Below are 72,089 nucleotides of genomic sequence, written 5' to 3'. Positions count from 1 at the left end.
GGTTCAGTAGTTGCAGCTCTTGAACTCTAGACTGCAGACTTAGTGTGTGGCACACAGGTGGAATCTTCCCGAACCAGAGATCATTCCCATGTCCCCTGCAGTGGCAGGAGGATTCTTATCCATTGTGCCACCAGGGAAGTCCCTCCTTTGCTTTCTTACAATCCTAAAACCTGTGTCGTACTTACTAATTGTATTGCAGCGCCATTCTCCTAGAAGTGCAAGACTCATATCACATTTCCAGTAAATTAATACTCCCCATCATTTAAAGAAATGACTGTAAACAACCAAAATGAGTTTAAAATGCTTTGAGAGAGGATTAAATTCTTGAACTCTGTTCATGTGCTCATGTTTGATGTACCTGGGTGATGAAAAGTCTCCTAAGATTTCTCAGTTTTTGCTGATAGAGTGGGTCCCTGATTTATCAACACCTCTAGGGTTTCATACAGGAAATCAGAGTGCTATGAGAGAACAAAAATAGAATTTGGGTAGCCAAAGTGGATAAATGTCTGCTATATATCATACACTTAGGTTATTTCCAGTTATAAGTTGTATATTTCAATGTTATCTCAAGCTCCTTTTATTCCCTTAGAATTATGTGTAGAAAACCTAAAATACACATATTTTTTAGAGGTAGGTACACATGAGATTTCCAGTGATTTCAATTTTGTTGTTTCTACTATTTCGTAGTCTCTAAAAATCAATGATTAAAAACTAAACTCAAAGTATTTAAACATAAATTACTGTGAACTAGAAATCTGAAGAGGTGAATTAGTTTATCAGCTGTGCTCTATATCACTCTGTATTTTTGAACTTGGATATACCCTTTTCTCTCATGATGCCCCAGTTGCCTCACCTATAATGCATATACACAAATTCATACATGTGCACACAATTTCCAAAATTTCATGAAAATCAGATTTATTAAAGTGTGGGATAGTACTTTATAATCTGTGAAATACCATGTGATTGTTAGGATCCATTTGATATTAATTATGATGAAGAATTGGTTAAGATAATTTAAATTCTCTCAAAAATAGTATGAATACATTTATAGCTAACTTGAAAATGCTTGTCTTTGAATACGTGTTTATGTGAGTTGTCAGATCATGCCTATTGTGGGCTCAGTTAAAGCATATACCTTAGGGTAATTCATGAAATAAATAAGCAATTAATACTGTAATCACAAGGAACGCATGAAATGATATTCATGCTTTTCCTTCTCTGCACAACATCAAGCAAAGAAAATAAGCATGTGTATCACATGGTTGAAAATTTAAAAAAGAGAGAGAGAAGAAAATATTTGATAACTGATCTTCAACAGAAATAACTCTTCAGAAAGTCACAAAGCAGTAGATTCATCACCACACCCCCACATATATTGTAGCTAAGTAGGATGTACAGAAATCAATATATATCTCTGAGAAGAATAGTTATAAGAGAAATAAGAAAAAAGGAAAGAAATAAAAATAAAAGCACAAAGATGATAGGAAATGACAAAATAAAAGAGACTATGTAGTAATTGAATATATTTTTTCCAGGTTATCATGTAGTACTTTACACGATAGCATTTGAAAGCTGTATCTTTCTATGTATCTGCCTGTCCATGTGCCAAACAATGTATACATATATAATACATAATAAGAGCAATGAAAATATTGTTTATTTCAGTCATTTGGAGAGTGTTATATTTTCTATTAAACATAAAACTGGAAAAGAAAGTGGAAGGCTTGAAAGCACTTTTGAATATATTATTCACCATTTAGCATACTCTTGTGTTCAAGTTGATAATTAAGCTTACATTCTCATAATGAAGAGTACTATTAGAGAATAGAGGGTGGGAAATGAAAACAAGAAGTCATGAATACAAAGTACTTTCTTGAAAGATTTGTCCATAGTTACGGTGGAACATAATCTCAGACATGCAGATGATACCACCCTTATGGCAGAAAGTGAAGAGGAACTAAAAAGCATCTTGATGAAAGTGAAAGAGGAGATTGAAAAAATTGGCTTACAGCTCAACATTCAGAAAACTAAGATCATGGCATCTGGTCCCATCACTTCATGGGAAATAGATGGGGAAACAGTGGAAACAGTGTTAGACTTTATTTTGGGGGGTTCCAAAATCACTGCAAATGGTGATTGTAGCCATGAAATTAAAAGACTCTTACTCCTTGGAAGGAAAGTTATGACCAACCTAAATAGCATATTAAAAAGCAGAGACATTACTTTGCCAACAAAAGTCCATCTAGTCAAGGCTATGGTTTTTCCAGTGATCATGTATGGATGTGAGAGTTGGACTGTGAAGAAAGCTGAGCGCCAAAGAAGTGATGCTTTTGAACTGTGGTGTTGGAGAAGACTCTTGAGAGTCCCTTGGACTGCAAGGAAATCCAACCAGTCCATCCTAAAGCAGATTAGTCTGGGTGCTCATTGGAAGGACTGATGCTGAAGCTGAAACTCCAATACTTTGGCCACCTCATATGAGGAGTTGACTCATTGGAAAAGACCCTGATGCTGGGAGGGATTGGGGGCAGGAGGAGAAGGGGACGACAGAGGATGAGATGGCTGGATGGCATCACCGACTCAATGGACATGAGTTTGAGTGAGCTCCGGGAGTTGGTGATGGACAGGGAGGCCTGGCGTGCTGTGATTCATAAGGTTGCAAAGAGTCGGACATGACTGAGCGAATGAACTGACTGACTGACTGACTGTCTGACTGATGGTGGAAGCATTAGGACTTATCTCTGTTGAAGGAGATTCTTTGGAAATATTATATACCTGCAGTCTTTCCCTTTTAAGCCCTTTCTGATTTTGACCTTAGCCTGAGCCAGCAATTTGGATCAATTCCACTTAAAATGGGATCTGTTTATACCTTCTTGTTTTAATCAGCCTTAGACTGGAGTTGGAATGGGATGTATAATTATTTGATGGTGCCAGTGTTTGCCAGTCTGTCTCACCAGCTTGAGTCTATCTAACAGATGATTTTGAAGCAAAAAGGTTACTTTGCTTACCAAACAAACAGAGAAAGGCAAGTAGTTTTTTCCCAGAAATGTAGATGTGGTTTCTTTCTAGGAGCCCACACATTGGAGAGAATCCCTGACTGAACTCTCCACAGCAATGTTTCAGGATTCATTTTTAATAAAGTTGCTTATTTCAGAGCATAAGCTCCACATTGATGCAAAATGCAGAAACCAGAACAGGAGGTTAAGAAAGCTGTTCTGCGGTAATAGTGCAATTTGTTTTTTGGCCATTAAGTGAGAATGCTGGGATTTTAATTCCACTATTTGGTTTCCAGCATCTCCTATAATTAATTTTCTCTTATTTTGTTGCTATAGAATCAAATGGCAACTAATGATGTGGAACCCAACGTTGTCAAGGCAGTGATGAGCTTCATCTACGAGGTAGGGAAGCGCCTCCATTTGACAAAATGGCAGATGACTTGAGTGGTTTCTGACAATGCCGGGGTCCTCTGCCTTGTGGCAAAGTTCTGCTCGGATTAGACCACCTAGGGACTGCAGTTCCAAACCAAAGCTGTTTTAAATCTTTCACTTGCTTGCTTCTGTACTGCTTTGTCAGTTTCATAACATATTAACTTATGTTGTAAGCACTCTCTTTATCTGATTTTTTAAGAATTATAAAGAGTAGGGCTTCTTAATAACTGTTTCAGTGTTTCCTGATGCCATCACATTGAGATGTAGCAGGGTCTTAAAAGTAAGTATAAAATAGATTTTTATAGATACTGCATTCTAATCAACCAGAGAAGATTAGAAACATACAATTCAACCAAAGGTATTTAACAATTGGGCATTTCATTTTGAGAAGGAAGAGAAAGCATTAAGCCAAGATAACCTGTTGACAAATTATTAACAGCAAGAGAGAAATTCTTGATTAGGTATGAGAACAATTCAGAACATGCCTGTATCATCTTAAAGCTTGTGAAAATCAGAGAATAAACTTGGAGCATTGGCAATATATGTTTATCCAAATAGATAGTGAAAACAATATTAAATTCAAATTTATAAGAAAAAAATGTTCCACTGATAAGGGGATTTGATACACACACACACACACACACACGCACACACACACACAACCCCCCAAAAAACTCTCCTGTGAGCTTGGAAAATCTTGAGATTTAACACTTTTTTGAGAATATCACAAGAAATTATAACAGGATGTTAAAATTTGGTGGAAGTTATATCTGAACTAAAATATGAATGATAAGTAAGAGTTAGGTGTGGTTTGATGAAGAGGAGGGAAGAGAGCTGTCCCAGAGAAAAAGTCTTGAAACAGAGAAAAGAACAGAAGAATATACTGTTTGGGAGGGAACCTAGAGGGCAGCAGGATGGCTGGAGCAAAGTTAAGAAAAAGAATTGTACAAAATGAGGGAAGGAAGGCTAGCAGAGGTAAGACTTAGCAAAGCCTTGGTATAGGCTCTTCTAAAGATGTTTGGACTTTATCCTTAGCTCAGTGTCAAGTCTTTGACAAATTTTCGACCGGGGAATGGAAAATCAAATATGAAATTTACTAAGATAAGTCTTACTAGATTCTGGGGAAAAGTTGAAAAAGGAGAATATGGAAAACATGTTGATATGAGAACAGTTAAGATAGCTGTGATAATATCCCTTGTAAGCAAAGGGAATGGTTTTAACTAGAGTAACATTAGTAGAAAGAGAGAGGAGTGGAAAGGTGTGGGTATTTTGGAAGCCAAAAACCAAACTTAATATTAAGAGATGAGAAGATGTCTTATCTCATGTTTTTCTAACAGTCTGAGAAAGATCAAATTCTAATGTTTTATTTCAGAGGTACAACTGCAGTACAATGAAGATAACAAAAAAGTGAATGATGTGAGGAAAGGTATAAATCACTTTGAAAAGACATAGGGATTTGTTCTGTAAATATGTCTACCTGTCTAGTAAGGCTTCTCTAAATCAGGTTACAAAAGTAAACTCTCTCAAGTTATTCCTTAAGAATGAGGATGAAAGGGAATTCATCTTTCTAATTTCATCCCATTTTTGTTGTTGTTGTTGTTTTACAGTGGTCAAAATTCTTTCCCCCTCCAAAGCCAATGGCACTATAAGGAAATGCCAAATGGATATGACTAATACAGTCTCAGTCAATAAATTCTACTTGATCAGTGGGGTAAATGATGATACCATTTCATGTGATGAGGAACTGGGCGGGGGTGGGGTGGGGTTCAGGTTTTGGAGTTCATACATGTGAAGGTTGACAAAGCCATGGATCAGGTGGATTACACTCCAGTGGGCATCAAGGGGAGGAATTAAAAAGGTTCAAATCTGAATTCAGAACTGAGTAGATGTATTGTTGGTAATCAAAGCCATAGGAGTGATCAGGATGCAACACCCACCCTCACCCTCAATAAGAGAATTTGAAATAAGAAGTCACAAGATCAAGGAAGAGACATTGAACAAAATCCAATACATATTGTCAGTTAGAAAAAATTACTTGGAACTAGAACTGAACAGAAAGTTGATAGAAAACTGCAGCTGTCTGATCAGAGAAAAAAAGTAAGGTGAGATGTTCTCAAGTTGGAGTGATAAGCTGTGCCAAACACCATTCAAAGATTAAGTAAACTGAATCTGGTAACGCAATGCTCATTGACAGTTTTAAGGAGTTGTAAGAAGCGGTGAGTAATGCAACACAGATTTCAATTGTCTGGGTAACAAGTGAGAGATAATGGAATTTTACAAGTGAACAAAGACAACTAGTTAGTTAACAGAATTTGTCCGTTTTAATAAGAGAGAGATCATAGTAAAGAGGAAAAAGTCAACAGAAAGGGAAGGTTGAAAATAAGATGATTGGAATCAATAGTAAGGAGTTTTTGAAAAGTGCAAAGAAATATCATTTAGTGCTACAGACAGATTGCTTAAATGGAGAAGAAATAAACCCAACCTTTATTTTTAATATAAAAATTTAAGTGAAAAGTATTGTTGATACAGATAGGTATGACCTTTTTTCTAATATTTTACATATTTTATTTTTTCTTAAAGAGTAAAAACGATCTGTGAAAATGATAAATGATGTAGAGGTGATTTAGATAGGGTCTTGAGTTTAAAAAAAGTAGAAATATTTAAAATAGTTTTGATAGTTGGGGAACTATCTGTATATAGATAAACATAGTAAAAAGGGAAAAAATTAAGGTAATGTTATGTATTGAATTGTACTGTTTTGAATTCCTTCTAAAGAGACATGCTGTTGTCCTTATTGTCAGTACCTAAAAACGTGACCTTATTTGAAGACAGACAGTGTGATTACCTCTAAAAGGGAATTGCATTAAAATGAGGTCTTTAAAGTGGGCTTCTGTCTAATATGACCAGTGTCTTTCTGTAAAAAGGGAAAATTTGGAGGAAGAGACAGACACATATAGAGGGAAGATGACGTGAAGAGACACCAGGAGATAATAACCACCTACCAGCCAAATAGAGAGGCCTGGAACTTACCCTCACTTCACAGCCCTGAGGAGAAACCAATCCTATTGACACCTTGATTTTGGACTTCTATAGTCGAGATCTGTAAGCCAATCCATTTCTGTTATTTAAGGCACAAAATTTTGCGGTAGTTTAAGGAAGCCCTAACAAACTGATAGAGCTGTTCTGAATAAATTTATTATCACTAGTCTCCCCAAAGGTGAGACTTATTTTCACAACACACTAGGAGGTACACTTCTGCCAATCCTACTTTTGGTGCTCAGTCACGTCCAACTCTTTGCAACCCCATGGACTGTAGCCTGCCAGGTTCCTCTGTCCATGGGATTCTCCAGGCAGGAATACTAGAGTGGGTTGCCATTTCCTCCTGCAGGGGATCTTCCCGATTCAGGAATTGAACCCACACCTCCTACATCGGCAGGTGGATTCTTTACCACTGAGTCACCTGGGCTTGATTCCTGCAGAGCTTGGATTTTACTAACAGATTTCATCAAACTGACAAAATGACAAGAATATCGAGAGTACTGTTAAGAGTGAAAGTTCAGTGTTGTGAATCAGGGAACTAAAAGGATAAAAAAGTAGAGTGAAGAGTCCTGAAATATATGGAGACAGTAAGTTCTAATGAGGTCAAAGGAACCATTGTACAAGCAGAGGTTATAACTCATAACCAGGAATGAATATAAAAATCGAAGCAAAAAAATAATGCCTGAAAGGTCAAAGCAAATATAGAGAAAATATGGAAAAACTCTTCAAAACTAATTCAAAAGCTACCTCATCTTTCAAAGCTTCCTATTGCTCTTAGCAGAGTTAGTCATTCCCTCCCATATATGTCCTCAAATTTCATTCATTCTTTTTAATTGAACTTTTCAGTTTGTAGTACAATTGCTTCAGGTATGCTCTGTGATGTCACAGTTAGGCATGAAGATTTTCTGCCCTATAACATTCAGTGCTTAATATATACTTTTATATTGTTGAATGATTAGTGACAAGATGAAAGGGTTTCTAAAAGTGATATTTGGAACATACAAAGTAAAAAGATAATGGAAATATTAGGTCTGCTATTCAGAGTTTATGCTATAAGGTTAGTAGAAAGTCAAATTACTGAACTTCTATTTCACCTCTGTCTTTCTGTCAAGGGGAATGAGCATCAGACTGAAAGCAAAGGTCTAACTTTAAGAAGAAGGGATTGAAGTCCATGGTAAGTGAGGGGATAGTAACTGCTCTAAATGAGTTTGTCTCCCGGCTCAAATGAGTTCTTTCCCAGAGTTCTGAGAAAAGTCAAGTGTATTAAACTGTTCTTCATGATATTTGAAGAACTATATAGAATGGAAGAGTTGCTGCAAAACTGGAGATAGATAACTGCTCCGGTTTTAAGAAAAACATCAAAGGAACTACAGATTTAAGCAATAGGTACAAATGTCAGTGAATATTCATGGCCAGGATAATAAAAGCATGGTTTAAACATAGGGAGGGAGGAAAAGGCACCATAAATTCCTGAAAAATGAAATGCATCAAAATTGACTTCTCAACCAAGTCATCTGATTTCAGAGTCATTCATTGAACCATGATGCTTTGGATTTAATGATTCATTTATGCATCAATTTACTATTTTTTTAAAGTGATTACTGAGCATGTTCTAAATTTATACATATACAAGCTAATATCTAAAAGTTACACTTGCCATGTCTAATATATATGTATGTGTGAAAGTGAAAGTGAAATCGCTCAGTGTATGTATGTATATATCTATATCTATATATATATATATAGATATACACATACTACATTTATACACATACTATATATATATATAGATATATAGATATACACATACTACATTTATACACATACTATATATATATATATATAGATATACACATACTACATTTCAGTATATGATCTGACAAACTTCTCATAATATTCTTTCAGACAAGAAGTGAAAATGTGCTATAAATGATAATATAATTAGGAATAATATGGATGCTCATGTCAAGGTGGCAAAAATTGATGATTATTGACTTTGGAACTCAATTTCTGGAAGTTGAATTGCCACTCTGCCACCACCTAAATATTACCACCTAGGTACCTCACCTTCCTATGCCTCAGTATCCTCATTTATAGAGGAGAATTCTAATAATATTAACCAAAAGGATCATTGTGAGAATCTGTGAAAACATCTGGAGAACTTAGTGCAGGGTTTGGCATATAATCACTCATAATGCTAGTAATTTTTCTCATTAATTTATTTATCATTTCAGTTTAAAAGAACAGTATCTCTGGTCTCTTCCTAATATATAGTTTTGTCAACCAGTTGAAAGATGTTAATGATTTTTAAACCAAATTTGAGAACAGCATGAAACTAGGAATTTAAGGAGTGATATGAATATACCTAATTGTTTTGTAACCAGGAATAATAAAAGGAATATTTTAAGGTAAAATGTATGGGTATAGGGACAATTATTTTGTTTTAAGGCCACAAAATACATTGCACATGTGCTAAGGACTTCAGATTTTAGTGGGAGAAGCCCGCCTTAACAGGATTAATGAGATCCAGTGTTATTAGTTTGGTCATTTAGGTATAACTTTATTAATATATTGATAGAACACTAAAGGGCTCAGTTAAGTCTAGTTTTCAAGTGACTACTTTAGCCAGTCAGTATGTAAATGTGCAAACATTCAGGGCTCACTTGAAAACTATTCCTATGTGAACTAGTGAAGGTGGCAAAGTCCTCCTAAGAAGACAACTGAGACGAAGAAAAGTGCTGACTCAGCAGACTAGACACCAAGATCTGAATGTTCTTTGATTGCTCTAATCGCAATGTTTCATTAAAAAGATGTACGGAAATGCACTCATCAAAATAAATATGGCCTGTTTTCATAATAAAATGTATATTAATTTTATATTATGTTAATGTGTGGACTATACTATAATATTATTCACAATTATATTGCATCATATTAAAATGACCCTTGATGTATAAGATATTAAATAATCATACACTTATGTGTAAGTAAATGGGCTTCTCATGTGGCACAGTGGAAAGAAGCCGCCTGCCAATGCAGGAGATGCGAGAGATGCAGGTTTGATCTTTGGGTCAAGAAGATTCCCTGGAGGAGGAAATGGCAATGTGCTCCACTCTTCTTGCCTGGAAAATTCAGTGGACAGAGGAGACTGGCAGGCTACGGTGCATAGGGACACAGATTCGGACATGACTGAGGACGCATGCCCATAAGTAAATACCATGCATTAATATTTAAAGACTATATTTTACATTAGCTCATTAAATGCCTTATTTGAACAAGATTATTTCAAGGAATAGCAAAAATGGCCAGAATTAGGTCACTGTTACATAGGGATTGCTTTCACCTCACTTAGTTTTACTTTACTTCATGTCACTTCACTTCATTTTCAATGTCTAGATTATTATTTTTTTCACATATAGAGGAAAGCAAAACATACATTTCTGTATATCCAATATAGTTTTTCTTTCAAATGGTAATAATAATTTCACATGAGTTTTTAAATTTCACTATACATTAATGAATAATCATAGTATTGTTATTGTAAAATAAGTGTAGGATTAATTGATGCAGATGTGAACATGAAAAGGAAACAGTGTAAGTAACAATTTTGCTGTCTTATAACTCCATCTCCCCTTTTAAGTGACTTTCAACAATTGAGATTGGCATTTACTAAAAAAAAAAAAATTAAAGTTACTCTGGGATATGCATTAATCATTTGAAAATTTTGCTTCACTTGTTTTTACTGTTTTTCTCTGACGTGGAGAAATGGTAGACCATAATATTTCCATTGTGCTCATTTTTTTCTATCTCATTATAGCTGTGTGTTGTTTTTGAATTAACTAATAGAGAAACAAAAGTTTGGACAATTAAAACATTAAAAACAATAATAAAGTACATTTGCATAAGTTCTTAATTTTACCTAATGAAATTTATAAGAATAATATTTAAGCAGAAATCAGGACTTGCAGTTCCTAACACAGAAATGGTTTGTTTTAAAAAAGTTAATTTTCTAGTCTCCTGTTTATAATCGAACTACCTTTTCTTACAGAAAATACTATCAATAGAGTTTAATTTAAAAAGCCAGCCCACATGTTTCTGTTATAAATTTCTAAAACTGGACATAGTACACTGTCTCTAGCACTGCCATGGCATAGTGTATTCAACCATGAGCTGTTCAGGCCACACTATGTGCTTACCAGGATGCAAACTCTTTGATGACATATTTTCCTCATTGAATACACTATATTTTTATATGAAGAATTAATGAACGAAATATAGCACCCCAGTAACAAGATCACCAAATTGAAAACCCATAAACAAGTTTTAGCCTTTGTGGTATGTTTTTATATCTTTCTCCAAATGAATATGTTACTTTTGAGAGAAAAGGAAAAAGAAACTTTTCACCAAAAATTTGCATCTGAGTGTGATGGCTTGAAGTTTTAAAATAAGCAATGGTATTGCTGCTTAATATAGCAATAAATGCAGAGCTGTATAACAATAGTGAGCCTGTCACGTCTCTCTGGAGACTATTTCATAATCACATAAGCCATAACAACAAATGTTTCTAAAGACTGAAAATTGCTTAGAAACCTTAATGTCTGAAGTGTATTATTTAAGTAATATAGAAATAAATTCAAGAATAGAGTATTTATTATCCTGGAGTATTTATTCATATAACATAGTGAAAAGCTGATCATTGTAGAATTTTTACTGTCAAAAAAGATTAATGGTATTACCTAATTATGTGACTTGGAAAATATTGTTGAATTCACCATGCAATTTGAAGTTAAGCATATAGAACACTGTGAATACTTTTGTTACAAAACAAGAATTCCAAACTTCCATCTATGGCTGCTGACTGAGCTCATTGACAAGTTTTGTAAATAGGTAATCAGACTTCTAATTTAAACTCTATATGACATAGACTGTAGATCTTATTTTCCCCATTTCCTTAGAGGCAATGCTTTAACCTAAAGGATATTTTGCAGATTGCAATTCAGAAATTCTTTATGATTTCATCTTAGAGTTTTGCTATAATGTAGTACTGTATACAGGTAATCAAAAATGTTTGCATACTTTGGATATGAACTAATCAAAATACCCATTAAGCATGCTAACAAGCACACCTGTTATCATTAACAGATTTATTCTCTAATTTTATATGATTGGCACAATCAAATTAAAAGGTGAAAACAAATGGTGATAGCACCTTCTTTATAAAGTATGAGTGATTATTACTGTATATAGTATTAGTAGCAGCTATAAAAATAAATTCCCAGGAGTTTATGCTTATATAGTAACAGTAACCTCATTCATTAAAAAAAAAAAAAAAATACTTGTTACAAGAAGGTAGTAAGGCCTTTCTATGCATTCTCATTTATTTTCATTGAAGTTCACAAATAGCTGCTTAAAGATTCTAGACAGTATTATTATTCAAAGTGTCTACTTCTTGTATTTAGATCTAGAGCTATAAATCACAGACTATATTTTGTTTTCCCTTCCCTACTCTGCTAAAGTATTTTTTTTCACTCTTAGTTATTTCTTTACTTCTCTTCCAGAAAATAATCTGGCTTTATAGTTGTTATTGTGTTTCAGATATCCATTAAACTAATTTTCACATATTGTAGCATATGATAAGGCTGTAATACTTCCGTTTTGCTTGCTTGCTCCAACCCTTGATAATTAAAAGTAAAGCTGAAAGTTTTTCAACATACATGTGTCATAATACTTTACCTTGGGACTTCTGGGGGATAAAACAGGAGTATTTTAATCTACTAACAATATGCAGCTTTACATTGTGTACTTAGGTCATATGATAAGTATGGGTATTAAATATAGTACAACTATTGTACTGAAATATAATTGCATTTAACTACAATGTATTACAGCCAAAATTTGTATTATAAATATTAACAAAATCAAAATACTATCTAGGTTTCATCCTAACCACAACAGTTTTGGCAAATGTTTGTTGCCAATGCTCAATATTATGGCAAAATTTTCTAATGTTTATGCAAAATAACTAAAATTGAGGAACAGAAGTTGTCCTCAAGGTTCAAATGGAAGATAAATGTCAGCCAACCAGGATAATGCTCAGGAACGGATGTATGGTTGGAGCCTGGAGTATATGCAACCTATAACAGGGGGAACCAGGAACGGGAATGAGAGTCAGAAATGAAAAAATGAAGTGAAGATTTACAGTCAAGGTGTCAATCAAGAGCAGTATGTAGAAGAAACACTATTCTGCTTCATAGTCAGAGTCAGAATGGAAAAGAGCATGAAGAGAAAGCAAACTTCCTGTTGTACCATGGATGAGGCTTCCTCCACATGGGTCTGTTTCTTGAGCAAGCCTTCTAAAAGTCCTCAATTTTTTCCAGAAAAAAATATTAATAGCTAGTTGTTTTAATATTCCTCTAGTTTTATTCGTGTCTTGAAACTTAGTATTTGCCTGAAATATTTTTTTTACCAGAAAATTAAGAAACAACCAAGGTATGCATGTCTTAGTTGAATTTGATATAGATGTTGAGTTGCTAGGAGCAAGTATCAATCATCTTTGATTATAGGAATATAGATTGAGTAAATTCTAAAGTAGAAAAGGGTTAATTTAACAGTACAAGGAAGCCAAATGTTATAGATCAATACAAAGCTTCAACTTCCAACAGCACAAGCCTCTTAATCTTCATGAACATGACAACAAACTTTATTCATATCAAAATTAAAGGTCAGTGAAGTACTTTATGAGCACAGACTGACAACTTCCATCAATACTAACATTTCTAATCCTTATGTGTTCTGTAAGCAGGAAAACTTGAGTTTTATGACATATTAAATGAAAACATAGTAGAAAGGAGAAAGGAAACATTTTGCTAATCATAATAAATTTAACTGATTCTAACTAATATATGTGATTTTAACTTTAAAATAAGGTTACTAATTAGCAGTTCTTTCCATATGAGTGAAAAGGGCAAAGTGAAATTTGCAAAACTTCATTGAAAAAAAAAAAGACTAAAGATTTGGATCGAGTGGTGAGAAACACAAGGTTTTTGAATAAACACCTTTCCATTCAATATATGTTTAGAATAGTGGAAGGAAAAAACTACTATTTTAAAAAACATTTATTTAACTTTATTTTAATTTACTGTCTGATAGAATCAGGTCATGTTTCAGTCTATATAAAGTGTGTATTTCTTTTGTGAGATATCTATATTGGTATTAGCTCAAATCCTAATGAGGAAATACAAGGGACCATTACTTGCTTTCAGTTACCACATGTAATCAGTGAATTGTAAGAATGCAACAATCAAGTACAGAGATGTTTGATTATCATCTAGACACTTTTCATATGAGAGTAAATCAATATATAATTTCACACTACATATTTTGTAAGCCAGCCTGCTGAGCACTCATAAACAGAGTTTGCCATGCAAAACCGATTTAGGCATGCATTTAATTGGTCAGGTACATGTGCCAGCATTAATATTTTACATAAACTGATCACTTGATTCTGATGAGCTGCCAGTACTGAGAACTGGATAAAGACTTTCATAAAGTTTTGTTTTCTTTGCTGCCACACTTGAAAACTTTTTCTTTCCCTGTAAAAAATTTCAGTGTTGGTAAAAAAGGATATTAAAAGTGATTCTTAAGAAGTTTTCAGTAAGGGTGCTGCTGATCACTTTAATGAGATTTTAAATTTGAAACAGATAATGAGACACTATTGCTCATCACTGCACAGTAAAAATAAGCTACTAAACCAACTGTTTTGTAGTGGGTTACATTACCATCATGTGTCATATAATTAGATCTTGAAAGCACCATGAGAATTTCTTTGAAAGGTTGTAGATTGTAATACCCCAGGAATTTGTTTCCTCAACAACCAACAAGGACCAAAAAAGACAGGAAAAGAAAAACTTAACAATATGTGCATTTTCAGAAAAGTATTGAATGCTAGTTCCCCTCAAAATACACGCAAAGCTGTCATTAGTGGCAATAGAAAGTGCATAGGCATATGGAATTTGAAAAGGATATGCAATCAAAGTGTCTTGAATATAATGTAACATATGATGCTTCTTTTATAGCTTTGGTTAGGAAAAATGAGATTCAAGTAGAATTTTCATTGTAAACGCAGTTCATACCCTTAATTATAGAGACAATAGGAAGAAATCAGAAATAAAAATTATGAGAATAGTTATATGTAATCTGAAATCCTCAGTTGAAATTTTAAAATATAGGTGGCATTTTATGATTATAAATGGAAAGTAATAGGCAGTTAATTTATTTTATGATTCAGACCTACTCAGGGACACATACAATAAAAAGATACATTTATACACTGTGTCACTACCACACACATGATCCTATTTCAATTAACAGTTATATATAATGTTTTAAAATTTTAAAATATTTATAACTACTGCTAAATAACATATATCACTGATACATATTGCATTTACTAAATCACTTATTCATAAAATATCATAGAATTATAACTGTGAAACTGATAGTTGCTGTGAGGATTGATGGAGACACAAACAAAAGACCCTGAATAGACAAAGCAATCCGGAGAAAGAAAAATGGAGCTAGAGGAATCTGGATCCCTGATTTCAGACCATGCTACAAAGCCACTGCTATTAAAACATTATGGTACAGGCACCAAAACAGAAATATAGATCAGTGGAACAGGATAGAAAGCTATGTGCCTATGATCAATTATTCTACAAAGGAGGCAAGTCTATACAGTGGAGAAAAGACAATCTCTTCAATAAATTGTTCTGGAAAAACTGGACAGCTGCATGTAAAAAAATGAAATTAGAACATCTTTAACACCACAACAAAAATAAACTAAAATGGACTACAGACCTATAGGTAAGGCTGGATACTACAAAACTGTTAGAGGAAGACATAGGCAGAACACTCTTTGACATAAATTGTGCCAATATCTTTTTTTATCTGTCTCAAAGAGTAATGGAAATAAAAACAAATATAAACAAATGGGAACTGATTCAACTTAAAGCCTTTTGCACAAAAAGGAAATAATACACAAAATGAGAAGACAATCCACAGAATGAAAGAAAATATTCACAAACAATGCAACCATCAAGGAATTAGCCACAAACAGCTCATGTGGCTCAATATTAAAAAATAAATAAATAAATTAAAAGTGGACAAAAGACCTAAATATACATTTCTCTAAAACACAGAGATGTCCAAGAGGTACATGAAAAAAAATATGCTCAACACTGCTAATTATTAGAGAAATGCAAATCAAAACTACAATGAGGTATCACCTCATTTCACTCAGAATGGCCATCATTTAAAAAAATCTACAAACAATAAATGCTGCAGGGGGTGTAGAGAGAAGAGAACCTTCCTACACTGTTGGTGGGGATGTAAATTTGTACAACCACTATAGAGCACAGTATTGAGGTTTTATAAAAAACTGATAATAGAGCTACCACATGATCCAGTAATCCCAATACTGGGTATTTATATAGAGAAAAATAAGGTTTGAAACCATATTTTACTGCAGCCCAATGTTCACTGCAGCACTGTTTACAATACACAAGACAGGCAAGCAACCTAAATGTCCATTGACAGATGAATGGATTAAAAAAAACAGTGGTGCATATATACAATGGAATATTACTCATTCATTATAAAAAATGCAATAATACCATTTGCAGCAAAATGAATGAACCTGGAGATTATCATGCTAGGTGAAGTAATCAAACAAAGGCAAATACTGTATGATATCACTGTTAAATGGAATCTAAAAAAATGATACAAATGAACTAATTTACAAAACAGGACCAAACTCAGGGAGTTAACTTATAAATTACCAATGGGAAAGAAAGGGAGAGGAGGAGGGACAGATTGACAGTTTGGGAATGACATGTACACACAGCTATATTTAAATAGGTAACCAATATGGACTGACTGTAAAAAAATGAATTAATTTAAAAAATAGGATTGTCCTCAATCTCAAAAAAAAAATGCTTATTATTTTTGGCTCTTAAAACAAAAAAAAGTGATTGGTCAAACATTTACACTTGTATTTAATTTCAAATATGATGGGAAAAAGTTATCTTGCTAATGATAACACTTGGGAATAATAACTCTATACGCATATATTATAAGACATATGTACATATATCTACATATAAAATTATATTTGATCACTTCCCAATAAACTAGGTACTTAATATTTTCTTTAAGAAAGATATTATGCTCAAAAGAATAAACTTCATTTGTAGGAAATACCTATAAATATGTATATGCCTATATGGACTTTTTCACATAAAAATTATTTCATAAAATGTTTATTTATGATTATCAAAGAAAGATCCCTGCATTATAGGAAATTAAAATATATCTTAAGAGAATACAAAGTTAAAGCACAACATCTAGATAATATCATTTTAACATGCCAACATAAGGTCTTCCCAATATATATTTATTATATAATAAATATAAATGTATTATGCTGTTACATCCTGATTTTCTACTTTATATTATTTTAATTTGGTATCAGGACATTAAACATTTTTGCTTCTATGCATACTTTTAGTGAATAATAGTATATTGCGACTATATACCATAATTCTTTCTTCTAATGTTAGATTTTTATACTGCTTCTGATTTCTACCATGTGAATAGTGCTGAAAGTCCTAGCCACAGCAAACAGAGAAGGAAAAGAAATAGAAGGAATCCAGATTGGAAAAGAAGAAATAAAACTCTCACCATTTGCAGATTACATGATCTTATTCATAGAAAACCCTAAAGACACCACCAGAAAATTACTAGAGCTAATCAATGGATATAGTAAAGATGCAGAATAAAAAATTAATACACAGAAATCCCTTGCATTGCCATACACTAATGATGGGAAAACAAAAAGAGAAATTAAGGAAACAATTTAATTCACCATTGCAACGTAAAGAATGAAATACTTAGGAATAAATTTACCTAAAGAAACAAAAGACCTATATATAGAAAACTGTAAAACACGGATAAAATAAATCAAAGAGGACACAAATAGATGGAGAAATATACTATGTTCATGGATTGAAAAAATCAATATAGTGAAAATGAGTATATGATCCAAAGCAATCTACAGAGTCAACATAATCCCTATCAAGCTACCAACGGTATTTTTCACAGAATTAGAACAAAAAATTTCATAATTTGTATGGAAACACAAAAAACCTTAAATAGCCAAAGCAATCTTGAGAAAGAAGAATGGAACTGGAGGAATCAACCTGCCTGTCTTCAGACTATACTACAAAGCTACAAGACAGTATGATACTGGCATAAAGATGGAAATATAGATAAATGGAACAAAATAGAAGGCCCAGAGATAAATACATGCATCTATGGACAACTTATCTTTAACAAAGGAAGCAAAAATATACACTGGAGAAAAGACAATCTCTTTAACAAGTAATGCTGGGAAAACTGGTCAACCACATGTTAAAGAATGAAACTAGAACACTTTCTAGCACCATACACAAAAATAAACTCAAAATGAATTAAAGATCTAAATATAAGGCTGGAAACTATAAAACTCTTAGAGGAAAAAATAGGCAGAACACTCTCTGACATAAATCACAGCAAGATCCTCTATGATTCACCACCCAGAGTAATGGAAATAAAAGCAAAAATAAACAAATGGGACCTAATTAAATCTAAAAGCTTTTGCACAATGAAGGAAACTATAAGCAAGGTGAAAAGGCAGCCTTCAGAATGGGAGAAAATAATTGAAATGGAAACAACTGACAAAGAATTAATCTCCAAAATATATAAGCAGCTCATGCAGCTCAATATCAGAAAAATAAATTACCCAATTAAAAAATGGGCCAAAAAACAAAACAGACATTTCTCCAAAGAAGGCATAAAGATGTCTAACAAACACATGAAAAGATGCTCAACATCACTCATTATCAGAGAAATGCAAATCAAAACCACAATGAGGCGCCATTTCATGCCAGTCAGAATGGCTGTCATCAAATAGTCTACAAACAATAAATACTGGGGATGGTGTGGAGAAAAGGGAACCCTCTTACATTGTTTGGCAGGAATGCAAATTAATACAGCCACTATGGAGAACAGTGTGGAGATTCCTTAAAAAACTGGAAGTAGAACTGCCAGATTACGAAGCAATCCCACTTCTGGGCATACACACCATGGAAACCAGAACTGAAAAAGACACATTCCCCTGTGTTCATTGCAGCACTGTTTACAATAGCTAGAATGGAAGCAACCTAGATGTCCATCAGCAGATGAATGGATAAGGAAGTTGTGATACATATATATACAATGGAATAATACTCAGCTATTACAAAGAGCACATTTGAGTCGGTTCCAATGAGGTGGATGAAACTGGAGCCTATTATACAGAGTGAATTAAGCCAGAAAGACAAATACCAATACAGTATATTAACACATATATATGGAATTTAGAAAGAAGGTAATAATGACCGTACATGCAAGATAGCAAAAGAGAAACAAATGTAAAGAACAGACTTTTGGACCCTTTGGGAGAAGGTGAGGGAGGGACAATATGAGAGAATAGCATTGAAACATGTATATTACCATATGTAAAATAGATGACCAGTGTAAATACAATGCATGGAGCAGGACACCCAGAGCTAGTGCTCTGGGACAACCCAGAGGAATGGTGTAGGAAGGGAGATAGGAGGGGAGTTCAGGACTGTGGGACACATGTACACCCATGGCTGATTCATGTCAATGTACGGCAGAAACCACCACAGTATGGTAAAATAATTAGCCTCTGATTAAAATAAATTAAATAATTTTTTAATAAAAGAAAGAAAGCACATTCTGGCATGATTCACTCCATCCCCTTCTAAACAGGTTTATAAATTTTCCTGAAATAAAAAAACATAACTTCACAATGTCATCTTAACATAATGATGCATTCTGGAATTCATAGATTGTGAATAAATAAAAAGTAAAAATTAATGGAATAGGCAAACACTGGGGAGAAGGTATATTTTCTTATTCCTTCAGTGTACTGTTTGAAATCATTTGATTTCTGTTGTCCTTTTTCTTTCCCAATCACTAGCGGTTGTTATTTATTGACTGATGGCCAACCCGCTGCAGCTGCAGGGCTTTGCCTCCAGCGGGGAAGTTGAACCAAAAGCCCTAGAACAAGATAACAGGAAATGAGTGGTGAGCAGCTGTGAGGAGATACCCCACATCCAAGGTAAGGAACAGTGACTGCGCTTTGCTGGAGCAGCCGTGCAGAGATACCCCATGTCCAAGTTAGGAGAAACCCCACTAAGATGGTAGGCACTGAGAGAGGGCATCCGAGGGCAGAAAGACTGAGACCACAATCACAGAAAATTAGCCAATCTGATCACATGGACCAGAGACCTGGCTAACTCAATGAAACTAAGCCATGTCCTGTAGGGCCACCAAAGATGGATGGGTCATGATGGAGAGTTCTGACAAAATGTGGTCCACTGGAGAAGGGAATCGCAAACCACATCAGTATTCTTGCCTTGAGAAACCCATGAACAGTATGAAAAGGCAAAATGATAGGATACTGAAAGAGGAACTCCCCAGGTCAGTAGGTGCCCAATATGCTTCTGGAGATCAGTGGAGAAGTAACTCCAGAAAGAATGAAAGGATGGAGCAAAAGCAAAAACAACACCCAGTTGTGGATGCGACTGGTGATAGAAGCAAGGTCCAATGCTGTAAAGAACATGATGGGGAATATGTGTAACTCTATGGCTGATTCATATCAATGTATGACAAAACCCACTGAAATGTTGTGAAGTGGTTAGCCTCCAACTAATAAAAAAAAAAAAAAGAACAATATTGCATAGGAACATGGAAAGTAAGGTCCATGAATCAAGGCAAACTGGAAGTGGTCAAACAGGAGATGGCAAGAGTGAACATTGAATTCTAGGAATCAGCAAACTAAAATGGACTGGAAAGGGTGAATTTAACTCAGATGACCATTACATCTACTACTGTTGGCAGGAATCCCTTAGAAGAAATGGAGTACCCATCATAGTCAACAAAAGAGTCCAAAATGCAGTATATGGATGCAATCTCAAAAATGACAGAATGTTCTCTGTTCGTTTCCAAGGCAAACCATTCAATATTATGGTAATCCAAGTCTATGCTCCAACCAGTAACACTGAAGAAGCTGAAGTTGAATGGTTCTATGAAGACCTACAAGACCTTTCAGAACTAGCATACAAAAAAAAAAAAAAAAGATGTCTTTTTCATTATAGCAGACGGGAATGCAAAAGTAGGAAGTCAAGAAACACCTGGAGTAACAGGCAAATTTGCCCTTGGAGTACAGAATGAAGCAGGGCAAAGGCTAATAGACTTTTGCCAAGAGAACACACTAGTCATAGCAAACACCCTCTTCCGACAACACAAGAGAAGACTTTACACATGGACATCACCAGATGGCCAGCACCAAAATCAGATTCATTATATTCTTTGCAGCCAAAGATAGAGAAGCTCTATACAGTCAGCAAAAACAAGACCAGGAGCTGACTATGGCTCAGATCAAGAACTCCTTATTGCCAATTTCAGACTTAAATTGAAGAAAGTGGGGGAAAGCACTAGACCATTCAGGTATGACCTAAATCAAATCCCTTATGATTATAGTGGAACTGAGAAATAGATTTAAGGGTCTAGTTCTGATAGACAGAGTGCCTGAACAACTATGGGCAGAGGTTCATGTACAGGAGACAGGGGAGCAAGACCATCCCCAAGAAAAAGAAATGCAAAAAAAAGCAAAATGGCTGTTGAGGAGGCCTTACAAATAGCTGTGAAAAGAAGAGAGGCAAAAAGCAAAGGAGAAAAAGAAAGATATACCCATTTGAATGCAGAGTTCCAAAGAATAGCAAGGAGAGATAAGAAAGCCTTCCTCAGTGATCATTGCAAAGAAATAAGGGAAAATAATAGAATGGGGGAAAACTAGAGTTCTCTTCAAGAAAATTAGAGACACCAAGGGGACATTTCATGCAAAGATGGGCTCAATAAAGGAGAGAAATGGTATGGACCTAACAGAAGCAGAAGATATTAAGAAGAGGTGGCAAGAATACACAAGAGAACTGTATAAAGAAACTCTTCACGACCCAGATAATAATGATGCTGTGATCACTCAACTAGAGCCGGGCATCCTGGAATGTGAAGTCAAGTGCGTCTTAGGAAGCATCACTATAAACAAAGCTAGTGGAGGAATTCCAGTTGAGCTATTTCAAATCCTAGAAGATGATGCTGTGAAAGTGCTGCACTCAATATGCCAGCAAATTTGGAAAACTCCGCAGTGGCCATAGAACCGGAAAAGGTCAGTTTTCATTGCAATCCCAAAGAAAGTCAATGCCAAAGAATGCTCAAACTACTGCACAATTGCACTTATCTCACAAGCTAGCAAAGTAATGCTCAAAATTCTCCAAGCCAGGCTTCATCAATATGTGAATCGTGAGCTTCCAGATATTCAAACTGGTTTTAGAAACGGCAGAGGAGCCAGAGATCAACTGCAAACACCCGGAGGATCATCGAAAAAGCAAGAGAATTCCAAAAAAATAATCTACTTCTGCTTTATTGACTATGCCAAAGCCTTTGACTGTGTGGATCACAATAAACTGTGGAAAATTCTGAAATATATGGGAGTACCAGACCACCTGACCTGCCTCCTGAGAAATCTGTATGCAGATCAGGAAGCATCAGTTAGAACTGGACATGGAACAACAGACTGGTTCCAAATAGGGAAAGGAGTACATCAAGGCTGTATATGTCACCCTGCTTATTTAACTTATATGCAGAGTACATCATGAGAAATGCTGAGCTGGATGAAGCACAAGCTGGCATCAAGATTGCTTGGCGAAATATCAAAAACCTCATATGTACCTCAGATGACCCCACCCTTACTGCAGAAAGTGAAGAAGAATCATGAGCCTCTTGATGAAAATGAAAGAGGAGAGTGAAAAAGTTGGCTTAAAGCTCAACATTCTGAAAACTAACACCATGGCATCTGGTCCCATCACATCATAGCAAATAGATGTGGAACCAGTAGCTGACTTTATTTTTCTGGGTTCCAAAATCACTGCAGATGGTGATTGCAGCCATGAAATTTAAAGATGCTTACTTCTTGGAAAGAAAGTTATGACTAACCTAGACAGAATATTAAAAAGCAGAGACATTATTTTGCCAACAAAGGTCCGTATAGTCAAGGCTATGGTTTTTCCAATAGTCATGTATGGATGTGAGAGTTGGACTGTAAAGAAAGCTGAGGGCTGAAGAATTCATGCTTTTGAACATGGTGTTGGAGAAGACTCTTGAGAGTCCCGTGGACTGCAAGGAGATCCAACCAGTCCATCTTAAAGGAGATCAGTCCTGAGCGTTCATTGGAAGGACTGATGTTGATGCCGAAACTCTGATACTTTGGCCACCTGATGCAAAGAGCCTACTCATTTGAAAAGACCCTGATGCTGGGAAAGATTGAGGGCAGACAGAGAGGGGGATGACCGAGGATGAGATGGTTGGATAGCATCACCAACGCAATGGACATGAGATTGGATAGACTCCAGGAGCTGGTGATGGACAGGGAGGCCTGGCATGCTGCACTCCATGGGATTGCAGGGAGTTGTACTGACTGAGTGACTAAACTGAACTATAACTGAAGCCCACCACTTAGTATGACATTTAAATTCAATCAGCCTTTTTTTTTTTTTTTCATAATCTGAGGAGTCAAAATACACATGGTTCCCACTTTGCACATAAGAATATAGTTCCTTCTCATTAGACTATTTTTATTTCCTAGGAATCATTAGTTACATTCTATATTCTGAAGAGCTGTCATTTGTTTCTCCAGATCTACTCTTTTTTTCATCCTCCCATCACATCAATGGTCTAATCTGTACTCCAGTGTGGCAAATATAAGAAACAAGAAAGAGGTATCAAGCCCAACAGAAGTGGGAGTTCAGGGCATTTATTTTCTCAGTTTTCTCTTAGTCTGACCATGGATTTAAAGTATTACTCTTTTAGTGACTATAGCTCATGTCAGATGGCTTTATTGCACAGTTCTCTCTTGTGTCATGAACCCAAGATTATTGTCCCATCTCTTTCCATTGTCCTAAACCCATCCATCTCTTTGAAAGTAATCCCTTCATTAAACTGTCCTCAAATTACCAATTTGAATGTGTCATAAGTTTCTTGCTGTGCCCTCAATTCATGCAGCTTCTTGGAGAGAGAAGAGGCTACCTGGAAATGACACAGACCTTACCATTTAGAATTTATGTGATCTGGTTAAATTGCTTGATATCATTTAGCCTGCTTCTTCATCTGTCATGATGTCTAATAATATCTACCTGTCATAAGAAAAGTGCACTTGGGATATGATAGGTATAATGTAGGTAGTATCTGGTATTATTTTTACTTTTCTTGGCCAAATTACCTTAGTAATTAAGAATAAAAAATAAATACATGTGTATATATGTAAGAGGAAGTGATATTATCTATTAATGGCACTATAAAATTTGAATTGATTCTTTAATTCTATTTCAAACACAAGACATATGAAATTGTTTTCAAACAACATATAATGGTAGGTATATGCAAATTTAATCCACATCATGCACTAAGTTTTCATGTCACTTGTAGTGAAGACTCAAACTCAAAGTTTCTGTGAAAATTGCATCTAACAAAATAACAACAGCAAAAAACATGGTATTAAAATTCAAAAAATATTGTCTAATTGATTCCACTCACTGTATATGGCAAAATTATCAAATTACTGTTAATTTTCATGTATCCATGTAAATGACATTATATATCAAAATGGTCTACTATGGCTGTGATTTCACAATACAATATAGATTTTTATGCTCATATATTTTTGCCTTCTTCTAATCATTGCCAGGCATCAACCACTTCTGAAGCATATACTGCTCAAAATACCAACTTTATAACACTGGCATTAGGCTCAGTCAATAAATGTAATGTAAACAAATATTAATATTGACATGGATTCTATTAGTGAATGCATTATAGTTTCATGGGATGCATGAGCAGATCATTGATGTTTCCACTTCTGAATTTCAATATTGCTATGAGTGTTGGAGATCTCTTTTAACTTTAGAGCTAATTTGGCTTCCAACATCCTACTATTGTAATCATAAATAAGATGTACATAACCACGTCAACCTAAAGATGCTTTATGTCAGGGTTATTTTAAAGAGTAAAGTAAACATAAAATGTTTCTGTATATAGTGCCACTCTTGCAAAATTGATATATTTTGAAATTTTAATAAAAACACTTTCATTTTTGGTATATCATAAGAACAGTTAAGGAAAACTGCTTTTGAGAGCTCTTATCATATTTTCTTCACTTTAGGTAAGATTAAGGAGAGAATGAGAAGTTAGAATTTATTTCATTCCTCTGTTCAACGAATGTCTATTTAATTCTGTGCCATAAAATGTACTAAGCACATTTCTTGAACTAATTAATCTTTTACAAATGAAACTATTTAGGAGACACATAAAGTATCTTTAACATGAAGCTGGTAAGCAAAGTAGCTGTAACTGAAGCCCAGACAATATAACCCCAAAATCTACCATTCCAACTACGACATTATATTTTCCCCAAACTCATTACCATTAATATAACTTACTTTTTATATGGTTTCAAGATTCAGATGAAAATATATTCTCAAATAACAAAAGACAGTTCAATTTAGTTCAGTTGCTCAATGGTGTCCGACTCTTTGCAACCCCATGGACTGCAGCATGCCAGGCTTCCTTGTCCATCATCAACTCCTGAAGCTTACTCAAACTCATGTCCATTGGGTTGGTGATGCCATCCAACAATCTCATCCTCTGTTGTCCCCTACTCCTCCTGCCTTCAATCTTTCCCAGCATCAGGGTCTTTTCCAACAGGTCAGTTCTTAGCATCAGGTAGCAAAAGTATTGAAGTTTCAGACTTACCATCAGTCCTTACAATAAATATTCAAGACTGATTTCCTTTAGGATTGACTGGTTTGATCTCCTTGCCATTCAAGGGACTCTCAAGCGTCTTCTCCAAAACCATGGTTCAAAAGCATCATTTCTTCAGCCCTCAAATTTTTTATAGTCCAAATCTCACATCCATACATGACTACTGGAAAAACCTTAGCTTTGACTAAATGGACCTTTCTTAGCAAAGTAATGTCTCTGCATTTAAAATGCTGTCTAGGTTGGTCATAGCTTTTCTTTCAAGGAGCAAGCATCTTTTAATTTCATGGCTGCAGTCACCATCTGCAGTGATTTTGGAGCCCTCCCAAAATAAAGTCTGTCACAGTTTCCATTGTTTCCCCATCTATTTGCCAAGAAGTGATGGGACCAGATATCATGATATTAGTTTTCTGAATGCTGAGTTTTAAGCGAAATTTTTTACTCTCCTCTTTCAATTTCTTCAAGAGGATTGTTAGTTCTTCTTCACTTTCTGCCACAAGGGTGGTGTCATCTGCATATCTGAGGTTTTTGATATTTCTCCAAGCAAACTTGATGCCAGCTTGTGCTTCATCCAGCCCAGCATTTCTCATGATGTGGACTATAAAGAAAACTGAGCGCTGAAGAATTGATGCTTTTGAACTGTGGTGTTGGAGAAGATTCTTGAGAGTCCCTTGGACTGCAAGGAGATCCAACCGGTCCATCCTAAAGGAGATCAGTCCTGGGTGTTCATTGGAAGGACGGATGTTGAAGCTGAAACTCCAATACTTTGGCCACTTGATGTGAAGAGCTGACTCATTGGAAAAGACCCTGATGCTGGGAAAGATTGAGGGCAGGAGAAGAAGGGGATGACAGAGGATGAGATGATTGGATGGCATCACCGACTCAATGGACATGAGTTTGGGTGGACTCTGGGGGTTGGTGATGGACAGGGAGTCCTGGCGTGCTGTGGTTCATGGGGTCGCAAAGAGTTGGACATGACTGAGCGACTGAACTGTACTGAACTCTGCATATAAGTTAAATAAGCAGGTGACAATATACAGCCTTGACATACTCCTTTCCCAATTTGGAAACTGTCTGTTGTTCCTTTTCCAGTTCTAACTGTTGCTTCCTGACCTGCACACAGATTTCTGAGAAGGCAGGTCAGGTGGTCTGGTATTGCCATCTCTTGAAGAATTTTCCACATTTTATTGTGATCCACACAGTCAAAGGCTTTGGTGTAGTCAATAAAGCAGAAGTAGTTGTTGTTCTAGAACTCTGGCATTTTTGATGATCTAATGGATGTTGGTAATTTGAACACAGGTCCCTCTGCTTTTTCTAAATCCAGCTTAAAGATCTGGAAAATCAGGGTTCACGTAGTGTTGAATCCTGGCTTGGAGAATTTTGAGAATTACTTTGTTAGCATGTGAGATGAGTGCAATTGTGCAGTAATTTGAACATTCTTTGGCCTTGCCTTTCTTTGGGATTGGAATGAAAACTGACCTTTTCCAGTCCTGTGGCCACTGCTGAGTTTTCCAAATTTGCTGGCATATTGAGTGCAGCACTTTCACAGCATCATCTTTGAGGATTTGAAATAGCTCAATTGGAATTCCATCACCTCCACTACCTTTGTTAGTAGTGATGCTTCCTAAGGCCCACTTGACTTTGCATTCCAGGATGTCTGGCTCTAGGTGAGTGATCACACCATCATGGTTACCTGGGTCATGAAGATCTTTTTTTATAGAGTTCTGTATATTCTTGCCACCTCTTCTTAATATCTTCTGCTTTTTTTAGGTCCTTATCATTTCTGTCCTTTATCGACCCTATCTTTGCATGAAATGTTCCCTTGGTATCTCTAAGTTTCTTCAAGAGATCTCTAGTCTTTCCCATTCTATTGTTTTCCTCTATTTCTTTGCACTGATCACTGAGGAATGCTTTCTTATCTCTCCTTGCTGTTTTTTGGAACTCTGCATTCAAATGGATATATCTTTCGTTTTCCCCTTTGCCTTTCAATTCTCTTCTTTTCTCACCTATTTGTGAGACAAATTTGTGAGACCTTCCTCAGACAACCATTTTGCCTTTTTGCATTTCTTTTTCTTGGAGATGGTCTTGATCACTGCACCTGTACAATGCACAAACCTCTGTCCATAGTTCTTCAGGCATTTTGTCTATCTACATTATATAACATCTATTAAAGTGTTCTTATCTTAGTATGTTTTTTTAGTTATAACACACTAATTATAATTATTTTTTGATAATCCCAAAGTCTAGAAGCTCTTCTTAGTAGGCAAGAAATTATAATATATTCAGTGCAATTGTGTGGTTAAATATTTTAATATTCAATTTCTCTAAAAATTATTAATCCAGATTTAATATCAAATAATTTTCCTGTTTATATATTTTTTCTAAATGGAATAAACATTCTTGAATATGTTTTATAGTGGTATGTGTCTCTGTAGCTTAAGAAGCATAGAAATATTTTATTTCAGCAAAATATTTTAAGGATAGTATACAATACTAGCTGAAATCTTGCACCTACTGTTGTAAATCTTGGGGCTCAGAAATACATCATGGGATTAAAATAACCATGCCTTCACTCTCCTCATAACTACTGAAAGCAGAAACATAGGAAATACATTAAATTTCTCATTTGTACCCATCCTTAACACATAGTTAATCACTAGTATCTATAGACATTTGCATCTCAGTATCTCTTTTATTTAATAGCTCTCACTGTCTAAAGAAGAAATGCTACTGTTTATTTTCATTGCTTTTGATGAAGAAAAGTAAAGAGCAGAGTCTTCTTTTGGATATATTTTTCATTCTGAACTATATTTTTATCTCTTGCCTTGGACTACAGACTTGTTAATTTCACTAATGCTAGTAATATTTAATTCTGTTAGTATAGCTAAGAACTGATACTTTACATTAAATAAGTATTTTAAAGGCATCAATATTTTTTAAAAGTCTTATGTCAGTTTTGACTATTATGTTTAAATAAATATAGTTGCTTTAAGTATAAAAATCAATATTAACAGAACAAAACATAAAATATATGAAACTATATCAAGAGATTCAGGAAAGCATTTGACAAACTCTTATGTATCATAAAAGTGATTGCTAATCAGGGAGTGCAAGGTACATCTTAATCTGACAAAGCACAAAAAAATCAAAACTACACTAAATTTCATATTTAAAGGTAAAATACAGAAGTCTTTCCTGGGATAATAAAAATGGAAACAATTATCTGCTATTATCTTTGAAATTTTTATTTTTCTTGAGAATATACACAGAGTAATCAGTCAAAATAAATAAATTGTATATAGACAGGAAAGGAAGAAATTTAACTGTCATAATAATAAGCAGAAAACTTGAGAGTCTACACAGAAAATTAAAATAATTCTATGGGTCAACTATTAGAATTATTAATTGCCTATAACAAGTTTACTAGAAATGAGATCAATACATAAAAATCTATTCATATATTAAGCATAATATATTAAGCATAATTGGTCAAAAAGAATATAATTAGATGTTCATTCCCATTGGTCGTAAGAGAAATTATAATAAAGACTACAATCAGGTACTATTAGAGCAAAATATCTAGATAAAGAAGATTGACAAAGATTGGGATTTACTGAAATTTTCACATACTGTGAATGGTATGTCCCAAAGTAAATTAATGACCCAAGGATTCTACTCTAGATCTACATTTACAGAAACACTCAAGTGTCCCAAAAGACAAAAGTTCATTCAGTGTTATTTATAACTGAGATTTGGAAAACAACTCAAACGTCCATAAAAATAAGAATGAGGTACATTCTTATAATGGAAGAGTGCAATGAAACTTTGTTGATACTTATATTGAATTGGATGAATCTCTCAAAAATAATGTTTAGCCAAAAGTGAAAGAAAGTGAAAGTCACTCGGTCGTGTCGGACTCTTTGCGACCCCATGAACTATACAGTCCATGGAATTTTCCAGGCCAGAATACTGGAGTGGGTAGCCTTTCCCTTCTCCAGGGGATCTTCCCAACCCAGGAATGGAACACAGGTCTACCACATTATAGGCAGATTCTTAACCAGCTGAGCCACAAGGGAAGCCCGTTTAGCTAAAAAGCCAGATACAAAAAATAAATGTACTATATGGTTTCATTTTTATAAAGCTAACACAGGCAGAATTAATATAGGGTATTAGAAGTCAGAATAGTGAATCATTTTGCAGAGAAAGAGAGACTAGTGAGTAGGTGGGGATACAAGAGTAATTTCTGGTGCTGGAGATAGTCTTTTTCTTGACATAGGTAATAGTAACATGGATAAGCTAACTTTGTAGTAATAAAATGAATTACACTTTATGTGCAATACAATGAATTTATTTAAAAATATGCCTGCACTGTATAATATTTTTAATTAAACAAAAAGCATGAGAAAAAATACTTTCTCTCCTTGTGGCAAAAGTAAGAATGCTTTCTACTTTTTAATCTTTTTGTTATAAATTTTTGCTATATATTTTTGGCAAATTAAACTTACATAGCAATCAACCACTTTAAAAGCAATAGAGATGAATGAAAGTGAAAGTTGCTCAGTCGTGTCCAACTCTTTGTGACCTCCATGGACTATACAGTCCATGGAATTCTTCAGGCCAGAATACTGGAGTGGGTAGCCTTTCCCTTCTTCAGGGGATCTTCCCAACCCAGGGATCAAACCCAGGTCTCCCGCATTGTGGTTGGATTCTTTAGCAACTGAGCCACCAGCGAAGCCCAAGAATACTGGGGTGGGTAGCCTATTCCTTCTCCAGTGGATCTTCCCCACCCAGGAGTCAAACCGGGATCTCCTGTATTGCAGGCAGATTCTTTTCCAACTGAGCTACCAGGGAAGCCCTAGAGATGAATACAAGTTTATGGATTTTATAATTCATTCAATGTATTATGAATTAGTAGAATCATTTTTTAAAGATGAAAACAAAATAATTCTACAAACTCTTAATACCTTGAATGAATTTTAAAATCAAAAAAATCCTTAATTGTATTTTTTTCTGGGATTGAAATTTGATTTTGATAATCTGGTTTTATGGCCATCGCAGACAATATGCCAAGGAAAAAGAAAAAGAAAAAAAAAAAGAAAGAAAGAAAGCTATTTTTGTTGCTTTGTTAAACTATATCATTCCAAAATTAAATGGTATATGGTTCTCAGAATGCAAAATCCAATGATGAAAGATGCTACTTAAGTAATCATTGAGTTGTATCACTTTTATATTTTAATTTGTTAAAATCTCAATTTAAGAATTGCACTTTATTTCTGAAGAAAACACACTAGCAAAAATTCTATGTACATACAAATATTCAGAGCATGATCTGAAGATCTTTTTATGTCTCTTCCTCAGCTATAGTTTTACTTCTCATGCAAAATATGAAAACATTCAATACAAATGTTCAAATAGTATTGGCATAAATCTAATTAGCATAAGATTATTCAACCAACCAAAAGTAATAACATTTTTATGAATGTGCCTAAACTAAACTTTACATTCATTCAATGTCTCACCCATTCATAAAATGATCATATTTCTTCTGATAAAATACAGTAGTAAAAAGAACAAGCCAAAAAAAAAATCAAGTTTGTAATGATCTTCATTTAGTAATTCAGAAAATCACACTGCAGACCTGTTGTAACAGAAAATAGATTTTAAGTGTTTGTGAGATGTGCACATAGATTTGATCTTTTAGTTGAGTCTCTGTGAAAAGTTAATTAAATATATGCAACAACTAGTACATGTGGAATACTATGATAAGTTTAAAAAGTTTTTGCCTCCTATCATCAAATAAATATTTGAGAAGCATAATGCTATCTTTACTTCAAGAAGAAGGATATTCAGCTTACTTGGCACCTTTCCCAGGATCACAAAACTAGCAAATGAGAAACTTATTCAACTTTGGGGTCTGTTCTGGTTACAAATCCTTGTTTCAAGTTTCCTATGTTTAGTAACTCAGTCATGTCCAACTCTCTATGGCCCCATGGACTGTACCTTTCCAGGATCCTCTGTCCATGGGATTCTCCAGGCAAGAATACTTGGAGTGGGTTGCCATCTCCTTCTCCAGGAGATCTTCCCAACCCAGGGATCAAACCCAGGTCTCCCGCATTGCAAATGGATTCTTTACCGTCTGAGCCACCAAGGAACATTTTGAAATGTCTGAATATTTGGGGAATTTTGCATTTCCAGTTACTTGTACTATTAAAACAATGAATATAAATTTCATACATATTGGGTTCTTTTTATGTCTTTTTGCAGTGATAAGGTTAAGCAGACAATTGGTAAATCTTGGATGTCATCTGCATGCTGGCATGAATATCCATTTATATAAAAAAGGTACTTTTGCCATTTGATGCAAAACAAACATATTTGCACATAGTATACTTTTTTTAATGTCAAATAGATGATATGCTAAAGCTATATATTTTTTTCTCTAAAATAATACTTTTCTCAGACAAACTTAATAATGAATAAAGCTATTATATGTGTGCTACTTATGGTTTATGGAATTTCTTACCTATAACTATTCATAAAGATCACCAAATCAGTGTAAGAAGGGGAAATTCTTTCCACCTTTTCATAGTTAAGCAAGAGGAGATATTGACATATTGAAAGGTATTCAGAAATAAAACTGATATTTTTATTTCAAGGTTTTGCTCTTCTTTCAAACACATGATCTACCTTGCACCAAGGCTTAATTTTGCAAAGTTTGCATCATCATTGTTTTCTAAATTTTATTTTGTATTTCAGCCACCTGAGAGGAGTAGCATTTACATTATCAGGCACAGGAAAAAAGCTTTCCTGTGCATTGAAGTAATACTTTTCAAAGTTTATAGTACATGATGCCATGTTAACTCACGGATATAGCTGAGTCCCTACTCTGGCTTTCTCTTTAGTCTGAAACATGTTTCTCATTATCCACACAGCTTCATAGTAACAACATAACAAGTCACTTAGGTGCCTGAAGTGGAGCTACTACACTCCTGCTACATCATCTGTATTCACAAAATATGCTTAGGGCATTTTTTTGTATGCTGGCGTGATATGATTTGTTGTTCCTGTGGAAGCTGGTAGTGGTGGTGATCATGGCTGTTGAGTGTAACTGTTCAGTCAGAGAGTTGTGAAAAAGAAGGAGAACAGGGGTCACAATGATGCCTGCCCATATTTGGGCAAGTAAGAAAGGCTGTAGTCTTTATGACTTGACAGACAAAGACTCATGAAACTTTCTTCCAAAAGATCTTGGGAGAAGCAGAACTTGGGAATGTGAGGTGCAGTACAGAATCAACAAAAATGTATTTTCTTGACCCAGATTCCAGCAGTTGTGATAATTGCAAAGTTGGCAGCTTTACAGCACCATATGATACAACATCTTTAGATGCATGGTTGCTGAGACTACCTAGTCTGTGAAAATTGCTGGAAGAAAAACAAAAACAAAAACAGAAAGAGTGGCCAAAAAAAGAGATGTGCAGAAGATTCTGTGTAGTTGGTGATGTGCTGATTAATGCTTAACAGCTGATTTTCAGAGTAAAAGATGGTTTGTAGCATTTGCCAATTCCCATGGTGTAAATATTCCTAGCAGGGGTGATTTCAGATTACCAACATGAAGTAATTTAACATAGAGTTTGGATGAGCCATAGAAGCTGGCTCAAGCACAGAGACACATGCAGTAATTCCAGATTGCTGGGCGTGCTAAGTTGCATCAGTTGTGTCTGACTCTGTGTAACCCTATGGACTATAGCCTGCAAGGCTTCTCTGTCAATGGGATTCTCCAGGCAAGAATCCTGGAGTGGGTCACCACGCCCCACTCTAGGGGATCTTCTTGACCCAGGAATCAAACCGCTGTCTTTTACGTCTCCTACAATGGCAGATGGGTTCTCACTGGTGACAAATAGGAAGATTTAGAGTACCCACCATTTTTGTTTACTCTCAGGCATATCATTGCATATGTTTGTGTAAAATGAACACAATTTGAGCAGTTTTGGTGTTCAGGCCATTGTAATTTGACCAAAAATACCATAATTAGACTCTGGGCAACATATCAGTTACACTTAATATTGCTTTATATAAAATATGGTTTGGAAAATGTCTGACCCTATCCTTAGAAACTTCAAATACTGTCAGCTCTATTTTCTAAATTCATCTTGGGTACTTCATCTGTTTGCTCATTAGTTCAACTTTATGTCCCAAGTACTAGTCTTGTCACTAGAAATATAATGATGAAAAAGACAGGAAAGATTCCTGCCCTTATCATTTCTTGCTTCAACTATGACAACCTTCTGATATGTTTCACCGTATCTAGTGTCTTCATTCCATTTTAACACTGGCCAGACTGATTCTTTTTTCCAAAACTGCAAAAATGATGACCCCATTCTCCCAATTATATTTTCCCCAAAGTCCCTCAAAGTTAGCCCTTGCTTGGTTTATTCCAGTATCTATCCTAACTCTCTGCTACTCAAGTCATGCCAAGTATCTTGTCAATTTTTAAACATATGATAAATCCAGCTCTCTTGCCTTTGCATATAATGTACTTTCTGCCTTTACCATCTCATACTGGAAAACACTCACCTTATAGTTCAAACAAGATGACCTTCTCTGTAAAGCTTTCTCTGACTTTTCCCAGAGAAAAACTAGGTCCTCCATTTCTTACCCCTGCATATTCACTGTGCCCTCTCTAACAGTTTTTTTGTTTTTTTCCTGTTGCAAAAGGCCATCACATAGAGCTACACACCACATGTAACTACACCACATAGCTCTGTGTGTCCTGCAGAGTCTCAAGGAACCCCCTCACAGAAGAGGCTATGTTATGATTAAAGGAGTGATAATCATAACTTGTGTGAACGAAGAATCTTTGCAACATGGACTGTGAAGAAAGCTGAGCGCCGAAAAATTGATGCTTTTGAACTGTGGTGTTGGAGAAGACTCTTGAGAGTCCCTTGGACTGCAAGGAGATCCAACCAGTCCATCCTAAAGGAGATCAGTCCTGGGTGTTCATTGGAAGGACTGATGCTGAAGCTGAAACTCCAATACTTTGGCCAACTCATGCGAAGAGTTGACTCATTGGAAAAGAGTCAACTGGGAGGGATTGGGGGCAGGAGGAGAAGGGGACGACAGAAGATGAGATGGCTGGATGGCATCACTGACTTGATGGACATGAGTTTGAGTAAACTCTGGAAGTTGGTCATGGACAGGGAGGCCTGGCATGCTGCAGTTCATGGGGTCTCAAAGAGTTGGACATGACTGAGCGACTGAACTGAACTGAACTGAACCTTGATATTGTATTTTCCCACAAAATGCAAAATCACCATGGAAAAAAATTGTTTCTTATCCATTTGTAAAAACTTGCCTATAAACTATACAGAAGCCAATTTTTGTTGAAATGACGTACTGAATACAAAGAAGTGTGTTTACCAGTCTCTTATATGAATAAGTCCTACTCATGGTGTCACCACTCAAGACCATAAGATCTGATGTTTGATTAATCTGTAATTCACCCCATGCAAGCTCTTAATCTGAAGTATTTTCAGGTAGTTAAAAATGACCACATTTTAAGTTGACTGTAGTTTATTGGTGCTATATTAACTCTTGCATATCTCTTGATTCATATAATTGGCATGTTGTTAAACTACTCCATGTACCTAGAAGATTTTCATGGAGTAATAGACAATAGTCTCTGATGAAGCTCTGATTCACAATTAATTAGCACAGCCAAAGGTTGGGCTTTTGGCTCTGTCCCTTCAGTAAATTGTGCTATGACACATATTTGCATTTACCTAGCACAGCTGGTTTTTATGAAAAGAGCACTTGCCCTCAGAATAATTTAAAGCAAATGCAGAATGGCTTCATTCCTAAAAGAAGAAAACCAGCATGTAAAGCAGGTGGCTTAAATGTGGACAAATAATATTTTTCATGCATGTTATGCTAGGGAATTTTTTTAAAGAAGCTCTCAATTGTTCATTTTTTTTAAAAAAAACCCATAGTAAAACATAAATAGCACATAAAATTCTGCAATTCCATATTATACTATTCTTTGAAATGTAAATTTTTATATAGTACATTAAGACCATTCTATACTACTTTAGGTAATTGTTCTAATCAAAGCTATTAATCTGTTTTGTTGGAGAAAAAAAAAATCTTATGGCAGTTTAGTGAATATTAATTTTCAAATCAGTTTAAATCTGATTTTGATATATGTATGATACATATACAATTCTTTAAATTCATAGACTTTCTTGAGTTCTGACTCATAATTTTTAGCATTTTATGTAAAATTAATACTTTTCCATTAAAACATAAACCTGAGATTTTAACATAATTTCATTGCACCACATAATTTGAAGCAACACTTGGATACAAGAAAGATGATGTGTGAGTGTGAAGATATAGTTCTATTGAATCTGAACTAAAAATATCTTTCGAGATCTATAATTTTCCAAAGGCTGTGAACAACAACCACAGAAGGATCTAGCATTTCATCCTAATAACATATGTCTTCATCACCATACCAACATAATTTTTTCCCACATATGTTAACATTATGTTTCAATGTACTTGGCAGCCTTCATATTTAGTATTATTTTATGTTTCAATGAATTTGGACAAGTCTAATGATTAGAATATTATTGTTATTATATACATCATACCCACACTTTTTTAATGCGGGAAATTATAAGAAAACATCCACTTCAATGCAGTAATGTCTTTGATAATTTTCTGTATTCATACTCTAAGAAATTAGGAAGAATGATCTTAGCCCTAAAACTGCAGTGAATGAAACTTAACCATACTTTGAGGAATAGTCAAAATTTTTATTTAGGATTTTTAACTGATTCATGGTTTTTCACATTGTTTATTATTTAAAAGATAATATCAAAATATTATTGTGTTTGAATATAGCTTGGTGGGCCTTTCAACTAGTATTAAGATATAACTGGAGGTTGCTTGTCTTGACAAATCTGAAAGGATTTATGCAACAGGCTTTCATTACAATTCCACATGTGCAGTCATTCAGCAATGTTGATCTACACTGTGAAAGACAGTTGACAACATACTAAAATCGCTGCTGGAATCTGAACACCTAAGGCAAAGTGCTGCCTTAGGAAAGGTCTTCCACTGCTGTATCATCACCAAAAGAAGACTGGAAAGGGCATCGGAGTGTCAGAGTCCCTGGTTTATAGCTCCTGACACCCACTGCCTGTGTTATAGCATACTTGTTTTATCTGCCTAGTCTATCTAAACTTTCTGTACCCAAGTACTTTATTTTTTTCAAATACTTGAATGTGAAGCCTTCACTTTATTTCATTAAGTTACTGGAAAAACACCAATAAAACTTCTACATATCCATAATAGGAATATATACATATACATATATATGCATGTGTATATAAATATATATATTTATTTATTTATTTATCATTCTTCCCTCCCCATCAGAAGAACTTATTTCCCTTTCTTATGAAAAAGAAGCAAATCTATCTCCAACTTTCTTTCTAGGTCAAAGTTAGTTATTGTCAAGATCTGAGGAAAGTCATCAAGAAACAATTTAGTATCTACTTCTGTAGTAACTTGGTAGCAAGTCCTTGAGAAAAAGATTTCAATGACTGATCAACCTGGTTTAAGGAGTGATCACTTGATTTTGGTAAGAGTTTTAACTTGGTTTTAGAAGAACCCAGACATGAGCTCTATTTGAGCAGAAATGGAAGGTGGTGAGGGTTTGGCTGGAGTGGCAAGGTGGTTTGCCTAACTGCATCTCAAGGCACGGCCAGACTTGGATAGACCTGAATGATGAGAGCTATGTTTATTTACAGTTTCCCATACCAGGCCTAATTTTAAGTTAACAGCCTGATGTGTTTTGAAAATATTTGTGTGACACAATATTTTAAAATGTGTTCACACAATATGGTGAGATCTTTCCTTTACTCTGAATAGCATTTTCTGCTAAAGGAAATATTTTAGATTAAAAATATATCCAATCTGTTATGAGATTGCATGTTTACACTTAGCCTGTAAATGTAAAGCAGTACTGAAAACAAGTGCCATTCAAGTTGGACCAAACAGTGTTGACCATACCCCATGAACATAGGATACCTCTGGACCTGCGATGTGTGAGAATTCATTAAGACTCAGTGAGTACAAGGCAAGAGTCACATTTATAGCCCCACTTTCCCTCTGAATCAAACCTTGATTCAAATGAAGAAAGAAAGAAGTGGTTTTCCTAGAAACACAGTGAGTAAAGAGCCCCACACCTGTTATTACATGTGTTATTTTTCTGTATTAGCCAGGTACTTATGCTGAAAATAATGACAAAAAAGAAAAGGAAAAAGATAGCCCATCCCATACCTCTTCATTTCAGTTCTTCCTTCTCCATTGGTGGGCTGAAGGTAGCATTGGTACAATATGCATACATCAAGAAGTTAAATAAAAACAACTAATTTGAGCTAAATTTGTGCATTATTCTAACTGTTCTAGTAAGAACAAAATACATATGCATATTAGAGCTACAAAATAGGAAATGTCTAATTTTGGTGATTCTACATATTATTTGCCTTTAAAACTGACATAGCACAATATAATGATGAATGGTAGAATTCTTGCCAATAACTTTTCATTTAAATTTTTCTTCACTTAGAATGGCATCAAATGGAAATAAAAGCAATCTGACAAGTCTAGAGAAAGACCATTAGAGGAAAAAAGTAGCTTTATATTTTAGTTCTATTAACAGAGCTTTTTACTTGCTTTTTGAACAAGGGGCCCCACAAATTATGTAGCTGGTGCTGCAGACAGCTATCAGATTGGAGTGAGAGGGTGAGAAAGTCAAATAAATGGAAATGAGAAAGATATCACCAAAAGTGAAGCATAGCCTGTGAGCGTTTGTTAGGCTAAAGAGAAGCCTATGTTCAGACATACACCACATCTTAGAGAGCATTAAATATAGATTGTACCAAGAGATCTTTGCTTGATCCATTAGGAATGTGAAATTTTGAGGAGAGTTAAGTGGGAGAATGTACAAGGAGAAGCATAACAGTATATAGACTGTTTTAGAAATTAGATGGAACTGATTTTAAATCCTAGCTCTACAGTTTAGCTTCTCTGTCAGTCTGGTGACATAGGGAACGGTTTATTGAATCAGTTTTCTTAAGTTATGTGTAGATATTTGTAATACCCAACTCATGTGGATATTAAGAGGTTTATGTGAGGCAAAGTATTTGAAAACTATTACCTTAACAAAGACATAGAATTAACTTATTTTCATTTTGATCAGGTTTTTGAAAAGAAGGCTAATGGGGGTTTGAGAGTTTAATTAGAATATAATTTTTAAAGTTAAGAAAAACTTTGTGAGGAAATGATCTAAACAGACTGTGAACTGTTGACAGAATAACCCCAATATAAAATGACCAAAATTATCTGAATAGGCAATTCTCCATGCAAAATACACAAATTGATAATAAGGACATGAAAAGATACTCAGCATCCTTAGCCATCAGGGAAATGAAAATCAAAATCACATTGAGATACCACTTCATACACACTAAGAGAGCTAGAAAAAAAGTCACATGATAGCAAATGTTGGAGAAGATACAGAAAAATCAGATCTCTCACCTACACTACTAGGGCGGGGGGCAGGATATAAAAAGCTGGAGCAACTTTGGAAAAGAGTTGGGCAGTTCTTTGAAGGATTAGCCATTGAGGTACCTTATGCTCCAGCAATTACTCTCCAGGTATATACCTAACGTAATTGAAAACCATCAGTTTTAACAAACTATTGAATGAATGTTTAGAGTCACTATTCAAAATTTCCGAAAGGTGCAAACAATCCAAATGTCCATCCAGGAACAAATGGGCAGGCAAAATAAAATATATCCATACAATGAAGCATTATTCAGTCATAAAAAGAGATGAAGTACTGAAAACTGCTACAGTTTAGCTCAACCTTGATAATAATACACTTAATGAAACAAACCAGTTCCAAAAAGAACAGAGTATATGATCCTGTTCATATGAAATGTTCAGAATTGGGAAATCAAGAGACACAAAGCAAATTAGTGGTTACTTAGAACTTAGAGGAAAGTGGTGAAGGCAAGAGGGCCAGCTAAAGCGTAGGGGTTCTCCCAGAGTTGATAAAAATCTAATAAAATTGACTGTGGTAGTTACTGCACATATCTGTGAACATGCTAACACCTACTGAATTGTATACTTGTTCAGTCGCTAAGTCATGTCCAACTAGTTTTGACCCCGTGGAGTGCAGCACAACAGGCATCCCTGTCCTTCACTATCTCCAGGAGTCTGTCAAATTCACACCCATTGATTTGGTGATGTCATCGATAAATAAGATTCTGTGTCACTTCCTTCTCCTCCTGCCTTTTATCCTGCCAGCAACAAGATCTTTTCCAGTGAATTCCCTCTTCGAATCAGGTGGCCAAAATATTGGAGCTTCAGCTTCCGCACCAGTCCCTCTAATGAATATTCAGGCTTGATTTCTTTTAGGGTTGACTGATTGGATCTCCTGGCAGTTCAAGGGACTTTCAAGAGTCTTCTCCGGCACCAAAGTTTGAAAGCATCAATTCTTCAGCACTCAGCCTTCTTTATGGTCCAACTCTCACATCCATACATGACTACTGGAAAAATCATAGCTTTGACTAGATGGGCATTTATCAGCAAAGTGATGTCTTTGTTTTTTAATAGGCTGTCTAGGTTTGTCATAGCTTTTCTTCTAAGGATCAAGTGTCTTTTATTTCATGACTGCAGTCACCAACTGTGGTGATTTTGGAGCCCAAGAAAATAAAGTCTGTCACTGTTTCCATTGTTTCCCCATCTATTTGCCTTGAAGTGATGGGGCCAGATGCCATGATCTTCGTCTTTGAGTGTTGAGTTTTAAGCCAGCTTGCTCACTCCCCCCTTTCACCCTCATCAAGAGGCTCTTTAATTCCTCTTTGTTTTATGCCATTAGTGTGGTATCATCTGCATATCTGAGGTTGTTGATATTTCTCCCAGAAATCTTAATTCTAGCTTGTGAGTCTTCCAGCCCAGAATTTCACATGATGTACTCTGCATACAAGTTAAATAAGCAGGGTGATAACATACAGCCTTGACATACTCCTTTCCCAATTTGGAACCAGTCTATTGGTCCATGTTCTGTTCTAACTGCTGCTACTTGACCTGCATACAAGTTTTTCAGGAGGCAGGTTAGGTGGTCTCATATTCACATCTCTTAAAGAATTTTCCATTTTGTTGAGATCCACACAATCAAAGGCTTTAGCATAGTCAATAAAGCAGAATTAGATATATTTCTGGAATTCCCTCACTTTCTATGTGATCCAATGTATTTTGGCAATTTAATCTCACGTTCCTCTGCCTTTTTTAAATCCAGCTTGTACATCTGGAACTTCTTGGTTCATGTACAACTCAAGCCTAACTTGAAGGATTTTCAGCATTACCTTGCTAGCAGGTGAAATAAGCCCAATCGTACTGTAGTTTGAACATTCTTTGGCACGGTCCTTTGTGGTTGAAATGAAAACTGAGCTTTTCCATTCAGTGGCCACTGCTGAGTTTTCTAAATTTGCTGGCATACTCAGTGCAGCACTCTAACAGTATCATCTTTTAGGATTTGAAATAGCTCAACTGGAATTCCATCACCTCTAATAGCTTTGTGTGTAGTAATGATTCTTAAGGCCCACTTGACTTCATACTCCAGGGTGTCTGGCTCTAGGTGAGTGATCACATTATCTTGATTATCCAGGTCATTGAGACATAATAGTACAGTTACTCTGAGTATTCTTACCACCTCTTCTTAATCTTGTCTGCTTCTGTCAGGTCCTTGCCATTTCTATCCTTTATTGTGCCCATCTGTGCATGAAATATTCCCTAGGTATCTCCAGTTTTCTAGAAGATATCTCTAGTCTTTCCTATTCTATTGTTTTCCTTTTTTCCTTTCATTGTCCACTTAAGGTTTTCTTATTTCTCCTTGCTGTTCTTTGGAACTCTGCATTCAGTTGGGTGTATCTTTCTCTTTCTCCTTTGGCTTTTTCTTTTCTTAGCTGTTTGTAAGGCCTCCTCAGACAACCATTTTGCCTTCTCACATTTCCTTTTCTTGGGGATGGTTTTGGTCACTGCCTCCTGTACAATGTTAAGGACTTCTGGCCATCGTTCTTCAAACGCTCTATCAGATCTAATCACTTAAATCTATTTGTCACTTCCACTATATAAACATAAGGGGTTTTATTTAGTTCATAGATAAATGGCCTAGTGGTTTTCCCTACATCCTTCATTTAAGCCTGAATTTTGCAATAAGAAGGTCATGATCAACATCAGCTTCAGCCCTTGTTTTTGCTGACTATATAGAGATTCTCAATCTGATTTCAGTATTGACCATCTGGTGATGTACATATGTAGAGTCATCTCTTGTGTTGTTGGAAGAAGGTGGTTGCTATAACTGGTGTGTTCTCTTGTCAAAGCTCTGTTAGCCTTTGCCCTGTTTCATTTTGTACACCAAGGCCAAACTTACCTGTTATTCCAAGTATCTCTTGAATTCCTTCTTTTACATTCCAATCCCTTATGGTGAAAAGGATATCTTTTTTTGTTGTTAGTTCTAGAATGTCTTGGAATTCTTCATAGAATCATTCAAATTGCATATTTAAATGAGTGAATTGTATGGCATTTTAATTAACTTTTAATAAAGTTGCTAAAATATTGAAATAAGGTTATTTAAAATCTATTTTCATACTATCAGCAAGAAAGAGGTTAAACTATATATATATACATATATATGTATATATGTGAAAGTAATGACAACCTATGGACAGAGGAGCCCAGCAGGCTAAAGCACACGGGGTCGCTAAAGTTTCGAACACAACTGCATGACTAAACAACATCATCTATCTATCTATCTATATAATCTTATATATGCCATTCATAATTTAAGTTATATACCATATATATAATAATATAAAGTAAATCACTCTCTGTTTAACTTATTTTGATGGAATTCTTGCCCACTTCACAAGACAAAGTCCTCTAGCATGGCCACCACTTGCTGACCTGTCACCATTTACCCCTTAACAGACATACGATGGTTTGACTTCAGGTAACTACCCTGTTACCACCCAATTCCTTTTCTTAGGAAGATGCAGGTCCCAAATCCAGTGGTGTGTAACGTCTTTGCCAGGGGTTGGCTAGGACAGCTGAAGCCTAAGCAAATAGCTGAAAAGTCTCCCATGACTGTAGGGATTGTTAGAGAAATAAGCATCTACTTCAGTTTGCGTTGGTAAAACACAAGGGAATTTTAATGGGGAATTATAGGAAATACTTTTCCTTTTTCTTCAGAGGAAGTCACTTGGTAAGCCTTTCAATATAGCCCTAGGAACACAGTGATTTTAATAACATATTAAAGAAAGCAAGTACAGAAAAGCACATGAGTAAAACTGATTAGAATATAGTTGGTTCAGGATTTTTTTCCAGGTATTCTGGAAACTAGATTTCTTGTTTGAATTCATTCTCCTTTTACATTTAACTAAAATCAAGAATTTACTCCCAACTTATCCCTGTGGTCCTCTGTATATTTTTAGCCATTACTCTTTAATTCTACTCTTGTTAATGGTTTACCGTTCTTAGTTATCTTTACACTGTTTTAGACACTATTATATATTCTCCAGCTAGGAACTCCTCAATTCCCAAGTGAAAAGTCATTTACTCTAGGAAAACTCCAACAATATCCATAATGATCATCTCAGTGAACTCTTCCCGTTTTCTAGAACTGTGCACAAAACTGTACTGTCACAATACTTTCTTCCAACTATATACATGAATGTTTGTTCACCTTTAGTTTAATGGTAGAGTGGAAGTGGTAACAGTAAGAGCAAAGAGCTGTCTTTATAAATCAGTATGCTTAGACTACTGCCTAGCTGTTTGTAGGAACTGAGAAAACATCTTTTGAATTAATGAACTTGTAACTTTAAATGAAATGAACAGAATTGCCACTCAAGTTTCTACTTTAGGGTATTGGTTCAAAAAAATATTTTAAATTAAGCAAAGCATGATAATAATTTATTTGTAAATAAAAGGGAGATTCATAAAATTTATGATGCTTGTATGAAATAAATATATACTAGTAATTGATAGTTATACATCATATATTAAATTAGAATGAGTTGTTTAATATTCAACAGGCTATAGAATCACAAACATATATTAAAAAATAGATTGATAACCTTTGACAATTAATGCATGTTGGTTTACAGTGCATTTAATTAATGTTTCACTATAACAAATGGATTGAAAAAATCTATCTAAAATAATCTACTGTGAATACCAAAGCTTAATATGGGAAATCTTTGAGGACTGTGACTATTTGTTTTGCTTTATCCTTAGATACTCAATATGTATTGTGATTAAAGTATGATAAAACAATCAATGTTTCCACTGAAAAAATTTAAGGCAGTGATGCTAATTAATTATGGAATAATAATGTTCAATATGTCATACTGAAAGCTAAATTTTTTAATAGGAACATATGCCAGAAGCAGAACATATGTAAGGGATTTCAATCATTTGTAATGAGGACTTAAAATGCATATGCCTTTGATTACTTTCATCAGTGTTTTATAGTTTTCTATGTATAGGCCTTTTGTTTCTTTAGGTAGATATACTCCTAAGTATTTTATTCTTTTTGTTGCAATGGTGAATGGTATTGTTTCCTTAATTTCTCCTTCTGTTTTCTCATTGTTAGTGTATAGGAATGCAAGGGATTTCTGTGTGTTAATTTTATATCCTGCAACTTTACTATATTCATTGATTAGCTCTAATAATTTTCTGGTAGAGTCTTTAGGGTTTTCTTTGTAGAGGATCATGTCATCTGCAAACAGCGAGAGGTTCACTTCTTCTTTTCCTATCTGGAGAGGACACAAACAGATGGAGAAACATACCGTGTTCATGGATTGGAAGAATCAATATTGTCAAAATGGCTATACTACTCAAAGCAATCTATAGATTCAACACAATCCCTATCAAGCTACCAACGGTATTTTTCACAGAACTAGAACAAATAATTTCACAATTTATATGGAAATACAAAAAACCTCGAATAGCCAAAGTAATCTTGAGAAAGAAGAATGGAACTGGAGGAATCAACCTGCCTGACTTCAGACTCTACTACAAAGCCACAGTCATCAAGACAGTAGGTACTGGCACAAAGACAGAAATATAGATCAATGGAACAGAATAGAAAGCCCAGAGATAAATCCACGAACCTATGGACACCTTATCTTTGACAAAGGAGGCAAGGATATACAATGGAAAAAAGACAACCTCTTTAACAAGTGGTGCTGGGAAAACTGGTCAACCACTTGTAAAAGAATGAAACTAGAACACTTTCTAACACCATACACAAAAATAAACTCAAAATGGATTAAAGATCTAAATGTAAGACCAGAAACTGTAAAACTCCTAGAGGAGAACATAGGCAAAACACTCTCCGACATAAATCACAGCAGGATCCTCTATGACCCACCTCCCAGAATATTGCAAATAAAAGCAAAAATAAACAAATGGGACCTAATGAAACTTAAAAGCTTTTGCACAACAAAAGGAAACTATAAGTAAGGTGAAAAGACAGCCCTCAGATTGGGAGAAAAATAATAGCAAATGAAGCAACAGACAAAGGATTAATCTCAAAAATATACAAGCAACTCCTGCAGCTCAATTCCAGAAAAATAAATGACCCAATCAAAAAATGGGCCAAAGAACTAAACAGACATTTCTCCAAAGAAGACATACAGATGGCTAACAAACACATGAAAGATGCTCAACATCACTCATTATCAGAGAAATGCAAATCAAAACCACAATGAGGTACCATTACACGCCAGTCAGGATGGCTGCTATCCAAAAGTCTACAAGCAATAAATGCTGGAGAGGGTGTGGAGAAAAGGGAACCCTCTTACACTGTTGGTGGGAATGCAAACTAGTACAGCCGCTATGGAAAACAGTGTGGAGATTTCTTAAAAAACTGGAAATAGAACTGCCATATGACCCAGCAATCCCACTTCTGGGCATACACACAGAGGAAACCAGATCTGAAAGAGACACATGCACCCCAATGTTCATCGCAGCACTGTTTATAATAGCCAGGACATGGAAGCAACCTAGATGCCCATCAGCAGATGAATGGATAAGGAAGCTGTGGTACATATACACCATGGAATATTACTCAGCCATTAAAAAGAATTCATTTGAATCAGTCCTAATGAGATGGATGAAACTGGAGCCCATTATACAGAGTGAAGTAAGCCAGAAAGATAAAGATCATTACAGCATACTAACACATATATATGGAATTTAGAAATAGGGTAACAATAACCCTATATGCAAAACAGAAAAAGAGACACAGAAGTACAGAACAGACTTTTGAACTCTGTGGGAGAAGGTGAGGGTGGGATATTTCGAAAGAACAGCATGTATACTATCTTATGGTGAAACAGATCACCAGCCCAGGTGGGATGCATGAGACAAGTGCTCAGGCCTGGTGCACTGGGAAGACCCAGAGGAATCCAGTGGAGAGGGAGGTGGGAGCGGGGATCGGGATGGGGAATACATGTAACTCCATGGCTGATTCATGTCAATGTATGACAAAACCCACTGCAATGTTGTGAAGTAATTAGCCTCCAACTAATAAAAATAAATGAAAAAAAATGCATATGCCTTGCTGCTCTTCAGCCCCTAAGTCATGTCCAACACTTTGCGACCCCGTGGACTGCAGCACACCAGGACTCCCTGTCCATCACCAGTTCCTGGAGTTTACTCAATCTCAAGCCATCCAACCATCTCATCCTTCTCCTCCCACTATCAGTCTTTCCCAGAATCAGAGTCTTTTCAAATGAGTTTGTTCTTTGCATCAGGTGGACAAAGTATTGGAGCTTCAGCTTCAGCATCAGTCCTTCCAATGAATATTCAGGGTTGATTTCCATTAGGATTGACTGGTTTGATATCCTTGCAGTTCAAAAGACTCTCAAGAGTTCTCCAGCACCACAATTTGAAAGAATCAATTCTTCAACACTCAGCCTTCTTTATGGTTCAACTCTCACGACTGCTGTTGAAGCTGAAACTCCAATACTTTGGCCACCTGATGCGAAGAGCTGACTCATTTGAAAAGACCCTGATGCTGGGAAGGATTGGGGGCAGGAGGAGAAGGGGACAGCAGAGGATGAGATGGTTGGATGGCATCACCGACTCAATGGACATGGGTTTGGGTAGACTCCGGCAGTTGGTGATGGACAGGGAGGCCTGGCATGCTGTGCTTCATGGGGTCGCAGAGTCGTACACGACTGAGCGACTGAACTGAACTGAACTGAACTCACATCTATACATGACTACTGGAAAAACCACAGCTTTAAGTAGATAGACCCTTGTCACTTAAGTGATATCTCTGCTTTTGAATACACTGTCTAGGTTTGTCATAACTTTCTTTCCAAGGAACAAGTATCTTTTCATTCATGGCTGCAGTCACTGTCTGCAGTGATTTTGGAGCTCAAGAAAATAAAATCTGTCATTGTTTCTACTTTTCCCCCTTCTTTTTGCCATGGAGTGATGGGACTGGATGCCCACATCTTAGTTTTGTGAATGTTGAGTCTCAAGTTAGGTTTTTACTCTCTTCTTTCACCCTTATCAAGTGGCCCTTTAGCTCCTCTTCACTTTCTGTAATTAAAGTGTGTATGTCTACAAATTCATAAAAATATCTCCTGTTTATTCTACAGCTAGAGTGGATAAACTAAGGTCCCCTGGCCAAACCTGGCCTACAACCTGCTTTTGTATAATCCACCACAAATACATTTTGCAGTTTTATGTGGTTGAAAAATTACACATGGATAATAGTAATTTGTGACACGTGAAAATTACATGAGGTCTAAAATTTTATTAGGACCCAGCCATGCTTATTCTTTTATATATTTATATGGCTATCTCTCTATTTCTGTGGCAAAGTTGAGTAGTTCATCAGAGACCACAAAGACCACAAAGTTTAAAATATTAACTATCCTTTCACACACAAAAAGTTTCTTGACCCCTACTTTAGAGGACTGTGAATTACAAGTCATAATTTTCAAAGAACTTCTATAAAAACGTATATTATTTGGGGTTCAACTGTATTTTGACACTAACATTATTCAAGACTCACAATTAAGACAATTAGAACTCTCATCTGGAAGTAGGAACTTTGGAAGAAGTGTCATTTACATTGTATGCAAAAGACAGGGTTTCTGTATTAAGAATTAAGGAACAGTATTGTTTGACTTTAGGGGAGAAAGGGAGATGGTTGAGTGAGTGGTATGAAAATTGTTGACTAATCAGTCTGCAAGAGTGAGTAATGGACACAGATTCTCTAAACCCCTTTCCATCTCAAACTTTCTTCAAGAGTCCAGATTGAAAATCAGGACTATAATTAAATGAGACAAAGTTGTTTTGTTTCACAACAAAGATAAAGTACCAGAACAGTATTATACAGACTTGTCTTCTAACAACTGTATTGAGCTACCTTGGAAAAGAATATATTTTGCTGTGTTTTCCAGAGCTAAACAAGAGGGTGGAAATGACTGGGGATTAAATGATAGGTAAGCTACTTATTTAAGAATTCTCCAGTGATGTGCCTCTTTAGATGTTATCACCATTCAGAGTGGATATGAGATTCTCCTATTCCTCATAGTTGAAATTTCTGGCTTTAGCTGAGTTTTAAAGAAAGAAGTTCCCAGTGCTATACCATGGAATTATTGTTAAATTCTAGGGGATTTTAAAGGACTAGAAAGATGCAAGAGTCTGTTGTGATTAAAATACATTTCTGTTATTCAAGTCAGGCACCAAATCTGTAAAAGTCAAGTTCAAGGAAGTCCATTTTCACCACCATTGATTTTCACTGAAGGCAGACTCTTCTCACCTCATTGATTTTGATGTTGATTGAGTCATGTTCATCTGGTTGGTCACTATTTGGGAGCTTGCTCTTTTTGATGGGTTAATTTGCCTAGGATCACTGATCGGTTACCTTGATCTGAGCTACTCTTATTCAACATTTTCTCAGGCCACATACTAAGAAACTTAAAGAGCTATTTAATCAAATGGAATTCAATTCTAAAGAATTTACCTAACTTCAAATAATTAATCATTTACCATTAATTATGAAATTTGTATCATATATTATTCTTTAACCACATGACATCTCAAGGCCATAGAATATACAGCAAGGCCATATAGAACATGCATACACGTTATTGATGTCATAATTCATGTAAAAAACAGAGACTTTACTGGTAAGAATAACTTTACAGAAATATAATTTATACAAGTAACAAAACTGTAATTGACCATTACTGTTTAAAATGGAAAGCAGCTTCTGCAACCAAATAGGATTAACAACATTTAAATAAATCTCCAATCTGAAACTCGTGGTTCTGCTATTGTTCAATTATCATCATTCACAAACTGGCTTCTCTACCTACTGCATATATAACCCTCAAATAAAAACTTTCCTTCTAAACTAAACTTTTTTATCAGTGAATATTAACATGCAATTCACAAGAGAGCATCTGGATTATATGTGAGATAATAATTATCTTTTTGTGACACATTTATGAGTTTTCCTTTCATTAATTTTTATCTTGGAAGTCTTCATTGTTCTGGTAGTCTAGTTTTAGAACAAACACCTGCTTTTTACAACTCTTTGCTGAATCCGTCAAGATTTTATGCTTAAGACATCTGACAATTCTATATAAGATTTTTGAGGCTTTGTTATTCTGGCAGAAACCATCCCATCTATCTTCCCTTTGTTACCAACTCTTTTATAAAAATATAAATCTGTAAGTGATTTGAATTGAATGGCAAATCAAAATTTGCTTTTTTCCCTATATCAACAATCTCTTCCTGTTAGCTTTTGTTCCATAAAGTGCAAATGGTTTAGATTCCTTTTAGAAATATTTCTGAAATCTCTATTAGTTCATGCCATTTGCCATTGAAATCTTCAATATTGCTACGGTTTCTGTTATCAGTAAGTTACTCATAACACTGAAAAAACATCATTATCATCATTTTAGTTTACCATCTATCTTGTATGTCAAGTAAAACCTAAACTCTGAAACAAAATTTTAGTCACAAAAATTATATACTGATCAATAATATATATTAATATAAAACTGCTATATATATATACTGATCAAACCCCTGAGAGGGCTTCCCAGGTGGCATAGTGGTAAAGAATTCATCTGCCAATGCAGGAAACGCAAGAGACATAGGTTCAATTTCTAGGTTGAGAGGACCACCTGGAGTTGGACATGGCAAGCCACTCCTGTGTTCTTGCTTGGAAAATTCCGTGGACAGAGGAGCCTGGCAGGCTTCGGTCCATGGGGCCCCAAAGAGTCAGACACGACTGAGCACAAACATACTGCTGAGATTCTAACCAGTCTCTTACCTATCATTTGATGTCAAGAGAGACATCCTCATATTTCCAGAACACTCAGAAATTAAATTATTTCCACATTATCCTTTTTCTTGAGAAGGGAAAGGCTACCCACTCCAGTATTCTGGCCTACCGAATTCCATAGACTGTATAGTTCCTGGGATCGCAAAGAGTTAGACACGACTGAGCGACTTTCACTCACTTATCCTTTTGTTAGCAAAATTTCTGTTGTCTTGTTTCCTTTAATTATGGAAAAGATGTATAACCAGCAAGGACTGACAGTGTAACACAAGGACCTATTGTATAGCTCATATTACGTGGCAGCCTAGATGGGAGGGAAGTTTGAGGGAGAGTGAATACAGATATATGAATGGCTGAGTCCCTTTGCCATTCACCTGAAACCATCACAACACTGTTAATCAGCTATACTCCAATACAAATAGCAAGTTTAATTAAAAAAAAAAAATGTATGTCGACATCTTCTATATATATATGCAGACTACTGATAAGTCCTGTGACTTATTTTAATTTTGGTGGCTTAAAATTATTTTATATAGAAAACCATATGTAAATAGAAAAGGATAATATATGATTTTATAAGCATAGCATATGGTTACATAAATTAATTGTCAGATAATTTTAAGCTAATTAATATTATTGGTTAGGAGGTTAGTTATTACAGTGTGATGACATATACCATAATAAGTACTTAAGGTTTCATTCTAACTTGATTGAGGAAAGTACTGAGAAATTGAAAGATTTTAAGCAGCTAGTGCCATGGCTTAACTTGCTAGTAAGAAAAAAAGTCACTGTTATTTCAATTAAGGTAATTGTATTATCCTAGATTCTCCATTCAAAAATTCAGAGCCATTTTACACATCTCTCTATCAAACCCCACATCCTATATTTCAGGAAATATTGTTAGGTTCTCTTTAAAAATATACCGAGATCAAACTTTTCTTATCATATCCAGTACTTTGGCCACCTGATGTGAAGAACTGACTTATTGGAAAAGATCCTGATGCTAGGAAAGATTGAAGACAAAGGAGAAGGGAATGACAGAGGATGAGATGATTAGATGGTATCACCGACTCAGTGGACATGAATTTGAACCATCTCTGGGAGATACTGAAGGACATGGAAGCCTGGCATGCTGCAGCCCCCAGGGTTGCAGAGAGTCAGATATGATTTGACTGGGACTGATGCTGGGAGGGATTGGGGGCAGGAAGAGAAGGGGACGGCAGAGGATGAGATGGCTGGATGGCATCACCGACTCAATGGACTTGTGTTTGCGTAAACTCCGGGAGTTTGTGATGGACAGGGAGGCCCGGCGTGCTGTGCTTCATGGGGTCGCAAAGAGTCGGACACGACTGAGTGACTGAACTGAACTGAACTGAACTGAACAACGACAACAATCATATTTTTGTTACCATTCAGATTCTAACCACCAAAATTTCTTTCACTTGAAGTATCTGAATTTTTGCCAGATCAGTCTTTCTACTTTTTGAAGATGTTATCCTTGAAATTATATTAGATTGTTAGGTTCTGCCTCCAGAAGGATTCATGATATTCACATTCTATATTACTGCTACTATCTTGGCCCAAAAGGACATCTTATATTTAATAAAAGGACATTCTCATATTTTCTTCATTCTCCTCTAATTAAGCGTTCATCTCCACTGTTGGAATAGATACAGGTCAAAGCAAATAGCTCTATTTTGCCAAATAAAGTGCTCAAATCTTAGACCACTTCTGATTTGGTCAATATGGCATTTGACATGGTTGAACTATTCCCTTCTTCCTAAAATACTTTGTTCAGCTTGACTTGCAAGATAACACATTATTTTGATTTATTTTTCTTGCCTTACAGGCTGCCTTTTCTAAGATTCCTTTGCTTGGTCTTTATTATAATGAGGTCTGAACGTTTGTGAGCTCTGGAAATCAATTTGAGAGTTGGCAATTTCTTAGCTTTCTACTTCCCAAAGTAAACATATCTAATCTTATGGCTTTAAGTAGCTGTATTATTCTGACAACCCCAAATCTTCAGCTTTAGTATCACTCCTTAATTTTACTATGTTATACCCAATTAAATATTTCCAAAAAGATCTGTAAATTTCATCTCCATTCTTATACTTATTCACGCAGATTAAGGTCATCCTTGACTACTCTTGTGGGTTTCCCTGGTGGCTCAGGTGGTAAAGACTCCATCTGTAGGATGCTCAGGTTGGATCCCTGGGTGCAGAAGATCCCCTGGAGAAGGAAATGGCAACCTACTCCAGTATTCTTTCCTGGAGAATTCCATGGACAGAGGAGCCTGATGGGCTATAGTCTATGGGGTTGCAAAGAGTGACCACTGAGTGACTAACACTTTCATTTGACGATGCTTTATTTTTCTTCCCAGTCCACATTCACTCCATTAACACATTTTGCTCCTTCTATATCCATATTATAGTAAAAATTTGGTCTTTTCTCATCACAGGCATGTCCAATTCAACCCCGGGGTAAAACTTAAGATAGTTTTATACTCATGAGTACTCCATTGGTGCAAATACAATGGTTCCTTTACAAGTTAAACTAGGTGATATCACTCCACGGCTTAAAGCATTCCAGTATTTTTAAACTTACTTAGTGAAAAACTCAAGATCTTAGCATGAGTTATACATCCCTAGATGAACTGGCTCCCTCCTGCCTCCTTAACTTCTTCTCCCACGTGTTTCCTCACTTATTATGTTTCAGCCATGTTGGCCTCAAAGTGTCCTTAGCAGAGGCAAGTATGCTTCCATTTCCAGACCTGTAAGTGTTCTACCAGCTTTTAGAACATGTTCCCCCACTGAAGCCTTTCACAGCTGGTCTCCTGCTTCCTCAGGCTTCTACTAAAATATTAACATAAAGAGGTCTCACTGGAGACTCTATAAAAATGGCCACTTCTCCTAAGCTGGAACTCTTTAATATCCCTGACTCTTGCCTTATTTTTTCAATCCTTAGCACCAGTTAAATGTTAGATGGTGCTATGCTTCTGTTTCTCTTCAGACTCAACGGTATGATATACTAATACTGGTGCTTTTGTGCGTTCCTGAGCACAATATCCCCATTGGCTAGAACATGTTCTACCCAGTGATTAGATATTTAATAAACACTTGCTAATGAATATATCTCAAGACATATTTAATAAACCCTTTTTGACAGATTTTATATTCAAGTCTAGTTTTAATAAAATATTAAGCCATCACTGACTTTACGACCTCAAGTAGAGGCAGGAAGGAACAGAGACACCTTCTCTCCTCTCTGTGTTCCAAATTCACGTACATGTATGTGCATGTGTACTAAGTCGCTTCAGTTGTGCCGACTCTTTGTAACCCCAGGGACTCTAGCCCGCCAGGCTCCTCTGTCCATGGGAATTCTCCAGGCAAAAATACTGAAGTGAGTTGCCATGCCCTCCTCCAGGGTATATTCCCAACCCAGGGATGGAACCTGGACCTAATTTCCTGTAACTCGCGCACTGCATGCAGATTTTTTTACCATTGAGCCACCAGGGAAGCCCAAATACCCCCATCTAAGGAGGAGATATAGAATTGAAACCAACTAACAGAACAAATCCTGGTTGGATTCCTGGTCAGAAAGATCCGCTGGAGAAGGTTTAGGCTATCCACTCAAGTATTCTTGGGCTTCCCTTCTGGTTCAGCTGGTAAAGAATCTGCCTTCAGTGCAGGAGATCTGGGTTCCATCCCTGGGTTGGGAAGATACCCTGGAGAAGGGAAAGGCTATTCACTCCAGTATTCTGGCCTACAGAACTCCATGGAATATAGTCCATGGGGTCACAAAGGGTCGGAATGACTGAGAGATTTCCACTTTCACTTTCAACAGAACAAATACTAAGTCCATCTGTCTGTCTATCTATCTGAGAGAAAGACCACGGTTCATGTTATAACAAAGGTTTCATAACATTATGAAACCTTAAACCATAACATTATATCATCTTCTGTTTCTACTCAAATAAAGCATCTGACAGTGCTGTATTTCAAATGCAACTTTATTTGCCAAGGGCATAGATTTACTGGTGAGAAAATTCTATTCCTCAAGAATGATACAATACCTTAAAAGTATTTCCATAGACCCTCTTTTTTGAAATGTTGTTTCATTTTGTGTGTCTTCAAGTGGGAATTTAGTGTTCCAGATAAAAACATAAAATCCAACATAAACAGACACCAATAGCCTTTATTTATTTTACTATAAAACTCATAAAACTGAAGCTCACACAATTATCATTACATGCTATCAGCTTTCAAAACAGTTTATATTCTCATAATTTTAGGAAAGTAATAGCTTCATGTTGAATGGTTTTGTAAGCTTTATATATATATATATATATATATATACACATATATGTAAATATTTATAAAACATGTAAAAATCAATAAATCATACTCTTGAAATTATAAGCATAGTTTTAGGTCTTTCATATGTTTATGATAATTGGGAAAGTGAGTTTGGGTTTTGAAACTTTCTCATTAAAAGATTAATCATATATTGCAATATAATAGATATTAAAGTTAATATGATTTTTATCTATTCACATTAACCATGTAGTAGAGGGAATCTTTTCAATCTGTCAAATAACTAGAAACTATCTAGTGGTTTAAGCAGAGAATATTTATTTTGAATTGGAAAATCTAAGCTTCTATTAGCTTTTGTTTAATGTGTTGAGGATCTCAAGGCAGTCTGATTTAACCTGATTGGATTGATGTATAAAGGAATTCTAACTTTAAGTCAGGAATACTTTGCTTGGATTCTTGTCTCACTGAGCAATTGGAGTAATCAGAAAATTTAGCATTTATTTAATATTTGCTAAATGATATAGAATTTAAGATTTTCAAAATGGGATTCCATTGGAATTGACATTTATTGAAAGCTATGGTTTCTTAAGTAATCACATAAAATATGAACTGATTCTCAGAGAAACTCTGCCAGTCAATTAAGTATTACTGTCTTATTTAAGATAAGAACAGATAGAGCTTAAGTGGTGTGTTCAATATCTGTGAGTTTGTAAATGAGGAACAAGGATTAAAAAATCTATCTCAAAGTCTAGGTTTCCTTAAATTTAACACTGGAAATCATTATAGCACATTGGCTTGGATTTTACATAGAGTCAAGCGGTAGGCAGAGAAACGTCTTGAATGGTAATTTATATCAAATATTATAACCATTAAAGCAGGGAATGAACTAACACTTAGCTCTTATTCTGCCATTTGTTATCCCATCCTAAAGGACTCAGCACCATATCACGTGTGCATTTGTTTGCTAAAAAAAAAAAAAATTCAGAGTAACCCTGCATATACACAGTGCATATTCTGTGTATCCATACATGGTAACCCTGGCAATCCTTGATGAATCATTCTTATTTGGGCTTCCGTGGTGGCTAAGACAGTAAAGAACCCGCCTGCCAATGCAGGAGATGTAAGAGACCCAGGTTCAGTCCCTGGGTCGAGAAGATTCCCTGGAGAAGGGAACAGCTACTCACTCCAGCATTCTTGCCTAGAGAATTCCATGGACAGAGGAGCCTGGCAGGCTATGGTCCATGTGGACGCAAAGGATCAAACATAACTGAGCAACTAACACTTAGATGTATGTAATCAATATTTTTCAGAGTTTTCCTTTCAGTGACAGAGGTATTTCCATTTTCAAAATGCATGCACACACACACACACACACACACACACTCGCACAGTCTTAGGAAGACATTGGAAATGTTTTCCCAGTAGTTTGAGGAAGCTGCTGCACCTCTGCTGTGGACCCTCAGCCCTACCTTTGGTAGGACATTGACTCGCTAATCTGCATTTCCACTGTCTTGCTTAACTGAAAATGCATGGGCTTAATGCCATTTGGTGGAGAAGGAGCTGTAATGAATAAATCCTATTTATACCTAGAAAATAACTTTCTTTCTTTCTGGTGGTTTTTACAAAGTTCAAACAAATGACACTGAAATATGATATAACACAATATAAGAACATTTGTATTTATTTTTCTGTTTGATTTTCTAATTAGCTTAAAACACCCTAGGTATGGGCATGCATATGGAGCCTAATCTCACTGTATTTAAAGAGCCATTCACATTTCCCACTCCAGAAGCCAGAAGGAGAAAAGCCTTTCCTCTCTTTTCTCTCCCTTCTGCTGGAAACTATTGCACCAATAACAGAAAGAGAAGAAAGGCCATTTTGACAGAGAAGCTAAGTCTACTTTTATGGTTCACATCCATGCCTTTTTTTGTACTTGTCATTAATTCAGTCTAAATGACTTGGCTGCATTTGAAGGAAAACCATCTTCAATCTCTGGATTATATAAAAAATATAAACGTCAGGTACTCCTCTACAGGGCCATTATTTTCCCCTTGCAAGTATCACCTTAGTATCTCTCTTCTTTAAAACAATTTAGAAGTCCTCATGCAGGTTATACAATATGTCCTCTACCATGGACTCGGAGATGCAGAAATGACTGTGAAAGATTACCTGGCTTCTTTTCATATGGACATTCCATGTTTTCTCTCCAAAATTCATCCCATGATTTTTCTCTACACCTTTGCCTTGCTCTACAATTGTGCGGCTATTTTATTTTCAGTGCCATCAAATGCTGAATTCTAATGATACACACCTGTGTTTATTAAATATGAAAACTGGCACTATACAAAATGGTTTCCTGTTTTACATAAGTAAGCAAGAATTACTATCAAAAGAAACTGGATATACTTAAAGAAAAAAAATGGTCAGGACATTCAAATGAGCCTGAATATAAAATATTTCATGTGTCTGTTTCTTTGTGTTATTTCTGGCAATTTTGCCCTCAAGTTACAAAACAGTAGCCAAGAACAAAAAAGTATTTGTTTTCTTTACCTTAAAAACAAAATGGCGCACATTCAGTGACATTTCATTTCTGTTAGCATATGTACAAAATCTTAGTCTTTAGGAAATTAAAGAAGATTTTGAAAGCTTTTAAAAATTGGCTTTTACAATAATATAACAGAAACTTTAAAATTGTAGTCACTAGATTTTACTTGCTACTAAGTAGTTTTATTCTAACAACTCAAGCTTTCTTTTGATAATACAAAAAACTGATTATTGCTAGATTAGACTATAAAGTCGCTTGGGGCAGGAAGCAGCCTCCACATTCCTGAAAAGCAGTATCTAAATTGTCAAGAACAGTTTTATCTGACTACTAGTAGACTTTGTGTTCAGTCTCCTATTAGAGGTAATTCTTATTTTACTTTCATCCCCAGTTTATTACGTATGCACTCTCATTTCTATTGATATTGTTATATTCATCCACATAGTTCATGGGGCGCTCATGGATCTGTCCTGCAAAATCTTAGCAAGACAGTATATTCCAGCAATTTACTTGCTGTGTAGGTGTATCTACATATATATATATTGTGTGTGTGTGTGTGTGTGTGTGTGTGTGTGTGTGTATGAGAGAGAAAGTAGAGAAGATGATGCAAGAGTATATTTAAAATCAGAGAATTTTGCCTAATGGAATTTTTAAATATGCTATCAAGTTAAATCTTAAAACTGAGAAATTTTATATTTGAATATTAAATTGCTCATTGATATTATTTCCATTTATTTGTTTAATTTCCTTTGCTATGGTTTGCTCAGTTACTCAGTCATGTCTGACTCTTTGAGTCCCCGTGGACTATAGCCTGCCAGGCTCCTCTTTCTGTGGAATTTTTCAGGCAAGAATACTGGAGTGGGTTGCCATTTCCTCCTCCAGTTCCTTTGCTAACACAGATGTATTTTTAAAAGATTTCGTAGTTCTACCAATGTTTTCCATGAGCATAATGTTATTGTTCATTTTGCAAAAAGACCCAGGCCTGCTGTGTTACAATAGCACCACATGGTGACCAACTCCTTCTCGTGAATAACCCCAGGCCTTGCAGGCTTTGGAATATGAGCCAAGTTCTAGGTCAATGATCTCCTGTTGCTTTATTCTGATCTTTCTGGTACAATTTCATTTCTGACTGGGCAAGTGTCATTCAGCAACAACAACAAAGTCCTTGCCTAGAGGATTTAACACAGATGAACCTAGTTGTATGTGTCTTTTTAAAAGAGCTAGCAGACTCTTGACTTTTTGTCACTTAGAGTCTGATTTTCTCATAAGCTTAAAGTGACCTATGTTATAATTAAACCAGTTGAGCCTTGTGTATGTCAAAAATTCATAATTTAAAAGTTTGATGATATAAATGCATTTTGCATAGATAATTTGCTCTAAGTTTTTAATCTATGCCCTTGGGCAGAAAAACAGAAATGAAAAGGTAAAAGACCCCTAGATAAAGTATCAGAAATGAAATACCATCTTGAAGCATAAGACCAGAGTAAGAATAATATATGCAGCAAAGAAAATTAGATATGTTAAAGCTAAATTATAATTATGCATTATGGTCATTGTCAAATGATTATAAAGATTGTGATTACTTATTTCAACTGTCTCTCTATAAATTGAATACTTTGAAAACTTGATCTTATATAATATTTTCATAGTTTCTATATGGAAACAGAGAAAATGATAAGTACCAAATAAACCCAGATTGGTAAGATATTTTTGTGTATATAATAAAGTAAACTTGAGAAAAATGAAACAAACAAACAACCCTGGGTGATGAAAGTATCAATAACTTATTTGTGTACCTAGTTTCCAGAATTTATTTCCTATCAAAATATTATGTGACTCCTTTATTTATGTTATATACACACAATTTTATAAGTACCTTAGTTCAGCCAAAGATAAATGCTAAAAAGTTTTGGATAAAATTGTTAATTTTCATAAATTACACAGAATATAGATATTGAAAATGGAGAGATTTTATATAGAAGGACATACTGATAACACTGATCAAAATTATTCCTTATAAAAGCCATTTGGTACAAATATTACTTCAAAAGCATCTACATAATTGAAAATGACTGAAAAATCAGTCATTGTAAAGTATAGGTTGGCATCAAGACGTATGGGTCCTTTAACCACAAAGGTCAAATCTGGGGAAGACGGGGTTTTCTGAGGACAGTAATTACACGTTTGTGTTGTGATAAAGATCCAGGACATTGCTGATTTTACTGCTTTATTTTTTTATGCAACAATATAAATAGCAATGATAACAATTGGCAGCTATAGAATGTTTTATAACATACTAAGTGTATCACATTCAGAGTCACATTTGACTATATCAAACACTTTTAGATACATCATCTTATCTATCCAATCTTTAAAATGAAGAGGTACATATAACCAGTAGCTTATCGACTGCAGGGCATTCCAATACCATGACCCACGTTCTTTGTAGATAACACTTTATGCCAGTATCATCTTACATTTTTGCTGATAAATACTATCATAATTATTATTCCAATTTGCTAATACCAAGAAAAGTGAAAAGAAGATAGTGACAGCAATTATGTGGAATATATATTGTGAAACATATTTTTAAAGGATTTTTTAAGAAGCAAGATAGCTATTTTTTCAATATGTGTTTTGTGATAACTAAAAAAGTTTAAATAGATTAGGTTTGTACTAAAATTTAAAAGATAAGTGAATGATTATTTAAATTATTCCATTTTTTCAGAATAGACAAATACTTTATGCTTTGGGCTTATTATAGTAATAATTGTAAAATGTGCAAATGTAATCATGCAGAGTATTAACCATGTCTTTTCAATACCTATACCTCTTATATACCAACTGCTACTAATTTTTTTCATTGAAATTTGAAAGAGAAAATAGAACACCTTCTTATACATTTTAATCAGGAGTAATATGAGAGTTTTCAAAGACTAAGAAAAGTGCCTAGAATTCGCTTTGGCAATCATTTCCTATGGCTAGATGACTAGTGAAGAACAGAATAGCTGAGGTACATCCAGACTGAATTTGCAGTTGATAATGTCCTTGCAGTCCTGTCCTGTTTTAGAAAACCTTCTTAGCTGAAAAGCCAATTTGGAAATCTTCTCAAAGTTAGAACATTTAAACCTAAACCCTATTCAAAGATGACATTGTATTTTACTAGCTTTTTGATGTAATTTCCATTCTGAGTTTAATTTATTCAAAACTTAGATTTTAAATTTAAACTGGGAAATTATGGTCAAAATTAAAGAAATAAAAAAGAAAAAATGTATTCTTACCTACTCTTCAACTGAGTATTTCTACTAATCATAAAAGTATACCTTTCTGTATAAGCAATGCACCAAGCCAAATATTCCAGGGCCACTCTGTAGAGGATATGAGAGATGGATGTTAAGAGTAATAGCATTCAGACACAGTTCCAAGGTTTCATTCCAGACTATCTACAAATTTTCAATATATCTTGGTCTTCAATCCAGGTATACAAATGTAATGAACCCTGATTTCAAAATTCAAAAGAAAAACTATTTCACTATCACTTTAAATTTATGCTTTTGTAGTAAGGATTCAAGGAGGCAGAAAGTTCAGAGATTATTGGGAAGATTACTCAATATTTCTGGGTCATAATTTTCTCACCTGTAATAAAGGGGCAAATTTTTTAAATGTATGCCAAAAAATAATCTTTACTTCCTTTGTTTCTTCATTCCTGCATTCCTTCTTTCCCTGCCCACTCTCTCCCTCTCTGCCTTAGTTTCTCCTTCTCTTCTCTCTCTTCCTCCCTCTTTTCTCTTTTCCTTTCTGAGCTTCTTTTTCTTTTTATATCATTTTGTTTTCTTTGTGATTCATGTGATGATATGTATGAAAGTGTTTATTATAATGCATGTAAACTTGTATTCATGAAAGTGCTGTCAATTCTACATATGATCAAAAATGAAGCAATTTTTAGACAATTTCATTGGGCTGCTTTTTTAGTGAGCTTTGTGTCTAAAGGTCTATATAAAATACATATTTTGCAAGTATTTTTCCCAGTTTCAGGTTTATATTTGCATTTTTGTAACCCTTGTTTTGAAACTAAAATCAATGTTATAAAGTTAAATGGCTCATTCTCTGGACAAGACATATTTTCTTTGTGGCCTATATTGTTGTCTCTAGAATAAATACTGACACCATGGCCAGCTGCAAACTACTGGGATAATAATTGGTTCACAATACTCCTGGAAAGTTGATGGTTCTTACAGGCCTGTATAAACTGGCTCTACCATGCTGCTGCCTAAAATCTGCAATTTAGTAATTAACACTGAACAATGTGTGCTAAGTTGCCTCAGTTGTGTCTGAGTCTTTTAGACCCTGTGGACTGTAGCCTATCAGGCTTCTCTGTCCATGGGGTTCTCCAGGCAAGATTACTAGAGTGGATTGCTGTGCCCTCTTCCAGAGGATCTTCCCAACCCAGGGGTCAAACCTATATCTTTTATACACCTGCTGCTTTGGCAAGCCAGTTCTTTACCTCTAGCACTACCTGGGAAGCCCAATACTGAACCTACCAGTATTTTAATATTTCAGAAAGTAATGTGGCTCTTTTTAACTCAGATTTTAAATATATGCTAACCAAACAATCAAGAATGAATTGAATATTTTAGAACATATTTTACAAATGAAAGCAGATTCAATTATTTGAATAATCTTCCTTCAGCTATATAGTCAGAAATGTTTTTGAACTTTGGTTTTCACCAAACTTTTATAAATTGTGATCTAGTTTAAGAGCAATGAACTGGAGTACACACATCAGTGGATTTTAGTATATTCAGAGTTGTGCAATAATCCCTACTATCTAAATTTAGAGCATCATAATCACTCCATAATAAATCCCAAGCTCATTATCAGTCATTATTTATTTCAACTCCTCCCAAGCCTGGCATCTACTTATCTATCATGCTTAACTGGAATTTCCTATCCTAGGCATTTCATATAAATGGAATCATATAGTATGTGACTACTTTCTTTCACTTTGCATATTGTTTTCAGTGTTTAAACAAGTTGCTATATGTATCAGTAGTCCATTCCTTTTCATGGTCAAAAATATTCCATTGTATGGAAACAGACATTTTGTTTATCCACTCCTCAGTTAATGGATGAATGTGTTGTTTTCACCTTTTGGAGATTGTAAGTAGTACTGTTAAGAAGATGCACATATGATTTTTATACTTGTTTTCAACTATTTTTGATATATGCCTAGGAGTACAATTCCTTAGTATATGGTAACTCTATGATTAACTTTTTGAGAACTGTCAAACAGTGTTCCAAAGCGGCTGAACTATTCAACAATCCCACTATCAATGGATGAAGATTTAATTATTCCACATTTTTGACAACACTTGTTACTGTCTTTATTTAACATTTATCTTTAGTTGGAGGAAAATTGCTTTACAATATTGTGTTGGTTTCTGCCCCAAAACAGTGTAAATCAGCCATTAGTATTTATATATATGTTTCCTCCCTCTTGAACCTCCCTCTCACTCACCCCCAATCCCACCCTCTAGGTTGCCATAGAGCATTGGGTTGAGTTTCTTCTGTTACACAGCAACTTCCCACTAGCTATTTAGTTTACACATTTTGGTAGTGTATATCTGTCAACATTATTCTTTCAATTTGCCCCACCCTTTCCTTCCCACTCTGTGTTCAGAAGTCTGTCCTTGATGTCTGTATCTCTGTTCCTGCCCTGCAAATATGTTCATCGGTACCATTTTCCTATAGGCTTCCGTGATAGCTCAGTTGGTAAAGAATCCACCTGCAATGCTGGAGACACAGATTCATTTCCTGGGTGGGAAAGATCCACTGGAGAAGGGATAGGCTATCCACTCTAGTATTCTTGGACTTCCCTTGTGGCTCAGCTGGTAAAGAATCCACCTGCAATGCAGGAGACCTGGGTTCAATCCCTGGGTTGGGAGATCCCCTGGAGAAGGAAAAGGCTGCCCACTCCAGTATTCTGGCCTGGAGAATTCCATGGACTCTGTAGTCCAAAGGGTGGCAGAGACAGGCATGACTGAATGACTTTCACGTTCATACACACACACACACACACACACACACACATATATGTCAATATACAATATTTACTTTTCTCTTTCTGACTTATTTTATTCTTTATAAAATACTCTAGGTTGATCACCTGAACTCAATATCAGAAAAACAACCCAATCAAAAAATGGGCAGAGGACCTAAACTGACATTTCTCAAAAGAAGACATACAGATGGCAAATAAACACCTAAAAACAAGGTAAACATCACTCATTACTGGAGAAATGCAAATCAAAACTACAGTGAGGTACTACTCACTCCATTCAGAATGTCCATCATCAAAAAAATCTATAAAAAATAAATGCTGGAGAGGATGTGGATAAAAGGGAATACTCTTGCACTGTTGGTGGAAATGTAAATTTATATAGTCACTATGCAGAACAATATGGATATTCTTTAAAAACTAGGAATAAGAATACCATATGACCCAGCAACCCCACTACTGGGCATATATTCTGAGGAAACCATAATTCAAAGAGACATATGCACCTCAATGTTCACTGCAGTACTATTTACAATCACCAGGATACAGAAGCAACCTAGTTGTCCATTGACAGAAGAATAGATAAAGAAGCTGTGGTACATATATAAATGGAATACTACCCAGCCATAAAATTTTCCTACTTGCAAATTTCAAACATAAATCGAAGAAAGTCAGGAAAACCACTAGGCCATCCAAGTATAACCTAAATCCAATCTCTTATGGTTATACAGTGGAAGTGACAAATAGATTCAAGGGATTAGATTTGGTAGAGTACCAGAAGAACTATAGACAGAGGTTCATAACATTGTACAGGAGGTGGTGACCAAAACCAAAAAAGACAAATGCAAGAGTGCAAAATGGTTGTCTGAGGACCAGACATGGAACAATGGACTGATTCAAAATTGGGAAAAGAGTATGTCAAGGCTGTATATTGTCACCCTGCTTGTTTAACTTATATGCAGAATACATCATGTGAAATGTTAGCTGGATGAATCACAAGCTGGAATCAAGATTTCTGGGAGCAATATCAACAAAATCAGATATGCAGATGATACCACCCTTATGACAGAAAATGAGTAATTAAACAGCCTGTTCATGAAGGTGAAAGAGCAGAGTGAAGAAGCTGTCTTAAAACTCAACATTCAAAAAAAACTAAGATCATGGAATCTGGTTCCATCACTTCATGGAAAATAGAGGCAGAAAAAATGAAAACAGTGACAGACTTTATTTTCTTGGGCTCTAAAATCACTGCAGATAGTGACTGCAGACATGAAATTAAAAGACACTTGCTCTGTGGAAGAAAAACTATGACAACCCTAGGTACAGTTTTAAAAAGCAGAGACATCACTTTGCCTACTAAAGTCCATAGAGTCAAAACTATGGTTTTTCCAGTAATCATATATGGATATGTGAGTTGAACCATAAAGTCTGAACACTGAAGAATTGATGCCTTCATACTGTGGTGTTGGAGAAGATTCTTGAGAGTCCTTTAAACAGCAAGGAAATCAAACCAGTCAATCCTAAAGGAAACCAGTCCTGAATATTCATATTGGAAGGACTGATGCTGAAGCTGAAGCTCCAATACTTTGGTTACCTGGTGCTAAGAGACAACTCATTGGAAAAGAATCTGATGCTGGAAAAGATTGAGGACAGGAGCAAAAGGGGGTGACAGAGGATGAGATGGTTGGATGGCATAGCCAACTCAATGGATATGAGTTTGAGCAAACTCAGGCAGATAGCAAAGGACAGGGAGGCTAGGCATGCTGCAGTCCATGGGGTCACAAGGAATCGGATATGACTTAGTGACTGAACAACAATAAAAAGGAATGAATTTGAGTTACTATATTTTTAATGTTAGCTATTAATATCATAGAAGAGCCCACAATCAAAGGCATTTTGGTTTTGATTTCTATTTCTCTAATGAATAATGATGCTGAGCCTCTTTAAACGTGCTTCTTGGCCATTTTTATTCCAACTTTAGACCAATGTTTGCTAAAATCCTTTATCCATGCTTTAATTCATTTATTTAACTTTTAAAATTTGATATTGATATATCCTACATGCAGACCCATTATCTGCATGTAGAATATATATGTACAAAAATAAATTGTTTGCAATGTTAATAGAGTAAAGCTTATCTCTCCTTTTCTTTCATTGCTTGTGCACTTGATGTCATCCCCAAACACAGCTAAATCCAAGGCATCAAAGATTTATTTCTGTTTTCTTCTTAAAATTTTATTATTATATATCTTATGTTTAGATATATGATCCATTTTAATCAATTTTTGTGTATGTGCTGTGAAATACAGGGCCAACTTCATTCTTTCCCATATGGATTTCCAGTTTTCCATTTGCAAAAAATGCTATTCTTTTTTCATGGAATTGCTTTTTTACCTTTTTTGAGAGTTGAACATAAAGATAAGGGTTAATTTGTGGACCCCAAATTCTATACCATTGATCTAGATATTTATCTTTATTTCAGTACTACATTACTTTATTATGGCTTTTAGTAGATTTTGAAGTTAGGATGTGTGAGTCCTCCAAATTTGTTATTTTTCAATATCATTTTGATTATCTTGGTCCACCTGAATTTCCATGTGAATTTTAAGATCAGCTTACCATTCTGAAAAAAAAAAAGCTAACTAGCATTTTGATAGGTACTAGATTCAATCAGTAGATCAATTTGGAGAACATGATGAACATAAGGTGTCTTCATTTTATCTGAGTCTCCTCTATTTCCCTTCAACTTTTTAATATCTTACATTTTCACTATAAAAATATTGAAGTTTATGTAAGCTTGTTCCTAAATATCTTATTTTTGATACCATTGTCTGGACTTCTTTTTCACATTATTTATTACTAGTGAATCGATTAGCTCAGCTGGTAAAGAATCCACCTGAAATGCAGGAGACTCTGGTTTAATTCCTGGGTCAGAAAGATCCCCTGGAGAAGGGACAGGCTACCCACTCCAGTCTTCTTGTTCTTCCCTGGTGGGTCAGCTGGTAAAGGATCTGCCTCCAATGCGGGAGACCTCGGTTTGATCCCTCGGTTGGGAAGATCCCCTGGAGAAAGGAACAGCTACCCACTCCAGTTTTCTGGCCTGGAGAATTCCATGGACTGTATATCCATGGAGTCACAAAGAGTCAGACACGACTGAGCAACTTTCACTTTCAATGAACAGATATATGATGGATTTCTGTAAATTGACCTCGTAATTTGCAACTTGCTGATCTCCTTTAATAGACCTAAAACTTTGCTGGTTCCCGAGGATTTTTTAATATCATACTATCTGTGAACCAAGATAGTTTTGCTTCATCCTTTCTAAACAGGAGGCTTTTTCTTTCTCTTTCAAGCCTTTCTCATGGATTGACACTTCTATACTTTTAAATTTCCTTTGTCTCTACTAAACTATTTTTACCTGAAGGTGTTTTTCCTTTGTTTTTTGTTTTTTAATCTGACATTAACACTGCAATTCCATTTCTCTTTAGAAAAAAGAGAAATGTTGCATAGGATATATTTTTTTACATGTTTCAAACTACATGTGTTTTTTAATATATGTCCATTGTGGACACCATATAGTTAGGCCATGGCTTTTCATTCATTAATTTAATCTCTGCCTTTTGATTGGGGCGTTTAGACCTTTTATGTGCCGAGCTTAGTCCCTCAGTCATGTCCAACTCTTTGCAACCTCACAGCTGGTAGCCCACCAGGCTACTCAATCCATGGGGATTATCCAAACAAGAATACTGGAGTGGGTTGTCATGCCCTCCTCCAGGGGATCTTTCCAACCCAGGGATAGAACCCAGATCTCCCACATAGAGGGGGATTCTTTACTGTCTGAGCCACCAGGGAAGCATAATGAATTAGAATTTACATCTGACATCTTTCTAGTTGTTTACTTTAAAACTTAGCTACATTTTCTTCTTCATTTCTTCCATTACTACCTTCTTTTTGTTAAATAACTTTTAGTGTGACATTTAACTGTCTTATAGTTTTTTAGTGTTTCTCCTGAAGATTTCAATTACTTCCTTAACTTGAAGTATTATTTCTGATTAATACCAATTCATTTTTAATAACATAGAATTTTCTCAACCACAGATCCATGCACTCCCTTCCACCCTCTTTGTGGTATAATAATCATACAAATTATGTCCTTGCATATAATAAGCCCAATAACACAGTTTTATGATTATTATCTTATATAATTTTCTTTTAAATTAGATTGGAAAGAGAAGACCTGCAACCAAATACATAGTTTTCTATACTTATATTTGCCTATGTAGTTACCTTTACCAGTCTCTTTTTTTGCATTTGTGCACTTGAGTTTATTGTCTATCATCCTCATTTCAGGCTAAAGTGCATCCTTTAGTATTTTCACAGAGCAGGTCTGCTAGATATAATTTCTCTCAGTTTTTATTTACATAAGAATGTATTTATTTTTTCCTTTTTTTTGTAAAGATAGTTTTTCAGGTGCGGGAGCTGCTGCTACCATAGGCCAAGGGGAGGCACGTCAGTGAGGATGAGAACAGGAGCAGTCAGAATGCTGGGAACAGCAAGTGTGAACACGGGCAGCGTGAGCGGGCAGGAGGCTGAGAGAGGAAGTGGAGGTGAGGGCAGCAAAGGCCACGTGGGCCCACAAGGTCTACTCAGCATGAAAATATGTCATCTCACTGCAGTCTGGCCTCCATAGATTTTAAAGAGACGTTAGCTGTTAACTTTAACTTCTCATTATAATCTAGGGGCATCACAAAGAGTTGGACATGACTCAGGAACTCAAGCACAAGAAAGCCATCAGTTTTACCAAGGAGCACCTGTATATAAATAATTTTATCTTATCGCTTTCACAACTGTCTCTTTTACTTTTGATAGGTTAGCTGTGATGTGTCTGGGTGTAAATCTGTTTTAGTTTACCCTACTTGGAATGTGTTGAGCTTCTTAGATGTGTATATTAATATTTTGCATCACATTTGGGGAGGTTTCAGAGATAGTTTCTTCATATATTCTCTCTTCCCTCTCCTGGTGATGCCATTATATATGTGTTCATATGCTTAATGGTGTCCCATATGTCTGCAACCTTACTCACTTTAATCTTTTTTCTTTCTGTTCATCAGATTTTATAATATCGTCTGATTTACCTTAAAATTTGCTGCTTGTTTTTTCTGTAAATATAAATCTGTTGATCAGGCCTTCAAGTGATTTTTCATTTCATTTATTGTAAATTTTATTCTAGGATTCTGTTTTTTTGTTTGTTTGTTTGTTTTATAATTTTAACCTACTGATAGTCTCTATTTTGTCAGATATTATTCTCATATTTTTCTTTTAATTATTTGTAAGGTATTTCCTTTAGTTCTTTGAATATGTTTATAATAGTTGATTTAAATTCTTTGCCTAGTAAGTCCAATGTCTGGACTTTCTCAAGTTCAGTTACTATTGACTGCTTTTGCTTTTCTGTGTATAATTTATACCAGTTTTCCTGGGTATGAAAAATACCTATTTTCCTGTTTCTTCAGGGATTTCATTTTTGTCTCATTTTTATGGTAAAAAAAATGAACAATTTAGATAATATAATGTGGCAACTCCTTCTCCTATGTTTATTGCTTTTAATATTTGTTTAGTTACTGCTCTGATCTAGTTCTATAAAGCTCATATTATTTCCCATAGGTGCTGACTGAAGTCTTGACTTGGTTAGCTTAATGATCTTACTAGTGAGTGGTCACAAATTTCCTTAAATTCCTTAATGTAACAAATCTCTGTCTATGCTCAGTGTCTCTGCGCATTTGTGTTATAGCACGACATCATTGCTCCAACAGTTTATAATTCTGATTAGCCTTCATTTCCTGCCTGTATATAGCCTCAAAGTCAGCCACTGGTGAAACATTTGGGCTTCCACAGAACCTTGCTGGCTATGGGCACAGTGGATGTGTCCTTCTATATTCCCAAGTATATGCCAAAGCTTTTTCAAAATCACTCTACAGATATTTCATTACACACCATTTTCTTTTCAGATTTTTGGTCACCTTTTATTTGCCCCAACTGGTATTGCCTTATGCAGTTTCAAGTGCAAATGATTTCCATTGATGTTTTTATTTTTTTATAATGATTTTCTGGATCATCTATTCTTATAAATCAAGCTCTAAAAATCATGTCAAATAAAGCTCCAAGGAACTGTCACAAAAACATCAAGTAGTGAAAATCTCTGGATTTTGCATGTTTGGGGTAGCACCAATTATATTTTGTTCCCTCCACTGGTTGTTCTATTCTATTCCATTTATATTCACTCAATCATGCCCAACTCCTTGAGACCCCAAGGACTGTATCCAACAGGACTCCTCTCTCCACGAAATTCTCTGGGCGAGAATACTGAAGATGGTTGCCATTTCCTTCTCCAGGGAAATCTTCCAACCCAGGGATCAAACCCAGGTCTCCCACACTACAGGCAAATTCTTTACTGTCTGAGCCTCCAGGGAGATTACTGTTATTCACAACCACTATTGTGAAACTGGCAGTTTTCAAGAATACATGTTGCTAGAAAGAGGGTTATGAGAACAGAGCAAATTAAAACATTACAAGTCTCATTGTTCTTTTCAAGAGTCAGGTATGTTCCTTGAATAAACACTTTTTGCACATTTGTATGCCTTTGGCTAAGTTTCTGAGTTCTAAAAAAGTTGATTTTGACATATATGTTAGTGATCTTGTTACTTTAATAGAATATCAGATTTTTGGAAGTCTTTGTTATTCTGAAAATACTTCTCTTCATCAATGTTTTTGGTTGCTATTTTAATTTTTGATTTTCTGCTTTATTAAACAAATGGGGTCTTAAACAAACAAACAAAGAAACCCACAAAATTGTTTCCTCTGTAAAAATTAGAGTATAGGGGCCTAAAGATTAAGAAACACACATTACCTATTTGTAATAAATGCCACTTTCAGAGTCCTTTAGTACTATTATAATTTTACATATAAAAACAAATTTCAATATAATTTTTATAATTCTTTCAAGTTGAACTCTCTACAAATGATAAAAATTCATATAATAATGCATGATAATTATTGAGGAGAGTGAAAAAGTTGGCTTAAAGCTCAACATTCAGAAAACTGAGATCATGGCATCCAGTCCCATCACTTCATGGCAAATAGATGGGGAAACAGTGGAAACTGTGGCCGACTTTAATTTTCTGGGCTCCAAAATCACTGCAGATGGTGATTGCAGCCATGAAATTAAAAGACACTTATTCTTTGGAAGGAAAGTTATGACCAACCTAGACAGCATATTCAAAAACAGAGACATTACTTTCCCAACAAAGGTCTGTCTAGTCAATGCTATGGTTTTTTCAGTGGTCATGTGTGGATGTGAGAGTTGGACTATAAAGAAAGTTGAGCACAGAAGAACTGATGCTTTTGAACTGTGGTGTTGGAGAAGACTCTTGAGAGTCCCTTGGACTGCAAGGAGATCCAACCAGTCCATCCTAAAGGAGATCAGTCCTAGGTGTTCATTGGAAGGACTGATGTTGAAGCTGAAACTCCAATATTTTGGCCACCTGATGCAAAGAGCTGACTCATTTGAAAAGACCCTGATGCTGGGAAAGGTTGAGGGCAGGAGGAGAAGGGGACAACAGAGGATGAGATGGTTGGATGGCATCACCGACTCAATGGACATGGGTTTGGGTGGACTCCGGGAGTGGGTGATGGACAGGGAGGCCTGGCGTGCTGTGGTTCATGGGGTTGCAAAGAGTCAGACTAGACTGAGCTACTGAACTAAACTGAACTGATAATTATTGAAAACTTAATAATATAACACAGGCATTGTTCTAAGTCCCATACTTCCAATGTATTAAACAGTATTTCATCCCAGACCCACAGACTTTGCATATACATGGTCTTTGCTCTCATGTTGCAAGGGTAGCAAAATAAATAAGTATATACATAAGCAAGATAGATTGGAATATACTAAATATTTCAAAGAGGAAAAAAAAGTCCTGAGATAGTGAGTGGTGGACCAGGTACTAACTTAGAATGTCACATGGATGATCTCTTTGAATGAGTATCATTTGAAGCAAGATGTGAAGGACAAGGAAGAGACAGACAGGCATGTACCAGAGACAGAACATTCCACGCCAACATAGCAGCAAATAAGAATTTCCCGAACCAATGACAAGTTTGCTATAATCACAAAATAAAAAGATGGACTTTATGGTTGGTGCACAGTGAAAGAAAATAAGGCTAGGAGTTAAGAGGGCAGAAAAGTGGGTAATGACAAGTCATGCAGGGTAATACAAAGTAATTTTATTTTCACTTTAGATGCAATGGAAAAACATAGTAGAATTTTAATCAGGGTGGTAATCTTACCTGATTTACATTTTATATACATTTTGTGTAGATATTAGAAGCAGGATAAAGAAAGAAATAATTGGTTTGGTAGGTAAAAATCAAGTCATCTGTTTTGGCCATATTAAATTTGAGGTACCTAAGGTAGGACCAGCTACTTGTGGATCCCAGTATAAAAGAAAATATTGGGTTCTTGCTCATAATTATTAAGAACTTCAAAATGGTGACCATGGTGCTTTAAACCAAATAAGGTGCCTTCCTAAACACAAGCCTCCCTAAAACTGAACATCTGAGGTAGATCCATTCCTGCCTTTAGACAGTTAAGGGGAGACTCCTATCAGTCAGTTAGTTGTACATAATACTTAACTTATGACAGGATCTATTAGGAGAAAGCTACCCAATTCAATGTGACCCACTTCAAGGTGGAAATAAATGAGGTTTTCAACCTATAACATGTTGAAGTTTAAATGTAAGGATGAAGGAAGATCCCAAAAAGGTGAGAGTTTCTGTTTTTCATCAGAGTAGGCATATTTTATCCAACATAAGTGGAGAACAGGGAAAGAAGTGAACAAAGATATTGTGAGACTGATATATTTGAAAATGGAAAGGTGAGCGATACCAGGTCAATCAATCCAGGAGGTATGAAAAAGAAAGAGAAGGCCAAGGATATTTAGCCTGATGCAAGGAAGCGTTTTTGTAACAAATCACAGAAATACTGCTGAATATGCAGTGAGAGTAGTGGTAATGATTAACGAAAATGTGCAATCACTTTAGTGATGTGGAGAAATTACAGTACAGATGAAGAATTTGGGGGTGAGGGGTTTCTAAATGAGGAGGAAGGGAAAACAACTTAGAAATGGCATTGTAGACAAATAAGACAAGTAGCAACATATTACCATGCCTTAATGAATTGATGCAATCGAGAAGGCCCATTGGAAAGGTTTGTAAGGACACAGAG

The sequence above is a fragment of the Cervus canadensis genome, chromosome 3, assembly GCF_019320065.1.
Source record: "Cervus canadensis isolate Bull #8, Minnesota chromosome 3, ASM1932006v1, whole genome shotgun sequence".
Taxonomy (NCBI): domain Eukaryota; kingdom Metazoa; phylum Chordata; class Mammalia; order Artiodactyla; family Cervidae; genus Cervus; species Cervus canadensis.
This window is presented reverse-complemented; position numbering follows the sequence as displayed.